The sequence below is a fragment of the Biomphalaria glabrata genome, chromosome 14 (assembly GCF_947242115.1).
Source record: "Biomphalaria glabrata chromosome 14, xgBioGlab47.1, whole genome shotgun sequence".
Taxonomy (NCBI): Eukaryota; Metazoa; Mollusca; class Gastropoda; family Planorbidae; genus Biomphalaria; species Biomphalaria glabrata.
In genome coordinates, this window is record NC_074724.1 from 4,548,050 (window position 1) to 4,620,138 (window position 72,089).

Below are 72,089 nucleotides of genomic sequence, written 5' to 3' on the forward strand. Positions count from 1 at the left end.
GGCGTTGTAGTAATTATACTATTGATTATCTTCATCTTGTGGTACAAAAAAAAGGTATGTGTGTTGATTATTGAAAATGAATTTAGCATAAATTTAAAAAAAATGAGATTGAATGCAAATTATTATTTTTTTTTACATAGATGTTTAAATTGACTCTGTTTCTGATGTTAAGCTTATTTTGGGGTCATGGTGGCAATGTGATAAAGTGCTTGGCATCTAAACTGGGAGGTCACAGGCTTAAATCTCTATGAAGAATGGGACTTTTAATCATCTCTTGATTTCTAGGGCACCCCTTAGTCCACCCAACTCATATTTAATACCTTACATAAGCTGGTAAAAGGGAAAGAGCTTGTGGTTGTGCTGGCCATATAACACCCTGGTAACCATTGCCCATAGAAGCAGATAACCTTTACATCATCTGAAAAGGGTACTTTACTATTAAATGTTTATTTCTTGGTAACACAGCTTAGATTTCTAATCTTTAAAATTTATGAAATATAAATCTATAAAATAAAAATTATATATTTTTAAATACTTATGATAATAAGTTAGGTGTTTCTCAAAATATAAAAATTATATATTTTAAAATACATATACTCTTAAATCACTTGTGACGATTCATTTAGTGTTTCTCAAAATTTTTACCAGTGACACCCAACCCCATCCTAAAGAAAAAAACTTCTTTGCTGAGGTCTGAGGGAACACTGTAAGTGACTTTGCAAACCCAGTTGCAACCTGCATATCTTCCCAAGTCTAATGCAGACAAAGCCATTATCTGATGGGGTCTATTTAATTTCTTAAATCTTGTATGCCTGTCTTCTACTGACAGACTACAAGGGCTTTCCTCTAGGTTTTTTATGTGTCCCTTGGCCTTTGTGAGAGCTCTCCAACTGTCTTTCAGAGGCCATCTGCTATCAGCAACTTTCCTCTATGCCAGTGAAGACAAAATTGCACCTTTGTTTAGCCATCCTTCTTTAAGCTTGCTTTGTGAAATACTGAAAGTTATCCAGCCTGTGCTAGGTATTTTTAAAGTGATTGTGGATTGTGCATACCTTAGTCACTGTTTAGGCTAAATGTTGACCACAGTGGCTCAGTGGTCTGAGATGGCTGTGAAAGGCTGATAACTTTAAGTTTTATTTTAGAGTTTCCTAGACTAGCTGCCTACCAAGGCTATGAATCCCTGTCGTCTCTGCAACAGTAAATTTAATTCCTTACTACAAATTCATCAGTTACATTCGTCGAATATAATACAATACTTAGTGAGGAAATTCTTAATATGGCACCAATCAGGTTTGCTCAAGTGAAAGTCAAAAATGTTCAGATGATAAATTTAGGAAAACAATCCATAGCTTCCAGGGGGCAATCTTTTCTATAGAATAAACGAAATGATAGCATTTGGAAGTTATTAGGCTCCCATGCAGCCAATAGTTGGTTTGGGACAGCTTTTTAAGTACCTTTAGTTGGGCCAAATGTTTTTTTGCATTCTGAGATTCAGATGTTAATTTTCAGTGTATCTACAAAGCATTTTTCATTTTAGTAAGACATATTAATGTAGAAAAAGAAAAGATATTTAAAAGAAAAAGATGTGACTTGAGACAAAACCTAAGTCAAATTAAATCTCACAAAGCTGCTAATAGCACTGGCCAACATTACTATGTGAGGGACATTGGAGGTAAAGATAGCACACAAATGTATGTAATGGGTATAATTATTGCAAGATTAAGTTAAATGTCTCTTCGCAGTCCTTTTTTTGTGTAACTCAAAATCTACTTACATGACGATGTACAACAGTTTAAATAAAATTAAACCCTCTGACAGGCAAATCAAAAAGAATCCCATTTGTAAACTTTCTTCTTAAAAAAAACAAACAAAAAAAACAAAACCTTACAGGTAATATTATTGCAGACCACTTTATGGTTTATGGTTATATTCTCATGTCAATGTAAGTGTTAAAAGCATAACTAATGTTTGTATTTCAACTTTAACAGATCAGCCTACCATGTAAGAGAACATCACCAAAGGTGAATGTGCTGTAGAAGTCACAAACTTGATTTTGTTAATGTACTTAGTTTTCCTTAATTTAGTATTGCCTAATTTTTTTTTTTGTGATAGCAAATATGGATTTAATAAGATGATTTTTTAAAATTCAGTCATTCCTCATTAAACAGTTGGTACTATAAATTTAGCTTTTGACACTTGACAAATAACTTTAATTCTAATGTGTAAATAATTGTTTTTTTTTCTTGTAAACCTCTTTTTTTCACTTTCTATTGTAATTTATTATTAAAAATATTTATATAAAAATTTAGTCATTCCAGTGCCTTAGTTCAGAAAGTATTTAAGTGCTTTACTATTTTTTTTTAATGTGATAAAAATAAGAATTTTACAAAGTATTCTAAATCAAGTTTTTCTTTATGAAAAACAGCAGGTATTGCAAATGTTTTTCCTGATATTTCAACTATAACTTTTAAATGTGTAAATAACTCTTCTACTTGTAGATAGCTTACTTGACCTAATATTAAAATCATAAACAAGAGTATGCTTATGTACTGGCCCATATGTTAGTTTATATATATATAATATACAAGATGAAATGATGAAGCAGTACAGTTTACTGTCAGATTTCCTTCTCTCTCAGCCTTAATTTATTAAATAAAAGGTTTAAAAAAAAACTTGTAAGCAAAAAAAAAAGAATAATTTTTCAATGCCGTTTTTTTTTTTTGTACCCTTTTTAAAATTATATTTCTCTTTTGCAGTCCTTATTTTGTGGGTAGATAAAATTTACAGTTACCAAACACCTACATATCCATTGCATAAAAAGAATGAGCTTAACAAGGAGACAAAAGTAAACTAAGAAAAAAAAAAACAAGCATGTAAAATATTTGATACCAGTAAATCACAGGCTGTAAATCATTACCAACAAGTATACCAACCTATATTTCTCTAACAAAGTGAATTTCACATTAATTCTTCATTAACGTGAGCAAAGATTACACATGGAAGTAGACATTTTCGGCTAATAGTACAGAATTACTAAAAAAAAAAAAAAGATTTTTTATTGAGAATCTATTTGCATTTTTTCTTTGTGGATAATCTCATGTAATGCAAATATTAATATTGTTGTCTTTGATATTTAAAATACCTTTATTCTGTTTGATGTGAATACTACAACTATTCAATACTGTGTATAGCTATTTAATCCAGATGATTAAAGAGATTTTGAATTTCACAAACAAAAGTTTGTACTTTTATTGCTTTTCATAAATTTGAATACATAAAATATGTATGTGCATTCATGTATAAATATTTTTCAGAAAATGTAAGGGATACATCTAGTAATTTTGACACTTTAGAAAAAATCTTTAAATTTGTTCTAATTTTATTAAAAGGACAACACAAGCTGAAATTGTTGGATCAATAATTGTAATGTTTTATTTCAACTGGACACATTTTTATAAACCTTTATTCCACAAAAAGGAGTTTCATTTTAATTTAAACTAACACTACTACCCTTAAACTAATACAATATCAAACCTATAAGAGATTCACTTAAAGTTGGATTATAACTCCACATTATCACAATCATAGCCATTTCTAAACCTCAGTTGATCATGTAATATGGCAACAACAGCACACTGTTGTGGGTAACTCCCCTCAACTGGGTCAATGTTCTTCCTGCCAACTTTGTTTCTTGTTCTTTTGGTCTGCCAGCCTTAACATTTTAAGAGATACACTTTAATAAGAAACTAACGCTAACATAAACTTGAAATTTACATTTTAAAAGTGAAATCCATGTTAGTATAAACAAACATTACTTTTAAAAAGTAGGCCTTTGTACTAACTTACTTAAATTTGTTGACATTAGCAGGGAAAAAAAAAATTAATAAATAATGTGAGGCAACTCTATGAGTGTCAATTGTTAAAGATGTGTTTATTAACAATTACAAAAATGATTAAGGTCGATGTCTTTAGTTCTGTCCTTTCCTAGCCAACCTTAATACAGACCAACCACACCCATCCCAGTGTTGCTCCAGGTCCCTAAATCCGGTTCTCAGACAATACAAAGGAAGGCTCTGGCTCTTAGTTCCAGACAGCTCAGACTCTTTCTAATCCATCAAGCCAGTTCTCAACTGTCTCTACTTCCCAATGTAATCGATTTGCACCATCCCCAATGCTGAACAGGGCACTTGTTTGCACCATCCCCAATGCTGAAAAGGGCACTTGTTTGCACCATCCCCAATGCTGAACAGGGCACTTGTTTGCACCATAAATGCCTGTGCAGAGGCAATAATATTACACTACTATAACAAATAAATATTTTGTGAACGAAAAAACTTTTTTTTTTTGCCAAAAGAACAGCAATTCAATAAGATAAAAAAAAAAGGAAAGGCGATATGAAGAAATGTAATGGATATTTAATTAAAATCTGAGCGGTAAAGCGCTTGGCTTCTGAACTGGGTTTCTGGGTTCAAATCCTGGTGAAGTCTGGGATTTTTAATTTCAGGATCTTTGGGCACCTCTGAGTCCATCCAGCTCTAATGTGTTCCTGACATAAGTTGTTGAAAAGTAAAAGCGGGTTGGTCATTGTGCTGGCCACATGACACCCTCGTTAACCATAGGCTACAGAAACAGATGACCTTTACATCATCTGCCCTATAGCTTTTAAAGTCTGAAAGGGAAACTATACTTTTACTTACTAAATAATGTAAGAAAATAAAGTGAGATTTTGAGATTTAAAAAAAAACAACATGTCAACGATGCCATATTGGTAGATCGCAGTTGTCAACCACTTTACAATACTTGATCACGCTTTAAATACATTTCATGAACAAGAACAACAAACAAAAATACTTTTAAAAAAAAGAAAGCTTATATTAAGTGCAATTGTATCAATTGGTTTGGATCAGTCATGTGTACGTACAATTCACCTTCTAGACATTTAGTAATCTGTGCTATTAGAAATATCTTCACCAATAGTTTTTGTTAAGCTTTCTAAATGTGCTATGATCCTATCACTTGTCTAGACCAGATGTCAAGTACATGTATGTGTGAATGTATATGGTAGTAGGATTTTTTTCACATTAAAAGATTCCCCATTGCTATACTTTATTCATTTAGTAATATGGCTTATTAGGGGGCACGGTGGCTGAGTGGTTAAGCACTCGGCTTCCAAAACTGGGGTCCTGGGTTTCAATCTTAGCGAAGACTGGAATTTTGATTTTCGGTATTTTTAGGGCACCCCTGAGTCCACCCAACTCTTAATGGGTACCTGACTTAAGTTGGGGAAAGTAAAGGTGGTTGGTCGTTGTGTTGGCCACAGAAACAGATAACCTTAACATCATTTGCCCCATATATCGAAAGGGAAACTTCACTTTTTTTTTACAATAGGGCTTATTAGATAGTTCATAAATCATCTGATACATTATTTATACATTCATATGCTAACTACTTTCAATATCTTATTAAACTTTACACAATGCTTCTGAGGACAGGTATGATTGTACGCCCATCACGTAACACACGTTCTGGGCTGGATTGTATAGAAATGTCTGGGCCTATTTTTAAACTGGGCCTATTTTAACACCCATTACAGATTCCCAAATCACTCTGCAAGCACTTAACAGCAGCACCACAAATAGCCCAAAAGAGTTGACAACACTAATTGTGATAATACATCAGATGATGTCAAAATTAAATATATCAATATCACATTACAGTGGATCCCTGGACACATTGGGGTTTTGAGTTTTTGGCACATCAGCACAATTTAGGCCATGTCAAGCCTGTAATCCTCTGACACATTGACATCATGGGAAATGAAAAGGCTGATACAATCACAAAGATGAGTGGCTCAACCAATGGGCATTAGGAAATACAGGCAGAGCCATGTACACAGAAATGGACAGTATTAAATTCCTCTCCTGCAAAGAGCAATATACAATCTTCCAATTAAAAACAAGATACACACCTTTGTTAAATTACCATCTTAACAAAATAAATTCCACGCAACTTTCCCTTTGTAGAAACTATGCCCACCCTTATAAAACCATAAAACTTATCCTCTTTGAATGTCCCTTCCTAATCCACCTTAGGCAAATTCTACTACAATAAAAGGTGGCCACACTTTGTAATAAGTGTATATATAACAATGAAATGCCCCTATACCTTAGCCAACTGATCACTCCTTATGTCCCCCAGAAAGCCCTGCACTCAATAAACTCAACGCTTGCAGTGGTGCCACGCTTTTCAGTGCACGGACCAAAGGTTTGGAACTCACTCCCCATTGATCTCAGACAGACAACATGCTACTCAACTTTTAAGAAGAACATTAAGACCTATCTGTTTAAAACTTTTTTAGATTAGTTTGTCATGTTAGCTCTTGTGTTTGTAATGTTATAACAGCGTCTTGAGCCTACACTTTTTTTTAACAGCGCTATATAAATAAATTATTAATATTATTATTAATACAGGTATTCATTAATGACTATAAGTTTGCATGAGAACTTACAACTTTATTCTTAATTGAAATTAGCATTTATAATGCTTGGCTATCTTTACGTGACAATAAATATATATGCAAACGTTTACATATTCTATACTGCAATATATCCACATTAAAAAAGAAATATAAAATCATACTTCAAAGTATTATCAAGTTATTAGAAAAAGAGTAAGCTAATCTTCAATTAGTTTGTGAATCAAGTGATACATTTTAAACAAGTATTCGATTTTATAGTAATGCAATAGACAGTAGTATCAGTCCAGATACATTCACAATTGTAGTATTTAGTTATAACTGTATTTTGCAGCTATTGTGTATGCTTTTAAGTTTTGGAACTAAATGTCTCTAAAAAAAAAATGAACAAGCATATACTTCAAAATATAAAGAATGCATAAACTACAAAACTTCATGAGCTATATTAAGCAATTTATAAATAAACTTTGGTCCATCTAGGTCTAGAGTAGATTTTTAAATTCTCATGGACTAATCTAGTTGAATCTAAATCTAGAATTTTAGATTTAGATCTCATAGTGGTTCAATGATGACCTTTTTGTCATCCAGATGACTGAGGGCTTTGCACTGGGGGTTCTATGCCTCCTAGTGTGGCTGGTGAGACCTATGTGAGCCCGGAATGTTCGGCTGCACACTGGGCAGGTTATTCCAGCTGGAGCTAGTGTTATTGGCCTTGCTTTTCTTCTCTGGCGTTTTTCTTCTGCCAGCGTTGTTCTCTTTTCCTCAGCAACCTATGCGCCAGTCTTCACAGCGCGACGCCATGATGCTCTGTCATGTGCCACCAGGTGGCTGGATCTATGCTGAACGCCTTCAGAGAAGCTTTGAGGGTGTCCCTGAAGCGCTTTCTTTGACCACCTTGGGAGCGCTTTCCTTCCCTTAGTTGGCCATACAAGAGTCGTTTAGGGATGGGGTAGTCTTCCATTCTGCAGATGTGTCCTGCCCATCGCAGCTGGGATTGCATCAGGATTGTGTGGATGCTTTGCAGACCCGCTCTTCGAAGGAGATCTAGATCTATATTGACTAGATCAAGATAGGCTACTTATACAGACTTCAAATCTATTTGCAGTCTCTAGTTTACTTTAGTACTAGATCTAATATTATTCTAATATCGATATGTATTATTAATTCATTAATTCATCTCCAAACCTTGATGAAAAAGTCATGGAAAAATAACTCTTTTATTTCGCAAGTCGGACTAGAGTTACCCAACGTAAATTTTACAGATCAGAAAACAAAAAGGGGGGAGGGAACAAGTAATGGAGTGTAAAACTATTGCAGCTGCTACCTCACAAACTGTCCTTATTTCCCGGATATCACTGACTCCATCAGATTCAAATTTGCCTTTTAACTTTACACACAGATAATTCCCTGTTACATAAGCCTTTGCCATGACAATTAATAAAGCACAAGGCCGAAAATTCAAAAAGATATGCTTCTATTTTCCAAAACCTGTTTCAGGTCATAGACAATTGAATGTTGCTCTCTCCAAAGTTCCTTCTTTTCATTCACACACTGTCGTTTGCCCATACCCACCTTATTTGGACAAGTGATTTTCAGGAAGTGTTCATTCGCCACTAAATAGCGCGTGTGCTACACAACTGGTTGACTAGTTTGTAATAAAAACTTTAATCAGTGTCCTTATATAAAACTTAAACTTATTTATTATTTCTCCTTTTCTTAGAAACTAGTTAGGTTAGATGTAGATACATCCCCAGGAAAAGAAATGATTGAATGAAGCATTAGGCAACATTAGTGCCCCGCACTTCCACTGGACCCGCGATAATTCAAGGTGTAGAAATTATTAAATTAAACAATTTTATAACTTAAAAAAGATTTCCCACGCCCTCCTGTCGATTTACGAGGAGCTCCTGGAAATCTACTGAAATTGCAAAATTTACGAAAAAGTCCTTAAAATTTTGTGGTGTCATTCAATATGGAAAACGCCAATCCTACGCGAGATAAATATAAGCGGCATTATGCATTAGCCGTAATTGTGTAATCTGGTGAAAGAAGCTTCTCGCGCCTCAAACTTATGTTGTTAAAACTTTTGGTAATTCTTGCTATTGAGCGTGATCTATGTAGGAAACAGAATTATTATGATATACTGTATGACTTCGCTACACGCAAGGCTCGTAAAGTAATTCTGTACGTAGTAAAAAATGAATAAAATGCTTAGACGAATTTTATTTTCTAATAAAAACTCTTAAATTTGACTTATTATCCGCTTCCCTACCCAAACTTGGCCCAGCGAAATCCATTTCGCATAGCGCCCCACAATGGTTAAGTCAAGCCCTGCTATTTAGTGACGGGTGAAATCGTGAATATGCATAGTAGATTAGCCCCTTCGTACACGAAGTCACAATTTTGTTCCAAAAAATTATTTTGTGGGTGGGTTATGATGCAATGGACCTCAGGAGTAAGTGAAGCAAAAATTTTGTCCATCGGTCAACAATTAAGTGAATTACATCATGTGTACGTTTGTACACACCGTGTATCAATGCAGTAAAAGGGGACATAATTTAACATAGCTATATAGAGAAAAATTTTAACAAAAATAATTAAACAACCAATATAAATCAAGTTATTTATTTACTTTTATCAAATCTATTTATTTTATTAAGCAAATGGCATTCTAAAAATCACTTTTTTCTTACTAGTACTACATAAAAATAGCATTTTGAGTATTCAGCTTCGCCCATTGTATCTCATCCTACCATTTGTACACCTTTGACTTAATTCAGCAACAACTTTTCAGATACATGCTTCAAAAGAAGCCTAAAGCAAGCCCACATTCACACACACGTTTTCACAAACAGTTATATCAGGGTTGACAAACACTTGTTTGTGGCATCTGAGGCTGCGAAATAAGAAAAAGACCATGTTTGAATAGGATCTCTCTTTCTAACAGCACAACAGTACATAAATATATTCTCACATTGTATATAATCTAGATAGCTTAAGAATTGTTAATATTTATAATAAGCTTCAATGAAGTTTGAGGTTTCAGTGACCAGGGCATGGAAAAGTGCAGGGTTCAAACAAATGACCACCATGAAGACAGTCCGAAGCTCATACCAAATGACCATGAAGTGACTCGTTGCAATAAGTCCTCAACAGTAAAATGTCTGTGGGTGTAGACATGATAATTATATCCTAGCACAAACCTCATTCAGGATATGCAGGGGACGGAAGTAGGCAAGGTTTGAATGGGTGACCTCTAATCCTCTAAGACAACAGTCCGAAACCCAAACCAAACGATTAGGCAGTGATTCGTTGAACAAGTCTTCAACAGTAGAATGCTTCTTGGTGAAGACATAATTAAATATTAATACATCCTGGCACAAACCTCCTGCAGGCCAGCAGGGGACAGTCATTGGCAGGGTTTGAACAGGTGACATTTAAGACGACACTTCGAAGCCCATACAGAACGAAGGCAGTGATCCGTTGTAATATAAGTCCTCAACAGTAGATTGCCTCTGGGGGGAGACATGGTATTCTAAGTAATAATATTACATCTTAGTACAAAACCCTGCAGGACACAGCAGGGCGATGGAATTGTGCAGGATTAAAAAAAGTGACCATCATGATGGCATTTCGAAACCAAACGACGAGGCAGCGATCTGTTGTAATAAAGATCTCACAGTTAGATGTCACTGTGTGTGGTCATGAAGATTATTAAGTAGTAATATTTCGTCCTAGCCTAAATCTCTTGAAGGACAGCAGGGATGGAACCGGACAGGTTTCGAACAGATGATCATCATACAACCAGGCAGTGAGTTAGGCAGTGTTCTGTTGTAACACATCCTCAACAGAAAGATCTAATAGGGTGTTTTCTGAAATAAAAACAATAAAACAAAAATGAACAGATGTAATATATAAAACTTATAATTTATATTTAATAATCTTACTTTTTAAATTATGTGTATAAATGATCATTTAGGGCCTACATAATTGATCAAATATATTCTCTCAACGTTGCAATGGACACGCAAAGAAATTTAATTTTAAGTCTAGAGACTACTTTTAGACTTAACCTTTTTTTAGCTTATTAAATTATACATTAATTAAATCTAGTTGATTTTAGATCTAGTCTTTAAATCCAAATTCTAATCTAAAACAAATACTTTGAAAAACTAAACAGAAACATACAAGAAAATGAAATGAGATCTAAATTCTAAATCTAACATATAAAATGTAAAGATCTTTTAAGATCTATTTTTAGAAATAAATCTAATAAATCTATAATCTATGCTTCGAAATATTTAAATAAACACCAGTAGAATTGTTACTATTTGTAAAAATCTAGTAGATTTAGATCTTAATTCTATAGATCTAGAATAGAATCTAGAAGGACACAGTCGTAACACCAATTATCGATCATGTTTTTTTTTACTCAAGTGAGACACGCTGTGAACATTTGTACACATCACTATTCACAAAATTATTTAGGACAATATATTAATCTTTATATATTTCAAATGGTAACATATTAATTACGTACATCTTAACTACAATATTTAATATGATTTATACCGAAGAGAATAGTTTTAATTATTTAATAAGAAAATTAGACCTAGGAATTTACTTACCAAATCGGGCTATTTGACCAACTGGATTCAAGTTGAAATTAAAAAATATTCGCTTCCTTTCTGTGTAAAATACGGTGTATAATAAACAAAGAAGAGGTCGATAAATTTATTTCCGGTGTTTAAAAAACTTGTCCACAACTTTTCATGTGAAAAAAAAACGTTTTAAAGGCATATGTACATATGTACACACCGTGTACGAAGGGGTTAGTTGTTCTCATTCCATGACTTCTCGGTCACAAAGGTTAAGTCCGGCGCTTATTTAGTGTTTGTAAAATGTTTGTTTGTAAAAAGTTTTTCATGTTTCGGATGTTCATTCAGAGTTGAAGGACGAAGGGGGATGGGAGTGGGCAGGATTTGATAAATCCAAACGACAGTCCAGCGAACGACAAGGCAGCCATCCGTAGTGAATACTACTTGTTTCCCCCCACCTCTTGTTTTTTCTTGGGGGTAACTCTCTTCTCAGAAATAAGAGAGTGATCTTTCCTTTAAATAGCTAATCGATCCAGATAAAATTTTTCAATAAAAGCATTTGCTTGTATGCACTGTATTTAGATATAGATCTAGAGTCTAGATGCTATTATAATGCTTTTTGTATAAAGCTAATTGTTAAAAAAGTATTTTAATTTCATTTAATGTAGATCTAGATCTAGATTTAGAATATAAGAAATGTAAAGAAGTACAAGTAATTTTTTTCTTACCCATTCTCGGATCAACTTAAAACATCACACAATTATTCATCGGCATAGAAAAAAACATGGATCAATAAAAAGTAACCAATTAGTCAATAAAAATTAACTACTGGTTATTAATTATTTTGTTTCGTACCAACAAGGGTAACCATTTAGTATTAAATTAACAAATATGGCTACATTTGTTGGGTTTAGTCCCCTTAAATTTATTGTTAACCCAGTTTCTCCCTCACTTATTCTCCGGTCAAGCGGATATTTTCAACAATTATTTATTGTAGCCAACAGTTCTTCCCTATTAGATAAGCTTTAGTTGTTTTTTGTTTTTTTTAAAGGATTAAAAAACAATTTTGCTTGTTTTTTTTTGTTTCCTTTATGCAGTCTACCTTGTTCTAATGTTCTTTTTTTGACATGTTTTCCTGAAATATGTTTTTTGAGTGTTGGCAGTTTCTGTTATTCTTTTAGTTCATGTTAGTTAATGAAATAAAGTATTTTTAATAGCTATGATAATATAAAAATACTAGAAGTACATCCCGGGCCCCGGCTACGCCCTGATTTATTATGGCTGGGAATCGTCATGGCTGAGTGGTAAAGTGCATGACTTCCGAACCGGGAGTCTCGGGTTGAAATCCTGGTGAAAACTGGGATTTTTAATTCTGGAATCTTTATAGCGCCTTTGAGTCCACCCAGCTCTAATGGGTACCTGATATTAGTTGGGTGAAGGTGAAGGAGGTTGGTTCTGGTCACTCTCACTAACCCTGGACCACAGAAACAGATGACCTTTACATCATCTGCGCTATAGATTACAAAGTCTGAAAGGGGAACTTTACCTTACTTTCTTTATTATGGCCGGGACATCTACTTCTTTTATGATCCCCTAATTGTACTTGACATTCTTTTTAGCCCGTGAAACCCCCTCCCCGGCTAGCCCATGATATAAATAAAACACTAAATCTCATGCATAATTTATGAATTAATGTCTGAGCTTCAACGAAAAATTTGCAACTCAATCACATGTTTTTACTTTTTATTTCGTAAAAGACATTTAAATATTTATAAGCAATACACAATAAATATATTAGAATGTTTATTCTTAAACTTAAAGAGAAGAAAGCTGAGTTGGTTCGGTCAAAAGACATCCTTCATGGCACAGTAGAAGGAACACAAAGAAAAGGTCGTCCAAAGAAAAGCTGGCTGGACAGTGTAAAAGAATGGACCGGCCTCTCTTGAGAACCTGCTATGAACAGCTTTTGACGTCGAAATAAGGACTGATCAGTTTCATAAACGGTCACAGCACCCCTTCGACGAAAATCAAGGGACAGATGATGATAAAAGTAAATAAATGTTGTGTATTATAAAAATATATAACATTTAACGGAAATATCAAGATCTGAATAATTTTATTTTTTTATGGCAATATATTTCAATACTATCTGAAGCAATCACACCAGCAGTAAAATAACAAATTAGATTCAAAATATAAGACACCTGTAAAATAAAAATGGTAAATTTTGCCTATAGGCTAAGAGATTAGTGATAAAGTACATCTCACAGTTTTTGATTGAGAAATACAAAAAAGAAATTTATGTGGTTTTTTTTTTTTTGGTCTTATCGTTTTTCAATATGAGATTTGGTCAGATTTGTATTGTAGTACTATAGTATGGGTGCTATGGAATAAAGAAACTATATCAGTAGAAGTGATAAAGTTCGTTGAGTTTTTTTTTTTTTTGGTTTAATATATTTACATAAAATCAGATCTATTGGTCGGTATTTTAATTTTGTTTTTCCAAACATTCCTGCTTAAAGTATATGATTATACAAAATCTTCCTCTACATCGATGTAAAAGGGAATGTAAAAATGAAGACTATTCTACAGGATGGTGGTGATCACGGGACCATAATAATGAGATTCCGCCCATAAAGGGCAATTACTCCCGTTTTTCCAACGGTCAAACCCTCCCAGTAATCTTCCTTAATTTTTCAATGCAACTTGCGTTATTTATTCAGCTCTAAAAGCGTGATATATCTACATGGAAAAATGAGTATTAACGTAAGTCTAAACATTCTGTGTATGCAATAGATAATTAAAGACTACTCATTAGTAAAAAAAAAAAATGGCATGATTCTGATACTAGCTGTGAATTTTCATACAGGCCAACAAAGCCTAATTAAGTTATTTCTTAACAAAAACAATTGTATAGTTATTTGAATGTAAATATTCTATACATTCTGTGATTTTCTGTTTTTGATCGACTATTATAGGCTCCCTTTCAGGGTAGTCCTCATTGAAAAAAGCGAGAAGATAATTGTATGGATCCTGTACATAACCTTCCAGTAAATCATTCTTTACCTGAAATTCGAAAAAAACAAAATGTCAAAAAATAGAGATCGAGTGCTTAGTTACAATTTTATAGGAGTATAATACATATAACATTAAATCTAGATCCACAGTATAACACGCCTTTTAAATAATAAAAATACAGTAGGTGACATCTATGGCATTTTACTTCTTGAGAGATGATCTTTTCCCTTTGTGTGACTAAAGAGGCCAATCCTTGATATACAGCTGTGGTCACAGGTTGGGCATATTTAGTCACCATGGCACTCTTATTTCATTTCCTGACTTGTAGACAATGTCTTATTAATATTTCGATTAGCCTACACGCGATTGAGTTTTAAATTCTTTGAGACAGTTTAATATTGATTTCCACATGCTATGACTAATTTGTACAAGTACTTATTCTTCCTTAGTGCGATTAGAGCATGTAATGGGTTGCCTGAATCAGCCAGGAAAACCAATGATTTGGCAGAATTTAAGTCATTGGTTAACATGCTGGACTAGATTCATGACGCCTAGGACGTAATAACCTTATATTGTGTAGTAACGTCTTTATTATATAATATAAGAATAAGAAAATATACTTCTTTATCGTACCGGGTATAGCCTATTAAGTTAAAGACCCTGTTTCATTAGGGGCACAAACATGTGTTTTCCTAGTGAGAATATTAATGATTTTATGTGAAAGATTCCTATTTTATAATGGTAGTCTACTTTATGTTAACATCTAGGAAACAGAAATCATATTGGACACCGACAAATAAAATCTGGACCTGCAAAATGCCAATATCTCAAATAGTTTAGAGTCTTATCGAGTCTACAATAGGTCCTGCATTTAATGATAGGTCTAATCAACACCTAATTAGCATTGTGTAGGCCTAATCTTATAAAATACATAGGGGAAGGTGGGGTGAAATGTCACAAGGGTAAGTTGTCACAAACACTATATCGATATAATGTGATGCGCTATCAAAAATGTGAAACTACAGCTGAGATGTTTACGGAAACATTTACAAATAGTTATAAAATGAAGTCGATACCTTTTCGCATTTTAAAATTATCATGATTCATTGTTTTTGACTGTTCGGAAAGTGGAATTTTATTTTTGTGTAATTTTGTTGAAAAACACTTATAATTTTGAGATGATTGTCTAACATTACACTGTTTCATATCTCTGTGTATTAATTACACATTGAAATTAGTTTTTTTCAAAAAGCTCGACCCAATAAAATGTTATTAAAATAAATGTTCTGAAAATTGTTGTGGGGCAAGTTGTCACACAGGTTGGGGTAATTTGTCACAGTTGTGACAATTTGCCCCAATGAAGATTAAGCATTTTGAAAACAAATTTTAATATTAATATTTGTTTATTAATAATTATTTGTTTTATTGATTCCTTTTTATGGTGATACCTAATAGATACCTAAATAGTGTTAAGCGACTTTCTCTTTAAATAATGCTGTTTACAAAGGTTATGCCAGCATCAACATACAGAAAAGATGTCCTCCGAGCGCAACATTTATTTTAGGAAAGAAGTTACCTAGTCCTACTATTTAGATAGGTTGGAAGTGGGTGCATTGCTGAAAGAAGTGAACAGATATTTTACAAATATTATATAGAAAAAAATAAACATTATTTTGAAGAAAAACCTACAGCTTTTCTTGTTAGGTCCAAAACTTTTCAGAACCTTCACATATATATCATTATTTCACGACGGCCAGTCAAGGAAACTACTACAAAACAAAGTCTTGACTTAATATGCTATTTCTTTTAGACATAGAAAGATATGGTGATTTTTTAAATGTGTGACATTTTACCCCATACCTGTGTCAACTTACCCCGGTGTGGGGCAAATTGTCACAACCTCAACCCAGCAACTTTTTTGTTGTATAACTTTGATAAATAAAGAGATCAAGTTTATTTCATTTACTCTAATTGTTGTCTGAATGTTTAAGTTACAGCATGTTAAGTTTGGTGAGAATCAATGAATTCTAAATATGTTTAAAACATCAAAATCTGAAAACTGTGACAACTAGCCCCACCTTCCCCTACTTTCCATAAAAAAAAAGGATGATCAGGGTTCCATTTTTTTTACAAAGCTTAAATCAAATCACTCGGACTGTATGTATGTCTGTCTGTATAGTGAAAAGCTATTTATTGTACTTAACAAAACGTGAATTAATTTTTAAAAAATAACCATTTAGACAACTGATTATTTTGTTTGATATCAAAGAAGGGAAATAACCTACATTATTGGTTGATATAGTTCTAAGTGCAGAGCTCTTCACCTTAGATTTCTGGCATTGTACATCCTTAACCCTTGAAGTGCTGAGCTGTTCTACAATGAGTGCATTACAAAATGGAATTACAATTCCGATGCTTAGAGGCTAAACTATCACACGCGTTTTAAGGGTTAAAGATCCTTTGCAACTTCTTGTGTGACTCAAGAGGCAAAGCCTTGTTACACAGGTTGGGCATATCCAATCACCAGGCGCCGATGCACTTCCACCCTTCTTTCAACTACTGTTGTGCATGGCATCTGCAATCCGTGACCCTTTCTTTATGCTCTCTCTCCATGTGGATCTATTCAGTGCCACTTTTTCCCAGCTGCTAGTGTCGATTTTTAAGAGCTTCATCTCACGTTTGCATACATCCGTATACCGTGAGGGAAGAGGGGCGATCAGCGGCTCTCCTGCCTTCTGTTAGAGCGCCATACAGAATGTGTAGTGAAAGTCGACTTACTGACATTCTATGAACGTGGCCAAACCAGCCAAGGCGTATCTTAGATACGCTATGTTAAAAAAGGATTTTGACTAGTTTGCTTGTTTTTGGTCAACTTCTATACGAAGCAGATAATAATTACAATCAGAAAATAGATCGGCAGTTTTTTTTTCCTCCATCAGGTTTCAAAGTTGTCATTGACCTATACTGTTAAAGTACAAAGACATCATTGGTTAAAATCAGTGTTGCCCAACCTAATTCAATCTGCGGGCCATTTTAATTTCCAACACTAGTGTCGCGGGCCACATGATGGAAAAGATACAAAAACTTGATGAAATTGACCAGAAACTATTTTATTTCAAACACGAGGATGTAGTACTTACATTGAAGTATTGGGAGATTTTTCTCTTTACACTTTTAAAAAAATGGCGTAGGTTTTGTTTTTACTTTGTTATTCTTGCTTTTTTTTTTTAAAAAAGCCTCATACTTTCTTTATAACAATAAACATGTTGGCTAGCAATGGTATCATGGTCTATAAAAAAGTAAAGATCCGTTCACTTTGCCTAGTAGATTCTATAGTCCTATTTCATGAACGCACAAACGTTAAATGCGTTGGTAATAATCCATTTGACAAAAGTAAGGGCCCTAACGAAGGTAAAGTTACGTTTTGAACATTTTTTTTTTTGGGGGGGGGGGGGGATTTTCTATATTTTGTGCCGACGTTTCGGCGGTCCGGATGAAACCATGTAGCGGGCCGAATCTGGCCCGCGGGCCGTATTTTGAGCATCACTGGTTAAAATATAACACGTGGTTTTCTATTTTCTTACCTTCTCAACTGTATAATCTGTCCCGTTGATATCCATAATTTCAACATATTCACTAGTTCGGCCCCTGCGTTGATCAGGTCTCCTGACATACACGTCCAGGCTACTGTCTAGTCCAGCCTCTGTAATTTGAATTGAGACAGTATTTTAAAGAAGACCTTTAGTTACATGCTCTTTATATGCACACAAATAAAAAAGTTATTACTTTAGCCTAGGGGCAGGGTCGGCCTTAAATAAATGGAGGCCCTAGGCGAAATGAATTCAGTGGCCCCAAATGAAATAGAAAAACAAAGAAATAAAAATAAACAGAGAAATAAATTAAGTATGATACTTATTAAAAAACCAGTGTACTTAACAATAACATTGGAAACAAGTTTCCGAATTTCCTCTTTAAAAAAAAGGGATACAGACTGCAGAGTCCTGTGCAAGGCCCCCACCCAATGGAGGCCCATGCCTACGCCCTGCTAGGCTAAGGGAAGGGGGAGTCGTTGAAGACAGTGTATTGGTTCTACATATATAGGGCGCTGGGAGCCTAACAGGCAGGTCGCATCTGGGTTAGCGTATAGTGTGACACACCGCATTCATCCTTAATCTTGAGAATTGAAGACATTGTCAGCATCATGTAGGGCCAAAGTAGGCCCGTAAATATCGTCAAAAGAAAAGTTCATTAGGAACAAACAAACAAAAAAGTAAACTTTTTGTTTATTCTCATGTTTATTTATCAAAGGAAAACAAAAAAAAAATAATTATGACTAAGATCCTAAATTATATGTTATGAGGACTATTTTTTTAAATTAAAAAAAGGACCGAAAAGACACAAAACAAGATTTATGTGATAACTACAACTGTGAAGTATCTTCCTTTTTTATTGAACGAGAAGCGGGAAAAAAAAAAGGTCGCAACTGGGTTTGCTTAGTCATGTGAAACCCTACTCTCATTGTTAATCTTTGGAATCAAAGACACTGCCATTAATATATATCACTCTTTCCTTTCTTTTAGCCTATATTTTGTACTTTTAGACTTACTATTAAATTGCATGTGAAGTTAATAGCATTCTAGAATTAAAAACAACTACAACATGTGATTGTTTAACTACTTAAAAGGTTGCATTCCAGCAATACATACAAAGTGCTGTTCAAAATATGGATTTAAAGAAAACCTTAATAAGTTTGTGGATTGTGTAATATATGAATTCATATTTGAACATAACGTTTTGGTTGTTCAGAATTCAACCATTCCCAAAGTGGTCTATATAGACCCCCAGGGGTCTACGAAGACTTCCAAGGGATCTACGAAAGTTAAAAAATGGGATTAGGGTCTATAAGATGTGCACGGGGGTTTACGCTAAAGAATCTCAATTCAGCATGTCGTGACTTTAATTTTAACAATTGGTATTTTTTCATCCACACATTTATGATTTATACCTTAAGAAATCTTTAAAATTTGTATCCTGCTGATTGAATGAAAAATGTATTAATTTTATTTAATAACTATATTTAAATATTGTAGTTTTGTCAGGTTATAACTTTAACCGAAAGAAATGTAGACTGTACAGCGTTAAGTATTTGAAATTGAACTTCATTACTTCATTGTCAAACAAGCGAGTGTCAATTGGTCATTTTTTATGATGCTATGAAACCAATTAAGCTGGAGGATCATTTGAGATGATGCCACCCTGATGAAAAGATAAAGGTTGGCAAAACTTTCACTCAAAGATAAGGCTCAGAATACACACACAAAATCTCTCTTTGACATGACATTGAGAAGATGATTATAGTAAAATACTGAAACCTCACACGATAGGCATATTATTGATTTTACCAGCCGTTGAAGAAATTGTAAAAACTCTTACACAAACTTATATCATTAAAAGAATTTCGTGTTTGGGTTTCGTGGCCGGTGTCTTGTTTTGGGCCTCTTGATGAAGAATGCAATTTTGAAGACATGGTCGGCATTCTCTGGTGACACTCCAAAAGGACAAATTTCAATGGTCCCAATTTTGAGCTTCCGGACCTTGTTTTTTCATTATCCATTTCTCGTTTTTACAATTCACTATAAGTCTCTTCATTTCTTCCCGATAGAGTGCGATGTTCAAGTGTGTATTTATTTTCTCACATTTGGCAAGAGTGTCAGCCTTCTATTTCCTACTATTTCAAAATTGGAGAACAGTGTTCTTGCTGTTGTTGTTGAGCTTTACAAAGTCACACAATGTCTTATACAAAATATTTTGGATGATCCTTCAGATTATGTGAATAATTACACCCTAGCTCAAAACTCCCGTCAGGAGATGCGAGCAGGCAAGGTGACCACCGAACGTCAGCCAAGGCACCATGGACTGTTTTATTTAGGAAGCATCAAAGTTTGTCAAGCTTTGAAGGACTATTTTTATATTGGTCACGAAAAAAATTTAACTGTTTGGTGAACTTGGCTGATTCTCTAGCACGGTAGCTCCAGTGCTTCTATTTCTTCTCTGTGGTTGTCATAGAGCTCATTAGTTACAACAAACTTAATTTTTCAATTTATTTTTTTTCCATTGGGCCATTCAGTGAGTATTCTCGCTCCTCCGTTTGTGGTTAATTTCTGATAACCATCCATGCGCACTTTGTATTTTAGCACCATTAAAAAATATTTATATTTTTTTATCCGCAGGCGCTATGGTTGATTGGCAAAGCGCTTAACTTGGGTCAGAGTTCAAATCCAGTTGAAGACTGTGCTTTTTAAATTTCGGGATCTTAAGATCGCCTCTGATTACCCACCTCTAATAGTTACCTGACATTAGTTGGGTAAAGGTAAAGGTGGTTGGTCGTTGTGCTGGCCACGCGAAACCATAATAAACAGAAATAGATGACTTGACATCATCTGCCACATAGATCGCAAGGTCTGAAAAGGGAACTTTTTTTTTGTATTATTTACTCATAACTGTGAACAAGAGGCTGCCTTAGTAGTGGTCGGGGCCCTTGGCGAATGTCAAATGTGGGGCCCTGCGCTGTAAAGGTATACTACATATATCGTATCATGTCACGCTAAAGGGATAGTCCGCCTCTAGCAATGAAGGCATTTTTTTGTTATAAAACATACATCTTACGTAAGTACTGTACTATAATGGCCTTTAAACTACATAAACTCGAAATGTTTTCTAGCCTGGTATAGAAAAGGAAAATGGCGGGGGTCTTAGTGTACGCGGCCTCTTGCCACGAGTCTGACCCACCCGCCAGACAGAACAGTGTACACTGTTCTCATTCAGGCCGGTGAAAGAGAGCTCTTGTTCACTTTTTCTGGCCTAGAGTTTAAAGAGCCGAAGGCTCAACTCTACCTGACAGTTTCAAGAATCTGGTAAGTCCACAAAATGTTTTGTAAAAGACATCTGCTCTTTGTGGCTAACATTAAGCGTGCAGTCAAGGATGTCGAGAAAATATGCCATCATCGTTTTGAATCCTATATCCGAGGTACTGGTTGTGATCCTCAGCGTTTTAATTCGTCGAAGTTCTTGTATGGCTGGGTCGATTTTGTCAAGCATCTCAAACAAGCCTAAAAATTGGCCGTTGTTCGACGCATAAAGTTTCTCTGTTCTCCCACAAAATGCGCTGTGTTTAACAGAGATAGCCGCTTAGAATGTACAAGTCATACAATGCTGTCTTCACCAAAACTGAACGATATTTCGAAACCAAAAATGTCATGTTAAGAGCTTACATGGCAATTGGTATCATATTATTATTGAGCAACAAGTTATAGTTTATGACAACTGGTCTGGTTTTCGAACCTGACGGAGACAAGGGAATCTCCTATCGCGCGCTCCCCCTCAGGCGCTGGGCCTAGGGTGATTACCCCACTTGCCACCCGCTACTGCTGTGGACACATCTCTACCATAATTTTCTAGGGCAACGACACGGTAGACTTGATCTTAAGACTTTGCCTGCGTGTTCCATTTTCGATTTATTAATGACTTGACAAGAAACTTGAAATATAATTTTCAGAACAACATCGGAAGTGCTGAACATTGTTTGGTCCTATTATTAAATTCAAAATTTTTAAGGGGTCACAGTTTGTATTACAAAGTTACTGTTACCCTGTTTGTAATTAGGGAAACTAATAAATAGATGCTCAACACTTTGCTTGCGATCGCAAGAAGGGAAAAACAATTTTTTGTTGAAATTCGACAATTGTACGTGGTTCTGGTCGCCCCTGTCTGATTCGGTGTCAGGGCAGAAAAATGTCCTCAGGTAGTGTTAGAAACTTAACGATGGACGAAAGGGGATAGGGGATAGTCTACTTAATAGGCTATTGTTGCCTGAATGGGCTATACAACGGTTAGCGGGGCATAAAAACTAGTAAACAAATCAACGGGCGTAGCTAGTGTGAAGGCCCTACTAACTGCTGCAATTCCACATATATATAATTTATATATACTCTACTCACCATTTTCTGCCATCTAATAGACTAGTTGAAAAGTTTGATAAGAGTAGTTTCTGGCTATTTTTTTTATAGTAATACTAATACTATTATTAGTAATAGCTAAGTTTATATGTTTGCTTTTTGCGTGAAATTAATATCCGAACTATATTATATATATATTAGATTTAGAATCTAGATCTAAATAATAGTATCAAGTTTATAGACTCGGGATTCCATTTAAGGTATAGATGTACATGTAAATATATAACATTATAGTTCTAGGTTTGGACATGAAATTGGGAATTTCCTATTAAACGGAGAAATTATTAAGTTCTATTTATGGAGAGAAACAAATTCCCGGTCAGTTCTTGTCATGCATTTCTTTAGTTTGAAGAGAGAAGAGCATTAGTCTCATTAGATCTAGATCTACGTCCTACTACTGAACTTGTAACTGAACCTCCTGCAGGACCATATAGTTATAGTAGGCGTACCTAGCAGTGTACCCTGCGGGCAGAGTGGGGGCTCAGGACAGTGGGGTATCGCACTTTCCCAACCATATCTATATAATATATGTCTATACGTCTATGACTATAGGCTATAGACTATAGTCTATAGTATTATAAGTATAGGTCTAGATCTAGATCTATATAAAATATAAAGTATATAGACAATATAGTATAGATCTAAATTGTTAAATTCTAAATATGTATTATATTATTATTATTAACCTTTATTTTTATTTTCAACCCAACATTTCCATTTATCTGTTTAGTGTTTGCATGTGGCCATGTGGGAAAAAATGTTGCGACAATTACAATCATAAATTATTTATCATAAATATTAAATATGATAAACATTTAAAAAGCTTGATTGTATGTAGGCCCTATAGACTCTAGTATCATATAATTTTTATAATAGATCTCGATTAATAAAATGCTAATATTTAATAATGATAATCAAGTAGTCAATATTGTTTGTAAATGATAAAGTAATAATACCTAACCTATAGTCTATAGTACTTGTAGGCCTACTAATACTAATAGCCTACTTAATACTAATAATAGTAATAATTTTAAAGTAGCTTTAGTAACCAAATAGTCCTATTATAAGTAATAGATCTAATCAATCTAGATCTAGTAGGCCTAGGAGCTATTATTATTATTATAAATATTAGTAAAAAAAAATATCATCACATACTACTATGTGACATAGTAAAGATCTATTTTAGTCTGAAATAGTAGCCTATCAATATATGTTAAAATAAAAAAGCTAATTAAATTAAAATAGAATTGATCTATCTAGAGATGCTATAGACTATAGATATATCTTTATTGATGTCTGGTAATGATCTACAATGTTAATTGCTGCGATATTGACCATAGTCACTCCCTTTATTTCTCTAGTTCAAATTAATATGTTGGCAAAGAAACAGCATTTTTATTAACCTGTTTATTTACAAACCTAAGATACCATTTTAATGTGTTTCATTTGCCATCTTAATTGTAATGAACCAAGCTTTCTTTTTCTTTCTTTAACATGGCACATTCCTCGTCCCATATGCTAGGACAAATTTTACAAATACTCCTTCTTCCCTAGTGCTATTAGGGCATGGAATGGGTTGCCTGAGCTAGCCAGGAAAACCAGTGACTTGGCAGAATTTAAGTCATTGGTTAATATGCATGACTAAATGCATGACGCGTAGGACGTAATCTTCTTCTTTTTGAAGTAACGTCTGTATTATATAAGATAAGATAAGATGTCTGCATTCATCATCATACAATCCAATTCTACCATTCTTCTGCTTAAATCTGTTTTTTTGCTTAAATCTGACTACTTCTTCTGCTGTTCTTTTAATACTATGTTTTATCTTTTCCCATTGCTCATTTAATATCCAAGGCAAAGTTTGTTTTCTATTGTGATCTTTCCAGTGTTTCAATGTGCTTTAGTTTTTATAACAATATTTTTTATATAACTGGGTTGTTAAATTAGCCCTGTGCACAACCATCTGGGGGGGGGGGAGGGGAGGGCTGCCTCTTTCAGCTCCCAAGATAGCTGTCCTTTCTTTGGATACAGTGCCCTAGCTTCTGTGGATCCCTGCAACCCAGCCCAATGAGAACTAGAGAACAAAAAACATGACTTTATTATTATTTGTTATACTGTGAGGTTCTTAAAATTATTCATAAAATAATTCTCAATTTTTATTTTTAGCTGTTAGCTATCTGTAATCTTCTTACATCCTGATACTACATTGGAGCATTGCCTTGCTCCTTTTTACTCGTAAATACTTGCTGACCTTTTCGGCATGGAGAGTGGTTCCCTTGTGGCAGATGAGAAACATGTTCAGCCTCTACATTCTGAGTGAGTAGCTCATTAAATCATTTTGTGATGTATTTTTGTGTATAACCCTTGATTGAGGTTCAGACAATATAAATTATATTCATTGATTTTGTACTTAAGAATTAAAAACAAACAAACATGTTTTTAGTTTATATATAGGGTACAGCTGCATATCAATTATGTAGCAAGGGGAACAGCTGCCAAGTTTCAGCAATTTTTAATACCTCAGAGCTATTGTTTCTGATGTAGGAGACAAACTGGCTAGATTAGCAGCACTTACAAGGCTCAACAAATCTGTTCATACAAAGGCATAGCCCTTGAAAGTAAATTCAGACTGATGCACTCTTTAGTCAAGGCCACAATCTTTTATACTTGCAAATCTTGGATGTTAACTGCAGAACTAAAGAGGAATTAAGATGCCATAGAGGATACTAGGGTATCGCCTACAAAGAGCATCACAGATGATGAAATATGAAACAAGATCACAATGGTTATTGCACTACATGATGGCCACTGCTATAAATGCCAACTAATACTAACAATGTGAAAAAAACAACTAATTATGAGATTAATATTCCCATAACCCACACTAGCTGACACTATTCACACCAAGACTAAAGATAACAATAGTTATGAGTGAAATACTTTATTTTTTCAGTATCACTTTTATCACTGTATTGATAACTTGTATCAACTCACTCTGTCTGTCTGTGTGTCTGTTTGGTCAAAAGTTTCCCCAACATCCAATCTCAGATCAAGCTGAAATTTAGCACAATTATTTCTTTTACTTGATAATACAAAAAAATAAAATAAAAAATCAACAGATTAGTTAATTAACTATTGGTAATAAAAGACTTTGTTTGGTATCTCAAATGAAGGAAACCAATAGTACTTGACTGAAGTGGTTGTTTAAGCAGAAATAGTTTAATCCCCTTTATATCACGCTGCCATCTCAGGTTTAGTGAACACAAACATGAAATAGAAACAATAGATAATTTTACAATCTTATACAATCTTTTATGTTCATAGACTCTTTGCTACCAAAGTGGTTACCCTGTTGGCTTAAGAAGCCTGAGAAGGCTTTAGCCTACAAGTTCGAATTCAGGTTATTCCCTTATTTAAAAAAAAAATAATTAAAAAGCGCTACCCAGATACCTTGTTCTTTGACCTCTTTTTCAACTGGTCCAGACAACTGATAGAATAATAGCATATTGAGAGAACGCTAAAACCATGACATTCTGCTGAACAAAAACAATTGGTAAAAAATGTTTCTAATCGCATTTGTCAAATCAAATCAAATTTGTTCACTATTTTTTGTTCTAGATTTTAATTGACATCATAAATCTAGAAAGAAATTATGGTGATTGAAATGGGGGTGGGGTGGGGATGATGTTAAATGTAATCAGTCATAGTCATTATAATTTATAATAAAAATGTTTATTTTTATAATTTTGAAATAAAAAGTTTATTTATATATATATATATATATAATAATGTTAACAAATATTCTGAAAAAAAATATACACACTGTATGTTTCTTTGCAAGCCTAAACTTAAGCTACTACATACATGCAGCATAAAACCCTAAAACTTCTAAATTTGGTATCAAGATAATATTTTGGTCGTTTGTTACTGACACTATTCATGATTGACATTTATGCTTAGTTTCTTAAAGTAAAATAGATCTAGGCTAAATATTTTGACTTCCTTAATCAAACATGTAAAAAAAAAAAAAAAAACAGAGAATCAGCTGTTATTTTGTTAATTTTTTAAAATCAATTGTCATTAGCTACTGTACGGCATTATTTATCCTCCCTCTCTTTGTTTCATGCACCACAATTTTTCCTGCTAACAAATTTCCTCAGGCTTTGAAACAGTAATGTGCTTCTATTCCTGCTGTTCGTACCTATCTAGTAATTTTTGTTTTGCTGCTTTTGTAGAGGCCACTGATTATGTTGCTGATTAGAATGTAATGAAAAATTAAATTGCTTTGTATACATTTCATTGCATATATCTTTTATTTATATTGTCAAGACATTCTAATTCAAATAGTCATATTTTGTTGTTTTCTAAGTGTTGAACAACTGATGTCAAGTATTGATCATGAGCTGGGTGCACTAAATGAGATCTGTGATCAATCCATAGGTAAGATTTTTGTTTCCTTTAAATGTACCCTTTTTTCAAAAGTTATTAATTTTTTTTTTAATATATATCCTCATATTGGTTGTCTGTCAAAACAATCAGTAAATTCTGTATTTAAATTAAACATTTTTTTTATAATTGTTTATATATATATAAAGACATTGCTTTCTAGTGTCTGAAAAATCCAACATAAGACTTTGCCTTAATTTACATATCTGTCATTTTAAAGATACAAAGAAGCCTTCTGCTATGAACTAATGATCTTGAAAAACTATACACAATTAATATAAGTTTTTTTATCTTCTTTTTTTTTTTTACAGGCAGTTCTGATGAAACTGCATTTGCTTCAAAAGATTTCCCAGATATTTAAAAGCCAGAAGAGAATAATAAGTATTTCATTATTATTTTAATTATTAAATATGTTTCTTAAATAACTGATAAATTAAAATTAGTAACAATTTTATATCTTGTTCAAAACATCTGTTTTGGATCTTAAGGCAAATAATTAATCTGAATACTTAGACCATAAGGTAAATATCCTAAGGCAGGTTAAAGGTCATACTCTTGACTTGCTTATAGCTTATTGTAAATCTATTGTAATTGATATGCAAATCACATAGCTGTGTATTTTTCTTTTCCCAGCATTGAGCAAACTATTACAAATATTGGTCAAGATCTGAGTGAGCAAAAGGAGACCTGTGATCAATCTTCAGGTGAGATATTTGTTTTCTTTACATATCACCATCTTTCAAATTTCTTAGAATTCTGAAATGATCCTCAGACTAATAGTTGGTAAAATTTGATGTTTTTCCTATGAATCACTTGTTCCTCATTCAATTGTCATCAATAGATTTAATCTTACAAAAACAATATTGCTTCTGACAATGTCTTAAGTTAATTGGTTTACTTTCTTACTGACTTACATATTCCTGTGAATCCCCAGGGGAGAATAGGACTGCAACCACACTTCTCCACCTAATTCAGTTCTAAGCAGCTTTCTTCATCTGCTCCCATGTCATTCCAGTATCATCAGCTTTGCTGATGACTGACCTCTTTCAGGTTTGCTTATTTCTTCTTTCCATGCGGATTCCAATCAAGAGCCTGCCTTGCAACATTAGTTCTTGGTTTTTACAAGGTTTGACCTATCTAGCTCCACCTTCACTTTTTAATATCCTGGGTCATGGGTTTTCACTTTGTTTTTTTCCACAAGTTGAAAGCAATCTTTTCAGATCACCTAGCTTCCAATATTTGTCTTAGGCAACTGTTGGTGAAGGTCTGGAGTTTTTTATATTTGTTTTTGTATCTCTTCTTGAGCCAGATATATATAAAAGAAAACACTTAATGTTTGGTTTAAGATTTAGATCTTCTTCTGTAGAGAATGCTTGGCCCACCAGGGAGGGCTAAGACCCTCTAACATGCAGTCTGTGAGTTTTCATTATGCACTGGCATCAATAAAAGAAATAATAAATGAATTATAAATAAGGACTGTCCAGTAAAGCTGTTACAAAATGGAAAGTCTTGGAAAATGTGTTGACTTTATATTTACTAGTACAGATTTGGATCTTATGTAAATTTACTAATATTGATTAGATCTTGAACTGTCAAGATAGTAGATTGAATTTAGATCTAGATTAGTCTCTAAATAAGGATGATCTGCTGATGTGTATATAGATAATGAATAAAAACATTAAATGATTACATTAAACTAAAAAACTCAAGACTTTCACAGTTTAATATATTCATTTGATCAATGTTGATTTACAAATTTTTCTAAAGATTTTTTTACTGTAGATTTAGAGTTAGTCCCCTTTATTACTTGATTTAAGTCCCTGTTAACTGTTTACAACTGCCACTCTCTCTTGAGTCTTTGAACTGACCAGTGTAGTTTGAACTAAACCTCTATAATGTTTAACTAATACTTGTGTTGTTGTTCTATTATTGAGTTACTCAAGAGGAGTGTACCACTGTTATAGGAAGATTGTTTTGATAATGAGCTAAGTAGACTTTATTTATTTGTTAGTAATAAGTTGGTTTATGTAAATATTATGTCTACTTAGTCTCTTATCCTTTCCTGTATATTTTTTGTGTGTAAAAGACATCTTTTGTTTTGATACGAGACAGTAGTGTGTCTCATGCATGACGTCATTTCATTGTTAGTGTATGTATGATATTGTAAACAATCCTTTTGGTTTTTGACCTAAGACACTACTGTACCTTTGTGGTGGAGGTTCTTAAATTATTTTGACCTGAACCTGTTTTCCTACTTTGATTTGTTTCATTATTTCATTTTCTTTTGTCAACCTTTATTTCCATTTATATATTCCTTGATCTTTTCTTTTGTTTCTAAATAAACTCTATTTTTTTTGTTGCAACTGAAATCTCAGTATTATTACTTGTCTGTCTCAGTAATTTTGTATATCTAGAGGCTATAGTTAATAGCCTAGATAATATAATTTGGGACCACAAAGTACCACTGCCAGTACAGCAGAGGTCACTGGTCTTATGACCTATCCTAATACTAGGTCACAGGCGCCTAGGGTTAGTGTGTGTGACATTTTGTAATGGTGGTCATTGACGAACGTTACATTTTAAAAATCTTGTTTCTTTAAAGCTTATATTATGATCTCTATATAATATTATGTAATGAATATTATTTGTATATATTTTCAGATTTTTTGGCCCAACATGATATCTGCCTTCAGAAAGAAATGGTCAGATGTTTAACACCGCTACAAAATGTATGTTGCATCAAAGCAACTGCGCACAGTTCATTTAAAGACTTGGATAGTTTTCTATCAATGACCTACCACAAAATTATCATCATGATGAAATGTTCAACTTGATCAAAGCTCTAGCTGATCTCACTGTAATGATTCAATCACCATATGAGAAAATAGAAGGTTCATTGCTTCAAGGGACCGGGAAAGTGGATGGGTGTTTATTAACACTGATGAGAATCGACCCTGCAGGTGCCTAGAGTGTAAAGGCTCTAAAAACCCAAGTAGCCAGTGGGGCATGGTAAGAATTCTCATATCTTCAAGCTTGCTCAGTGGTAGCCAAGATGTATCAAAGTATAAATGTACTTTATTTTTTAATAACCTTTTAGATGATGAGAAAGTAATACATTTGTATGGTGATTTAATCACTATCAGAAATAAAACACGAGATGTCTGTACATTTACTTGCATATCCTGTAATATGCAAGTTATAAAACAGCTGCAGCAATGTGTAGATGTTTTTGTAAAATGCTGGTATGCAGCTTTTTCAAAGTATTACTCAACAGTTAAAAGTGAAGTGGACAGATTAGTGGTCATGGTGACCCATCCCCATTCTTGTCCTTAACACATTTCACTGGGACGATGGAAAAAATTAAGGCCACATGTTGAGTATGTGGCAGCGACATGTCCAGGTTCCTCAGGATCATATCTTTTGCTTCCCAATTTCGATGTAGATGATGATGATTTTATGTAAATTTATCAATTTCCTGTTGTAATTTATTTCAGTGTTATTAAAGTTGTTTTTTTTTAATAGTATATTGGGTTGTGACAGTATTATAGAATATATTGGGTTGTGACAGTATCATAGAATATTTTGGATTGTGACAGTATTAGAGAATATATTGGTTTGCGACAGTCTCAGAGTATATTGGGTTGTGACAGTATCATAGAACATATTGGGTTGTGACAGTATCATAGAATATATTGGGTTGTGACAGTATTATAGAATATATTGGATTGTGACAGTATTAGAGAATATATTGGGTTGTGACAGTATCATAGAATATATTGGGTTGTGTCAGTATCATAGAATATATTGGATTGTGACTGTATTAGAGAATATATTGGGTTGTGACAGTATCAGAGTGTATTGGGTTGTGACAGTATTATAGAATATATTGGGTTGTGTCAGTATTATAGAATATATTGGATTGTGACTGTATTAGAGAATATATTGGGTTGTGACAGTATCAGAGTATATTGGGTTGTGACAGTATCAGAGTATATTGGGTTGTGACAAATATCAGAGATTATATTGAATTGTGACTGCATTATTCATTCTTTTATTTATTTGTGGTACCTTGGTAAATATTTTTGGTGTGAACATGTAAACTGTTTAAAAATATTTTTTTTTGTGACAATATCATTGATTCTTTTATTTATGTGTGGTACCTTGGTAAATTTTACTTTTTTTTTTACTTTGGTAAACATTGTTAGTGAATGTTATAATGCTTGAAATATTTTTCTTTGATGATGACAAAGTATTGCAGTAGTTGGAGATTTTAGTTGAGACAAGATAATTCATTATTCTTTAAAAGTAAATGCTCATCAATTTGATATTCTTTTAACAGTTCATTCTTAAACAGAAATTTACATTTGTAAATTGTTTTTCCAGGACCCTTTATTTTTGCATTATCTGTTATTATTCTTGGGTTATAATATAAATTTATGCAAAAAGCTGGAAAATTGGTTGGTGGACACAGAATTAGACAACAATAGGTCAGTCTAGTCATGCATGTTAATCAATTACTTAAACTCTGCCAAGTCATTGGTTATCCTGGCTGACTCAGGCAACCCATGCCATGCTCTAATAGCTCTAGGGAAGGAGTATTTGTACAAATTGGCCCTAGCATATGGAACAAGGAATGTGCCTTTATCTTTGTGTCTTTCTAAGTATTTTATTAGGTTTTGTTTTTGTATTTTAAGATTATGGTTCAGTGTTTTATGTATCATTGCTATTTTACTTTTAAGTCTTCATTCCTGAAGGGCCTTTACATTTAATGATGGTACTAAACGCTTTACTCTAATAAAATGTGAATATTCGTTTGTTATAAATCTCACTGCTCTTTTTTGTGTCTGTTCCAGTTTCTTAATGTTTTCTTGAGTTGAGGGATCCCAAACTGAGAATGCATATTCTATTATTGCCCTAACCAAGGTTAAATAACATTTTAGTTTTATGTTCTTATTTGATTTATAGAAATTGTCTAATTCTTTGATGATTTAATTTTCTCATCAATATGGGGATTCCATGATATTTTTTTCATTTATTTTAACACCTAGGTATATGTTTTTAGTCTTATGTAACTGGTTTACCATGGATGAGATAAGTGATCTTTTTTGCCTTAGTTGCTTTGTTAACTATTAATAATGGACATTTTTTTCTGAGTGGAAACACATGCTCAAATTTGATTCTATATTTTTTAATTCATCTAATTCTCTTTGTAAAATTTCATTTCTGTATCTTGGTTTGTTTTTATTGTTCTATATATTATGCCATTGTCTGCAAATAATTTGACTTTAGTTTCTGAACTAGTGCGATTTGTTAAATTATTATTATTTTTTAATAACTTGTTAAATTTGGGCATCTAACTTAAGAAGAAGCAATGTAAAGCATGAATTTGTCAGGATATATCAATAAGACAGAAGAAGCCACATCTTCATATAGCCTAAATGGACAAATACAAAAAAAATCACGAGTTCACAATTTAAAAAAAAAAAAAAAAAGCCCACGCGTTTAGGTTTATAAGATCCGATGCACCTATCAGATGGTCAGTTAAGACGATTTAAAATTTAAAATAACGCGTTGCGATTTCGGGAGTAGTCCTTTAAACACGAATCAGTATTTGGGTTATATGTGCGTGTGTGGATGCTTTGCAGACCCGCTCTTCGAAGGCAGAACAGAACAGCATGGCGTCGCGCTGTGAAAACTGATAGGTTGCTGAGGGAAAGAGAATAACGCTGGCGAAGAAAAAGGCCAGAGAAGAAAAGCAAGGCCAATGACACTAGCTCCAGCTGGAATAACATGCACAGTGTGCAGCCGAACATTCCGGGCTCACATAGGTCTCACCAGCCACAACAGTCCCCCTGGATGACAAAGTGACCATCGTCAAAACCAGTTCGTCCATATAGGCCTTCGTACGTGTATACAGAATATAACGTCATCTTAAAAAGACCAATAAAGAAGTTTCACCTATTTTTAACACACTGAAGGCGAAAGAGAAATCGAATGTTAGTACCTCACTTTCTTGAGTTTTAAATATGACTAATATCTAGGCCCCGTTAATGAGTGTACTGGCTAACTGACAGACAAACCTCACAAAAAAAAAAAGGATGGCTATTTTCTACGGGTGCACATATAGAAAAACAAAAGAACAAAAAAAAAATGAGATTAAATCATGTTTTTAATTATGGAAATATAAATGTACTTTGTTTTTCACCTCTTAAAATTTTAATTTCTAGCGCAAAACAGATTTATTAATAGATCCAAAATGTTCAAACGACTGTTTCTAGTTTCATGTAAGAAAAAACAACAGTAAAAAAAAAACATCAAACAATTAATTTATTTCACAGGTATAGGGAATTGAGTTCAGATACGAGGAATAGCCATGTTATGATTAAATCTAATATATAAAGCAGAAAGTCAGGCGTATGTCTCGAATAAAAATCAAAACCGTTTGATCAATCTCGCTAAAACTTGGTACAAAAGTTCCTTAGCTCATAGCGGAGACTAGTGAATGTTTAATGTCCCTCCCACAACTTTATGGCCCTAAAAAAAAATAGACACAAAAGTAACAAATTGTATAATACAACTTTTAAACAAACCTGGTAAACCCTTTTACACAGAAGTTGAGATATGAGTATGTAACGGGTATACCCATTTTTATACTCTGCTTTTATTTTCGTGGAAAAATAGAAAAAAAAATGTGAACATTCTCCATATTTAATATTGATCTAAATTCAATCCAGGAGATCAGTGATTTGATTTGATTTTGATTTTAGGCACATCGGCACAATTTAGGCCCTGTCGTGCCTGCATTCCCTTATGGACTGCTCTCTCTCTACATAACAAGGGCTAAATTCTATACAGTTAAATCAGTAAAATCAAGGTCTATTTACAGTTAAAATAGTAAAGGTAGTAAAAATTTAATATTTTGGTAAATTCATAAATCAGATCTTCGTAGACAACCCCACTTTCATTCCCAGGGTCGACATTATCAAATAGTGTTTTTAAGTTAGTGGCTCTAAAATATTTCTCCCTGACATCCTGGTATCTGGGGCAATCAACGAGGATATGTTCCACGGTGTGCGAGAGTCACAGTACTCACAAAGTGGGGGCTCCTCTCTCTCTTCAGCGCCAGGAGATCAGTAATACCCAAAGTAAAGCCCGTAGGCCGCGGGTCTTATCAGGCTAGTATATATATATATGTACAGAGCTATAGCAAAGTACTTGTGGGTTTTCTCGAGACACTTTATATACAGCAGATAGAAGCAAAGAGAACATGGATATACCAAATTATAATATAGCAAATTTTATTTTTTCAGTTATCTATATTATAAAGTAGAATGTGAGGGGTATGTATGTATGTATGTTACTTATAGACATCAAAACCGCTTGACCAATCTTGATAAAACTAGGCAGGAATGTTCCTTGGGTACCAACTTAGACCTTAGTGAATGTATTGTAGCCCTAAAACAAATGTAAGACCCTCAAAAAAAAAATAAAGTTGTCCGACTCTATTACAGCTATAGTATTTTATGGATCTAGGCCATGTCTACAATGTTGACATAAGAAAAGATAGAAAGGATTTAGACCTAGATCTAATTTTAAGAAATACACTTTGCGCAGATAGTTTTTTACTTTGACACATAAAAATACAAAAGAAGATCCATTGATTTCATTATATAATAAAATTAATCTTCAATTTTGTGTTTCAAAAGCATTTTTTACATTAATTAGTTCCTTATATCTGTGATTACAGATTTCCTGACGAACATTCTTTCATTAGACAATACCGTAATGAATCGCGTACTAAAAATTAATTCGTTTAATTGTTTACTTTATAATCCCATCCCTAGATCTAAAACTCTAATTCAACTCTAAGATGATAAAACTTCTCTTCGCACAGATAGTTTTATACTTTAACACATAAATATATTAATTAAAGTCCATTCATTTCATATTTTGATCAAATAAACATTAAAATTTGGTTTTCTAAAGCTACATTCGCTTACGAAAGCTGCGAAGCCGAGTTGAGATAGGCCTAGATCTATATTCATTCATGACTCGCGTACTAAAAATTATTTCGTTTAATTGTTCACTTTATAATACCATCCCTAGATCTAAAACTCTAATCCAACTCTAAGATGATAAAACTTCTCTTCGCACAGATAGTTTTATACTTTAACACATAAATATATTAATTAAAGTCCATTCATTTCATATTTTGATCAAATAAACATTAAAATTTGGTTTTCTAAAGCTACATTCGCTTACAAAAGCTGCGAAGCCGAGTTGAGATAGGCCTAGATCTATATTCATTCATGACTCGCGTACTAAAAATTATTTCGTTTAATTGTTCACTTTATAATCCCATTTATTGAACAAAGCTATCGCTCTTTTCGTTTTTAATAGATAAGAATGTATCGACTTCGGGTAAACCATTTTCGCAAAACTAATTTTATTTTCGTAGCGAAAGAGAAATAACGTGAAAGGATCATTAGCTACGTTTAACATACATCTAAATCCAATCCACTAGATTATCCAAAAGCAAATGTTTTAATTTAAACAAAAATGGATTTTCCCCTATTAGCTATTTTGATCTGATAGCTTCATTCACACTATTTTTACATTGACACATTCGCTTTACTTATTACATTATTATTTCGTTTAATTGTTTACAAAACACTCTCAGTGACTATATCGACAGTAATGCGCAAATAAAGACCCGCGGGTCGCGGGTAACATATGTCTAGTTTTGGAATAAAACAGGTTTTCCAGACTACGAAAATGAAGAGATCGTAAAATAGTTAAAAGAACAGATTAGCAAGTAAAAAAAAAAAAAATAATTTAACAAAATACGCATTTATATGGCTCAGGAACCTTTATAAGAGCGATAATTTTGTTCTTAATAACTAATAAATGAGAGATTTAAAAAAAAATTAAACCTATTTTTACCCGCCCTTGAACCAAGAACTCAATGATTGTTAAAACAAGCAAGCAATAAGTTAGTGAAAAATTATAATTTAGGGGGAACAGAATGTTAGTTGGTTTCACATTTTCATAGATATGCTTAAAATGTTTGTAAAAGAAACTGGTCCATAATTATATAATATTATACAATAATTATTTTGACAACTAATATAGAGATATAAATATATATTTAAATTCGCAAAATTCATATATACTTGCAAGTACCTACTGTTTAATAAAAATAGACTCGATATAGAATATGTTTTCCAAAAATATTGAATTTCGCTATTACATAAAAAAAAAAATTAAGGTACTGGAATGACTCTAATTTCACATAAAATTCTGAAAAAAAAAAAGAACTAAGAAAAAATAGTCTAATTAGGAAAGAAAAAAAAAACACAATGAAACATAGTTGTTTTCAGTTTTTAGATGATTGGTTGTACTTTTCCTGCATTACTCTTACAGCAGCATTGACTTATCTGTAGAAATGGAAATACAAACATTAGTATCATTTGTAACGCTGCCTGGTCGTGAGGTTTTTCGCGCTGGACTGTCGTTCGGATTTATCGATAGTCTCGGGTTCAAACCCTGCCCGCTCCCATCCCCCGTCGTCCTGCGGGAGGTTTGGACTAGGGAGTAAACTATCTTCAACTATAAAGGAACATCCGAAACATGTCAAACATTTGACAAACAAACAAACGCTGATTGACATAAGAATATAATCATAAACAGCTGTGTACGAAATAAAAATTGTGGAAGAATTTTAGAAACGAAACTAAAAAGCCGCACTCGGAAGATATGCTTCGAACATTGTAATCAGTAAATTTGACAGACGGTAAAAGCTAAAATTTATTTTAATATAAATTTTTAGCGGCCCCCGAAAAGGAAAAACCCGTTATTAAGGGGGGGGGGAGGAATTTTTTTCTCCCCCCTTCAACGAAAAAATTATATCTATATGAATGTGTGTTTGTGTGTGGGTACATAATTAAGCTTTATTACATTCTGACCCTACATTCTTTCGGAAGACGTTTATTGTGCCCTAGAATATGTTCTTCCTGGAGACTCCCCGCCCTTGCCAGCGCTGTGAGCTCCCCCAAGCGTGGGGCAGAGCCAAGCACTATTTCCGGTATTGAAAGCCAACAAAATGCTTATTCCGAGGTATCGACAGTGCATTATCCGGCTATTAAAAAAGTTTTATTTCAAAAACCTAATGTGCATTCCGTACTGACTTAGACCTTCCTCCAGATGGTTTTGAGTTAAAAACCTGAGTGCTGGACTGATTATTTTGACATCCCGCGTCCATACCCTGCTCGCTGCCATCCACTGTCGTCCAGCGGAATATTTGGAAAAAGAAAGTTAAGTATCTTTAACTCTGAAGGAACACCCGAAACATGTCAAACAGAATTTTTTTTTTTTATTACGTCAAATAAATCTTTAAAACATTATTACAATACAATAAAAACAACTCTTGAATATTCCTTTCTAATAGGCGGATCCGACGGGAGCCGCCTTTGAGTTTGTATTATAACTCAAACTCTCTGTTTAATCTTGTAATTTATAATTTTATATTTCATAGCTTTTTAAAAGATTTGCCATTTAAATAATGTCACAAACAAAATTATCTTTAATTTAAATATTTATATTTTTAAAAAGTACATGCAAATTATCCTAATATTTTTATATTAAATTCATAAGAAATAATAAAAACATACCTTTTCCTTACAACAACAGCAGACTATGATCACAACAACAATCACCACAATTACAATCAAACATGGGATCCCAGCCACAATCCAGACTATTTGAAAAAAATAATAAGAGATATGTTTTTTTCATTAACAAACAGTATTACATCTATACATTCTTTTCTCAGCTTATATAATACAGACGTTACTTCAAAAAAGAAGATGATTACGTCCTACGCGTCATGCATTTAGTCATGCATATTAACCAATGACTTAAATTCTGCCAAGTCACTGGTTTTCCTGGCTAGCTCAGTCAACCCATTCCATGCCCTAATAGCACTAGGGAAGAAGGAGTATTTGTACAAATTTGTTCTACTATACATTTTTGTGTGACACTAAAAAGATGTGAAGTTATCTTAAAAACTTCTCAATAAAATCTAAAATAGTAAAACGCTAGTTTATTTTGGACACAGTAAAAGGCATTCAATACGGTTTTTTTTTTTTTTTTTTTTTTTGTTTTAAAACTGAACCATATTTAACTTACAATAAACACACACCTAAAATAAACAGAAAGACAGATACATAGAACAAATTTAAATTCAAGCTAGTTCTCCATCTAATCTAGTACCATTAAAGCATGGAGTTCAACCAACTTTTTATATAAACAACCAATGACTTAGCAGAAATAAGTCTTTAATTAATTAACTCTTCCTCTCCTAGTTAACAATATCATCGTTGATTGAACTCCATTAACTTAAATTAATGTTTGGTTTTATAAACGTAAATTTGTGTTACATAAAAAAAGCATGCATTCTCCTGTAATTCTATACCAAAAGTTACGTTTTCTGATTACAAAATAAAGTGTTATTGAAGTTTGAATATAACAGGGTAGAATGTACAAATGGGAACAATGAACAATTCTGTCAAAACGTGGAAAAATAATTACGGAGATAAAGAGTTTATTAATTTGTACACAATATTTCTCTGACACCCAAACTCGAATTTATCTAAAATTGTGCACAATTATTTCTTTTACCTAAAAACACAAAGAATATATATATATATATATATATATATATATATATAAATAAACAATTAGTTAATCAACTATTGGTACTAAATTACTTTGTTTGGTATCTCAAACAAGGGTAAGGAATATTACTTGACTGAAATGGTGGTATAAGCTGAATAAGTCCCCTTTATTGATGGCGTATCTAGTGTGTGGGGGTGCGGGCGGGTGCAGGCCGCACAGGTTGACACCCACCAGGCGGAAGACAACCAAGTCGGAACAATGCACTTTTCCAAAATGCAATATTTAAATATTAAAATTACTACCTTGACTGTCCCTCAGTTTAGTAACAACATGTCCCAAACTTTCTAAATTCAATTCTGTTTGACATGTCAGCTTCCACTACTTAATAAGGGAGATGACTAGTTACGATATTTTAAACATATTTATGCAAACGGTTTTAAATTTTTTGTCCAAAAAATTCATTCTTTTTTTTTTTACAATTGTATTACAAAGTTCTACCAAACCAACCAATACATTTACAAAGAAAAAAACGGTTGCTATTTTTCTTTTAATCAGAATAAATCTGTTTAATATGCACGTGGAACATAGTTTTAAACAACATTTAATAAGTATTCTTTCATACTATCGCGTGAACGATAATAGTACACCATTGTACACGGTAATATGTTTTTCTTGAGGCTTTGAATAAGATATTGACCCTTTACAAAACAATTAGACCAGTTAGATAATCATTGTATGACATCAGTTGGGCCAGGTTCACATCTAAGTTCGCATTCACTTTCATCTATCCCTTGGTCTGCTGGACCGTTTAGGCACCACACGAGATCTGCCAACCTTCTTTCTTCATTCTTTTCTGTCATTTGCTTTTGCTATAATTTCATTACGATATTTTTTTTCTGAAAATATTGAAACCTACATTTTTACCTGCCTGGCTAGACCACTTCAGGGGCCAATTTTGAGTTTCTGTTTTTACAAATCTCCAGACTAATTGATTTTGTTTCTTCAGATATGCCGTACTTTTGAAAGATGGCTCCTGCTCTCCAAATCCGACATTCAACACAATGATATACAACTCCATTGCTTGTAATAACATTGCTTTAATAGGTTAACATTTCTTTTTTGTTCAAGATCTGTATGACCAATGCTGATGGAGATTTCATTGTATTCAATTCAAAGTAATGCTATGTCGTCTGTATACGCCATGGTACCCTAATGCAGCCTTGTTATTAAATATTTCTATAACCTCGTCAATAGCTACAAGAAAGAGAAATGGGGAGATAAACCTTAATCTCATATACGTTTTGATGTTGAAGAGTTCTGTTGTGGCACAACAGCTCGATTTGCTTATTAAGAAATTTCGCTGAATATGGACAACGTTGCGAAATGTCTAAGTCTCTTGCTATTTTCTAGAGCTATCAAACTTCTTTTTATAATCTACAAAACTGATCAACATCCTTTGTTGGTATTTAAAGCTTTACTCGACGTTGTTTCGAAGGACATAAACCTTTTCAGTGCTTGATTTGTCTTTTTGGAAGCAGCTGTGAAACACTAGTATAAGGGGTTACTGGATCCGATTTTGGGTAAAAAAATCGATTTTTCAATTTTGGTGTAATTAAATAGGTGGACATGTATTTTATAAACTGGCACCAAAAATTTTCTAAAAAATAGCATTTTTTATTGAAAAAAAGCATTTTAATGATGCGTGGTGAACACTATTTTCCATATTTTTCTTAATACAAATTCACTGTTTTTGAGTGAATGCATTTTTTGTGACCCCCCCCCCCCTGTAACATATTTCTAAAATCTCTAGAACTAATAGAGATAAATGTGTCAAATTTGGTACACATATTCAGAGATAAATAATACAGAGAATCAGCTAGTTTTAATGACTTTAGCTGAAGAAGTTTTTAATATATGATCTTTTGGGAAAAAAAATGTGGATGCATTTTACAGGAAAAAAATCACCCTTTTTTAAAAAATCATAAAATGCACAATACTAAGGGAAAATGTATAAAATCTAGCTAGCTCCTTCCAGCCACCTTTATACTTTAAGGTGTAAGTATTTTTAGCTTTGAAATTTATCTATTTTGAAAAATTTTAGAATTTTCCTATATGAACTAATTTTTGTTTATTTTCAAGATGGCTGCCGTTACCATGGCAACCCGGAAACATTAGACAACATTCAATATATATTTTTTATTATTGAGTTGTCATATGATATAATATAACAATAGTTATTAAGTTAAAGCAAAAATAAAAAAAATAAATTTCGCTATCCAGTAACCGCATAATTTAAAACCTTTTCAACTCAAAGTATCTCAAAAATTGTACATTTTAAATTTATGAAATCACTTTTGATAAAATGTCAAAAACAACGACATTTTAAAATATAATCTAAAACCGTTTTCGGGTGTAACCAATCAATTAATTAATCAATTCAACATAAAGATAGAAACAAACAAACCAAAAAACACAACAGTTGTTTTTATTTTAGGGGGAGATTATTTATTTTCAAGGGAGGGGGATAACACACTGAGCCGCACCGGATGACACCAACCCTAGTGACGCCACTGATGGTAGTTTAGAGCTTATTACAAATTTAATAACATACTAATTGATACACGAAATATAAGCTTTGTTTTTTTACAAAGTATACATATTTCTTTTTATTTTCTTTTTATATAAACAATGTAATAAAGACAGTTTAGAAACTTAAAATCGCACCCAAAGTGTCCACCTATGCAGGTAAAAAGGTAGGTTTCAATATTTTCGGCGTGAATATCAGAAACTATTCAATAAACTATTAATAATATAAACATTATTTTCACTTATATAAATAAGAAGCACACAACTAATAGTAACTTTTCCTATTGTAGCAGCTAAAAGAAGAATTAGCAGACAATACAGAAACTTCTTCAGAATAAATAAATAAATAAAACAACCTCTAAACAAAGTGCAACCAATCAAAGGAAAAAGTTGAATTGGGAACAATAATACAAAATGCCTGGTACATAAGAAAATCACTGGTTTCGAAAGGCTGTTAGTACCGGAAGTAGTAATTGTTTATAGCTCTCCACCACCCATAAAAATAATTCCAATGACATGCATGTCAAATTTCCTCGAACAACAAGTAAACATATGTATGAGGAAGAACACTTTGAACCATCAGAAAACTAAAACAACTAAATAGAGCTAAACTTGTATTGCGGCCAGTTCACACTTTGTTATCAGATCAAAGTCTCGAAATCCGTTAATAAACTAGGAAAGAAAAGCTGTTATTGAAAAAGAAAACATTACGACTCTTTTTTTTTTTTAACACTTACGTGAAGTTTCGGATTTTGATGATTTTCTTACTGTGGAATGGAAACAAAAAATATGATAATGATAGAAATCTGTGTTAAAAAAAAAACAATCAATAGCTAAAGAATACTAAAAAAAAATAAAAAAAAATGAGGAAGTATACAAGGGAGAGAACCGCTAAATACTACAATTTATCTTATAACTACAGGGTTTAGCTTCATATCTGCTATATAAAACAAAATTTATTTCTTTTACACACACAGACAGAGAGAGAGAGAGAGAGAGAGAGAGAGAGCGAGAATTATGATAGGAATAGAAACAGTTCACTATAATTCACCTAGTCCCTATCAGTGTGCGTCTATCAAGAGTTATATTTTTTTTTGGGTACGGGGAAGGGGTGAGAAGGTGAAAAATAGCACAGAGATCCCTCTTACCAATATTCACTCTAAATCCTTTGCGATCACTTCTTACTTACTTCAGTTCTCAGATGATATAGAACACTACCATGAATAGAGAAAGATTGGTGTTGCTACCAATACACACTTTGTTATCAGACCTAAGTCTTGGTAGCCATTAATCCATTAAAAAAAAGATTTTATTAAAAAATATTTGTGTTAAATAATACAGAAATATATGTTTAAAAAAAAAGAAAAAGTTACAAAATACGGATTATTTTTTATCAATTTTGTAGAGGCCCCTCATTTTTAGTTTCCGGGGCAGTAGCACTGCCTGCCCTCCTTAAAATTTGATCAAACCTAAGCCTTGCTAGACATTAAGACTTTGTAGTAAGTAAAAATAATAAAAGTGATTAAGAAAACAAAACATCTCAGTTTTAGACTTACGGGATGTCATGGAGTCAGACCATGTAGAACTTGGAGAGTCTGTTGCTGTGGAATGAAAAAAAAAAAGTTCTAATGAGACTCTAGTCTTATCACCAGGATTCCAACATTTCAGAAAAGATTCGAATTCTTTAGTAAAATAAAAGCATAGAGGTAGATGTTTAAAATGTTATATTGTACCTGTGAATGTCTATCTATTATAATTATATTAATAGTTGTCAAATGAGAGAGAGAGAGAGAGAGAAATAAAAAAAGATGGTCTTGTTGGAAAAGCACGATTTTACTATAACAGTCCCCAGAGTTAATTTTAAAAATTAAATGGTTCACTTTCGGAATTGAAAAAAAAGTAGCCGTTGCCCCAGAACTTTGATCTAAAATATTAAGATGTCCGATTTTTACTTGACTGACAGACAGACAACACAAAACTAATAGCGGCTATTCTCTTTTCGGGAGCCGCTAACAAAACATCTCAGTTTTAGACTTACGGGATGTCATGGAGTCAGACAATGTAGGACTTGGAGAGTCTGTTTCTGTGGAATAAAAAAAAATTCAAATGAGACTCTAAGTCTTATTGCAAGGATCAAACATTTCAGAAAAGATTCGAATTTTCTTAGTAGAATAAAAACATAGAAGTAGATGTTTAAAATGCTTATATTGTACCTGTGAATATCTATTTTAAATATATTAATAGTTGTCAAATGAGAGAGAAATAGAGAGATAAAGAGAGAGAGAGAGAGAGAGAGAGAAAGAAAGATGGTCTTGTTGGAAAAGAACGATTTTACTATAACAGTCCCCAGAGTTAATTTTAAAAATTAAATGGTTCACTTTCGGAATTGAAAAAAAAGTAGCCGTTGCCCCAGAACTTTGATCTAAAATATTAAGATGTCCGATTTTCACTTGACTGACAGACAGACAACACAAAACTAATAGCGGCTATTCTCTTTTCGGGAGTCGCTAACAAAACATCTCAGTTTTAGACTTACGGGATGTCATGGAGTCAGACCATGTAGGACTTGGAGAGTCTGTTGCTGTGGAATGAAAAAAAAAAAGTTCTAATGAGACTCTAGTCTTATCACCAGGATTCCAACATTTCAGAAAAGATTCGAATTCTAAAGTAAAATAAAAGCATAGAGGTAGATGTTTAAAATGCTTATATTGTACCTGTGAATATCTATTTTAATTATATTAATAGTTGTCAAATGAGAGAGAGAGAAAGAAATAAAGAAAGTCTTGTTGGAAAAGAACGATTTTACTATAACAATTCCAAGAGCTAGGACAAATTTGTACAAATGCTCCTTCTTCCTTAGTGCTATTAGAGCATGGAATGGGTTGCCGAGCAAGCCATGAAAACCAGTGACTTGGCAGAATTTAAGTCATTGGTTAATATGCATGACTAGATGCATGACGCGTAGGACGTAATCATCTTCTTTTTTGAAGTATAATAGAATATAAGAAGTTAATTTTAAAAAATTAAATGGTTCACTTTCGGAATTGAACAAAAGTAGCCGTTGCCCCAGAACTTTGATCTAAAATATTATGATGTCCGATTTTCACTTGACTGACAGACAGACAACACAAAACTAATAGCGGCTATTCTCTTTTCGGGAGTCGCTAACAAAACATCTCAGTTTTTGACTTACGGGATGTCATGGAGTCAGACCATGTAAGACTTGGAGAGTCTGTTGCTGTGGAATGAAAAAAAAAAAGTTCTAATGAGACTCTGAGTCTTATCACCAGGATTCCAACATTTCAGAAAAGATTCGAATTCTTTAGTATAGAGCATAGAGGTAGATGTTTAAAATGTTATATTGTACCTGTGAATGTCTATCTATTATAATTATATTAATAGTTGTCAAATGAGAGAGAGAGAGAGAGAGAGAGAAATAAAAAAGATGGTCTTGTTGGAAAAGCACGATTTTACTATAACAGTCCCCAGAGTTAATTTTAAAAATTAAATGGTTCACTATCGGAATTGAAAAAAAGTAGCCGTTGCCCCAGAACTTTGATCTAAAATATTAAGATATCCGATTTTTACTTGACTGACAGACAGACAACACAAAACTAATAGCGGCTATTCTCTTTTTGGGAGCCGCTAACAAAACATCTCAGTTTTAGACTTACGGGATGTCTCAGGTTTTGACAGTGTAGTCGTAGTTATGATTGTCTCTGTGGAATGAAAATACAAATAAGATATTATAGGACGCCGTGTCTTACAGTCAGTATTTGAAAATTTCACAAAGATTTCTTTTGTTTGAAGAAAAAACAACAACATGGAAGTAAATGTTAAAAATGCTTATATTGCACATACGAATTCCTATCTATTTTAATTATAGTAACACTTGTCAAATGAAAGAGAGAGAGAGACATGATTGGAAAGAACGATTCCATCATAATTCACATATTCCATTTTGGTATGCACATAGTCCAACGACTCTTAATGCATAAAGAAATGGACAACCCACTGAAAAAGGCTAATACGGCTTTTAGTCGGCTTCGACCAAAAGTATATCTGAGTCGGTCCCTTTGCCTACCAGGAAATATCATAAGGTACTATTATTTTTTAACTTAAAGATAGACTAATATTTCTACGATCAGAGAAAATAACTTATGGAGTGACCCAGTTTTATGATCGTAGATAAAATAACTGAAATATTTGTACGATCTGTGAATAAAAATATTCTATAGAAATTTATTAACCATAATATACTTTTAACCAATTACTGTTCGTTGGTATCTTTCTCTAATATCTTCTTTGTGTTCGTCCGATCGGTCTAATAGTACAATTCTTAACTTATTTTCATAAAATATAGTACCATCACCACATCAACCTACTTTGGCCCCCAATCACCCCAATAGAAAGAAAACTATATGGAGAGCTCCCTGATTTGGAAACCACTGCGCAGTTCATCTCATGTATTGGTCTAGTCATCTGAACACTCCAACATAACAATGAGAACGAAGAAGAAGAAGAAATCGTTATCCTAATTATCATTAAAATTACATATATCAATGAAAAAGTATTTATATATAATCACTTTTGCTCCTAAATAATATAGAAATCAGTCAATTGAATGCCGAAAGAGCTTTTCCAGACCAATAGGCAATTAATTTCACTCATACGTTTCAAATGGGTTAACAAAAGCTTTTAACACTTTAGCTTTTTCGGTTAAGCGAACTTGCCAGTAACCCTTGGTTAAATGTAGTTATTTTTTAAATTTTACGGGCCGAACATTCGGTGGCCTATCTTGGTTAACGTTATTAACCACCATCTCCTCCGATGCGCTACCCTCTTGAGTTTCTACTCCAACTCACGACATGTGCAATCAGATCTATTAGTAATTGTTGAGCCGGGCGTTGTTTTTTTTTTGTCTTCTCTTAGCAAGCGCCACCTACATTGAGATCATGGGAGATAATTATACTGTTTAACATTTTCTCCAACTTTCTAGCACTAATAATAATAATAATAAGGCTTGCTTTCGAGTCCAAAGATTAATGAGGAGTGCAGTATTTCCCGTGGATACGCAGCCCCAGCTGGGACCTACATATTTTACCACATCCAGGGCAAGCATAACCATTTTCCGCCGGTGGTCGATTAAAACTTTCTTTTCGACGTCTGCATCTGTCATTAGCAGCGGTTTTTCTTTTGGTCTCAAATATATATCCCGCGGCCTTTTTGAGTGACCTCCAGTTGCCTCGTTCTGAAGCCGCATGCAGCCAAGCGTTCTCCTCTATGTCAGCTAAGGCAAGTTGGCGCCTAAGCTGGTCTTTAAAGCGTTTCTGTGGGCACGTTTTGTTACGTCGACCACCTTTAAGCTCATCAAAAAAAGACTGCTTTTGGCATACGTTCGTCTCCCATACGGGATGCGTGCATTGCCCAGCGTAACTGTCGGACCATAAGAATTCCCTCTATACTGTCCATACCGAAGTTGAAAAGGACATCGCTGTTTGTAGTGCTGTCTTGCCACCGTATATTTATGATGGAGCTCAAGCATCTTTGATGAAAGGGTTCAAGAAGTCTTAGTTGTTTTCTGTAAAGTACCCATGTTTCAGATTCATATAGAAAAGTTGAGAGAACCACCGCTTGGTAGACATTGATTTTTATAGGTAGGCGGAGCGATTTATTCGTTTAAAATCTCTCCTGAAGGTGTCCTTGGCACTTTTGGCCCTGGCCAGGCGGTTATAAACATCCCTTGAAAGCGAGGCGTCATTTGATACTATGCTTTCCAGATATGTAGCACTTTTAGTAACAGAAATAAGGCGTTTTGTAGTTTTATCCCTTATCAGAATCTCTAGTGTTACTACACAAGTAGTCTCTAACATAAATTAGCCGTAATTTCCTACCTAACGCTATCACATCTTTTTGTTTAAAAATTACTACCTACAAAATAAAACTATTCTAAGAATAGAAGGTAAATATAACCAACCTGATATGTTTTCTATAGTAGCTTGTGCAGTATAGGCATTGTTAAAAGCAAGGACACTACAGTAATAAGTGACATTCTCCATTGTTGTTAAGTTACTTAGTGTGAAATTGATACTGTCTGGTTTGTTAGATTCGACACCGAATTGTTCATCCCAAAATCGGCCTTGATCGCACGAAAGAAAATTGAGTCCGACCTTGCAAGCGTAGACGCTTCTGACCTTCCAGTAGACGCTGTTTATCCAGTAGTGGAAAGCAACGTATGTCACCTTAGTATCTGTGTTGGCAGTCCAGCTACAGGTAAACTTAGCTGTGGGACTGTTTCCTTCGTTTTGTAGACTTACACTCAAAGATACTTGAAAATCTACTGCATTTACTATAAGCGAGGCTGAAAAAAAAATTAGAATGATACATGCTTAAGATTAGTGTAATATTAATTATATGAAACAAAAAAAAAGCGATAGAAGATAGAAGTACTGTTGAAAAGTTTCATACATGGAGGCTAATTCTTAAGTAGAAAACGTTACTGGTTTATCGGGTGAATGGAATACGGAAACTGAATAATTCATAAGCCATATATATATATATATATATATATATATATATATAGAACTCATAAATATCTGTCCATTTTTCAACACTATAGAATCATACTTTCATGTTCTTTCGCTTGCAGCTCAAATCATGATTACTTTTTAGTTGGCAAAAGTGATATTTTAATATGGTTTCTTGCATGGTCGGACTGGGTATCAAAACCGGCCCGGGTATTACCACATAAACCGGCCCACATATGAAATGTATCATTAATATAGCCAGGATTTTATTCGGTTGGGGATTCCCCCACCCACACATACATATATGATTGTGTACGTAATTATTCTCTATAATTATAACATACAGACATTTTATTATTTCGGACGTTTTTTATACCCTCGAATAAGCTTTTCCTTTAGTTAGTGGATAGACAGTAGACACCTCGTCCTTGACAGCTAGGGGGTCTGGGGGAGCGCTGAGAGCTACCCCAGTAGGGTCTGATTGGGGCCCCTGATCCAAGCATTATTTTCGAAAAATGCGTATTCTGACGCAGGGGCGTCACCAGGGTCGGTGTCACCCGGTGCGGTAAGTCAGGGTGTCACCCCCTTAAAGGAGAAAAAAATGATCTCCCCCTAAAAAAAAACAAAAACTTTTTTTCCCTTTATATTGAACAATAAAATTGTAAGCTAATTAATTGATTGGTTACACGCAAAAATGATATTCGATTCTATTATAAAATGTCTTTTTTTTTAACATTTTATCAAAAGTGATTACCTACATTTAAAATGTACAATTAATGATTGGAGAAGCATTGAGTTGAACAATTTATTAGGGATAATTTAAGACCTTCTTTAGAAAAAGGTTTTTAATTATACTAGTGTTTCCAAGCTGCTTCTTAAATGGCAAATCAAGCACTATACAGGTTTTCGTCCTGCAAAACAACAAAGGATGATAGCGTCCATCGGAATAACTCTGAAAATAACAAGAGAATAAGGCATCTAGCAACAATTTGTTCAGATTCAGTGACATTTCTAAATGAAATGAAGTTGTTGTACCACAACAGACGCTGGAACTCTTCAACACTGAAACTGATATGAGATTAGGGTGTATCTTATTCCCTTTTCTCTTTCTTGCAGACGTCGACGATGTCATAGAAATACATTAAACAGGCTGCATTCGGGTTAAGATGGCGTAAACCAAACCGAGTTGGATTTTGCAGACGACATATTGGTCATACAGATCTTGAACAAAAAGAAAAATGTTAACCTATTTAGCCAATGTTATCACAAGCAATGAAGTTGCATATCATGGTGTTGCATGTCGGATCGGAAAGCAAGAACCGTCTCTCAAAAAATACGGCCTATCTGAACAAGCAGAGCAATTAGCCTGGAGATTAAAATCATGGTCCCAACGGCCACCTAAGCTTCGAGACGTGGAAGGTTGAAAAGAGGCTGAGCAGTTATACGCCGTCTAAGTAAAAAGGCGACTGAACGTTGATTGACATTTGTGAGACATATCATTAGACAAGACGTTTTTCTACATTTCCGAGATTCAGAAACTCTTTCTCTTGGCGTCTACAACGTATTATTTTTGTCATAAAAAGAAGATTAAAAGTCAAATAGAAATTAAATTAAGAAGTTTTGGGACTGTAATTGTATTTTTAAAAGTTACATTTTTGACAAGTGCATTTTTCCGATTTGGGTGTCTCCCCCTCGTGGATGTCGTCCGGTAACGCCACTGTTCTGAGGTATCTACTTTGCATTATCCTGCTACTCTTATGCTAAAAAAATGAAAAAAAAATCTTCTTTTCATTACACTTAATTAAAGTCCATCAACTGGTAGAATAGGGTAACTATGGTTTGCATTATTTGTTGTATTGGAGGGGAAATAAACCGAAATTCCCTTTGGCTACTCTCATGAAATTTAGTAATTGTAGCTTTGGCTACGCTCATGAAATTCAGTAATTGTAGCTTTGGCTACGCTCATGAAATTCAGTAATTGTAGCTTTGGCTACGCTCATGAAATTCAGTAATTGTAGCTTTGGCTACGCTCATGAAATTTAGTAATTGTAGCTTTGGCTACGCTCATGAAATTTAGTAATTGTAGCTTTGGCTACGCTCATGAAATTTAGTAATTGTAGCTTTGGCTACGCTCATGAAATTCAGTAATTGTAGCTTTGGCTACGCTCATAAAATTCAGTAATTGTAGCTTTGGCTACTCTCATGAAATTTAGTAATTGTAGCTTTGGCTACTCTCATGAAATTCAGTAATTGTAGCTCTTTCTACGCTCATGAGATTCAGTAATTGTAGCTTTGGCTACGCTCATGAAATTTAGTAATTGTAGCTTTGGCTATTCTCATGAAATTCAGTAATTGTAGCATTGGCTACGCTCATGAAATTCAGTAATTGTAGCTTTGGCTACGCTCATGAAATTCAGTAATTGTAGCTTTGGCTACGCTCATGAAATTCAGTAATTGTAGCTTTGGCTACGCTCATGAAATTCAGTAATTGTAGCTTTGGCTACTCTCATGAAATTTAGTAATTGTAGCTTTGGCACTCTCATGAAATTTAGTAATTGTAGCTTTGGCTACGCTCATGAAATTCAGTAATTGTAGCTTTGGCTACGCTCATGAAATTCAGTAATTGTAGCTTTGGCTACGCTCATGAAATTCAGTAATTGTAGCTTTGGCTACGCTCATAAAATTCAGTAATTATACCTTTGGCTACGCTCATGAATTTTAGTAATTGTAGCTTTGGCTACTCTCATGAATTTTAGTAATTGTAGCTTTGGCTACGCTCATGAAATTCAGTAATTGTAGCTTTGGCTACGCTCATGAAATTCAGTAATTGTAGCTTTGGCTACGCTCATGAAATTCAGTAATTGTAGCTTTGGCTACGCTCATGAAATTCAGTAATTGTAGCTTTGGCTACGCTCATGAAATTCAGTAATTGTAGCTTTGGCTACGCTCATAAAATTCAGTAATTGTACCTTTGGCTACGCTCATGAATTTTAGTAATTGTAGCTTTGGCTACTCTCATGAATTTTAGTAATTGTAGCTTTGGCTACGCTCATGAAATTCAGTAATTGTAGCTTTGGCTACGCTCATGAAATTCAGTAATTGTAGCTTTGGCTACGCTCATGAAATTCAGTAATTGTAGCTTTGGCTACGCTCATGAAATTCAGTAATTGTAGCTTTGGCTACGCTCATGAAATTTAGTAATTGTAGCTTTGGCTACGCTCATGAAATACAGTAATTGTAGCTTTGGCTACGCTCATGAAATTCAGTAATTGTAGCTTTGGCTACGCTCATGAAATTTAGTAATTGTAGCTTTGGCTACGCTCATAAAATTCAGTAATTGTACCTTTGGCTACGCTCATGAATTTTAGTAATTGTAGCTTTGGCTACTCTCATGAATTTAGTAATTGTAGCTTTGGCTACTCTCATGAAATTCAGTAATTGTAGCTTTGGCTACTCTCATGAAATTTAGTAATTGTAGCTTTGGCTACGCTCATAAAATTCAGTAATTGTACCTTTGGCTACGCTCATGAATTTTAGTAATTGTAGCTTTGGCTACTCTCATGAATTTAGTAATTGTAGCTTTGGCTACTCTCATGAAATTCAGTAATTGTAGCTTTGGCTACGATCATGAAATTCAGTAATTGTAGCTTTGGCTACTCTCATGAAATTCAGTAATTGTAGCTTTTGCTACGCTCATGAAATTTAGTAATTGTAGCTTAAACTTAAAACGCGCATTTTCTCAAAATATGTTTTTTAAGTGCATGTTGTCCACCAGAATCTAAAACTCTTTGCTTCTGTATAAGACAGGCTAATAATTTTTTGCATATAGTTTGTTTAAAGTATATCCTAGGTAATAGGATAATAAATTATCAATAAGTTGTATAGTTATTACGAAAGTAGAAAAATAATTATGTTATCCCAGGTGAAAAATAAATGAAAAAAAAAAGGTCAAAATTAAAAAATTCATACAATTTAAACAAATGAGACATTTTCAATACAAACTAGCCAGTTACCTATGGCAATGAAATACCTATACGATTATATCAAGAAATTAAAAAAAAAATTACTTTAGAATATTTTAAGATTTTTGTAAACATTGTTATTTTCAAGATGGCCGCCATCTCCCTAGCAACCAGCAAGACAAGATTCATAAAATGTATATGATTACTCATGTCTATGCATACTCTATCAAGACATGCATAAAGCTTATCTTTTTAACTTTAAATTTAAAAAAATTGAAATTTCACTGTGCATCTGAATTATTCCGAATTTGGATTCGAGAACTAAATCTAATAGGTATAGATCTTAAGTATGCTAAATTGGAAGTTTAGTTCAGGTAGATCTAGATCTTCATTATAGTTCCATTTAAATGAAAATGCCAATAGCTTTGTTGGTAACTGTGCTGGGACATCGAGCAGCCGTTGCCGAAGCATAAGCTCGATTGACTACCTGTTCTTTTTTTCAGTTTTTTCAATTACAAAACAATGCCAAAAGATTATATAAAATCGCTCTTCTGACATTATATTTATTTGGTAATTGTCATGTCAATTTGTCTAAGAAATCTCTTTATCAATAATAGGCTATTTGTTTTTTTAAGTTGACAGCAACGCCTGCTCGTACGATATTCTCGCTGGACTGATTGTCTCGATGTTCCCGAGTTCATACCCTGATCGCTGTCATCCCCCGTCGTATAGGGGAAGGTTTGGACTAGGAAGTAGATTATCTTCAACTTTGAAGAAAAAATCGAAAAATGTAAAACATTTTATAAAACGAATATTTTTTTTACAACGCTAAATGGATCTTCCAAATATTATTACTTTGGACAATCAAAACTTATCATTTCTTGAATATTCCTTGCTAATAGGCGGATCCAATATGAATCCGAGGGGGGCCGCTTCTGAGTTTGTGTGATTACACAAACCTTCTTTGTAGTCTTGTTAATAGGAAGAATAATAAACTCTAGATGCCAGGAGAAAGCGTTGCTGCAGTTAAAAATACAAATGCTGTCAAGAGCTACCAAGGTAAAAAAAATTTCCGATGGTTATGAAATACTGCTCTGATACATATATATACCAATATACCAATATACCAATATATATATATATATATGCTGTGTGTATACGTTTATACACAGGGTTAGGTTTTATTAAGCGCCCCACCCCACTCAAAAGTTTTGAATCCGCGAGTGCCTCACACACACACACACACACACACATATATATATATATATATGGCGGGGAGAGGGGGGGGGGAGGAGAGTAAAATTCCCCCCCCCCCTCGGGATAAAATACTGGCTACGTCCAGTCTGATTTGTAATGCATTTTTATTCTACTTAATAAGTATTCTAAATACTAATGAACTTACATAGTGTGACGTACAGAAAGTTTGTTGCTGGCTTCATTGTGGCTTGAATAGACCTATTGTCATATAACCCAAGAAGAGACTGAATACCTTGAATCCAGGTAGAGCTAAGTGAACTAGGGTCACGTGGTTTGTTCTACGAGTTCCCTTTTTTAGCCACTCGTTGTATACGGCTATAAGAAAAAAAGTGAGTGTGAAGGAGAGCGCGTAAGAGAGAAAGAGAGAGAGAGAGAATTGTTTTTTTTGCCATTTTGTATAACATGACAAGAGAAAATAACATAAGCGATCTTATTTCATGTACAGAGAAGGATTTAGACTGGAAAAGGCACTCAACTAAACGAGATAGTGGGGCCACTTATATTTATATGTTTAGATTTCAAATGTCAGTGCTAAATATGATTTTTGGGTACTTGAGAGTTTAACGTATATCCCTAGCGGATCAAGAACTTTTGAGAAGTGGTGCGATTTTGTTTCAAACCCTAATATAAAAGAGAATAGCAAAACGTGGTCATATTTGACCACAGCTAGAGCATTGTTTTTCAAACTTCGGCAAAACAAGGTCACGTTGGTGGGGGCCCTTCTATTGTCAGCTAGGGGGGGGGGGGTCTAGCTCATTATTCATCGTATTAAAAAAAGGCAGGTCAAACAAATTTAGTAAAATAAAGTAACGTGGGGGTAACCACCAATACGAAAGTGTGATTGACAACCGAGATACAATTAGTGTAAGTATATCATTATTTGATATATTTAACTTGTAGTAGGCCTTTTTGGTATGACGTTATAAACAGAACAGATGCCATTAAAACAATGGTTAAAGGCTCTTTGGGTATTCAACTGCTTTGACGTTCGCAAAATGTCAAATTTTCAAATAAGAACCTTTTTAGCGGCCCCCGAAAGGGGAAAAGACGATATTAGTTTTGTGCGAAATGTCTGTCCGTCTGTCCGTCCCTCCCGTTTAGATCTCGTAAACTAGAAAAGATATTGAAAATCCGACATCACAATATTTTAGACCATTCAAAGTTCTGATGCTACGGTTACTTTCTTTTTTTCTGAAAGCGAAAAATCTAATTTTTAAAATCAGTTATGCAAGCAGTTTTTTAAAGAGAAAAAGATAATTAGTATGAATTATAAGTTAGACCTAATTAGAAACGAATAGTAATCTTGTAAACTTCATTTTCCTGAACTTTTAGACTCTATTGCAGGATTTTTTTTTTTTTTTTTTTTTTTTTTTTTTTTTTTGAGGATTCGAATTAGAGATTGAGCCTTTTCAAAACAATTTGATCAATTATAAGACATCAGTTAGGCCAGGAGAGGCGCGGTGGCTGAGCGGTAAAGGGCTTGGCTTCCGAACCGGGGGTCCCAGGTTCGAGTCCTGGTGAAGACTGGGCTTTTCAACTTTGGAATCTTTGGGCTCCTCTGAGTCCACTCAGCTCTAATGGGTACGTGACATTAGTTGTGAAAAGTAAAGGCGGTTGGTCGTTGTGCTGGCTACATGACACCCACGTTAACCATAGGCCACAAAAACAGATGAACTTTACATCATCTGCCCTATAGACCACAAGGTCTAAAAGGGGAACTAGTTAGGCCAGGTTTACATCTAACTTTACATTCACTTTCACCTATCCTTTGATCTGCGGGACCGTTGGGGCACTCCACAAGATCTGCCAACCTTCTTTCTCCATTATTATCTCTCATTTGTCTTTGATATAATTTCATTTGGATGTTCTTTCTGAAAATATTGAAGCCTGCCTGGGTGGACCACTTCGGGGGCCGATTTTAAGTTTGGGTTTCCACACAAACTGTCTTTTGTTAAATAATGTTTTTTATTTGTAAAAATTTTAATGCAAATTTATAGGCCCTAACCTCATTTCAAATACAACATATTTATTCCTTGAAAAGAAAAGATACTCCACGGATTTAGATTGTTTTTAATGGTCGCCTGCAAACAAATTCTTTGAAACATATTTTTTTTTAAATCCTTTATTTTATTAATTTTGTTCAATACGCTTGTTTTGTTACAGAACTATAAACAAATAAAAATCGGAATACGGAGGAGAGATTAAGTCGTCAAACTAGAATTCTGCTGTATAGTCTTTTGTATAAATTGTGAGTTATAGTCCCAAGTCCCAATAGAAAAGGTAGGGAAAAGGCGAATAGGAAAACACAATTTGGTTTCAGAGCTCATCTCAATTGTTACACATACTTAAATTTTTTTTATGAGTTTTAAAGTCTCCAAAACAGAAAACCATAGCTCACGTCTTAACGTTTTACATTGCTTCTTTCGCGTAAAACTATTGGGCTATTATAGGCTTGGAAGAAAGTCTTTACAGTGTAACTTCTAAAATGGTTACTTTCTGACATTTAATATTGCAATTAATATATTCATTATGGACATGGACACTTTACAGAAAACAACTAAGACTTCTTGAGTGCTTTCACCAAAGATAAATGCTCTCCATCATGGACATACAGTGGCAGGACCGCACTACAAACAGCGATGTCCTTGTCAACGCCGGTATGGACAGTATAGAGGGACTTCTTATGGTCCGACAGTTGCGCTGGGTAGGGCACGTATCCCGTATGGGAGACGAACGTATCCCAAAGGCTGTCTTTTTTTTTTTGGTGAGCTTAAAGGTGGTCTTTCCTTGGCTGACATAGAAGAGAGCACCTGGTTGTATGTGGCCTCCGAACGAGACAGCTGGAGGTCACTCACGAAGGCCGCGGGATACAAATTTGAGACCAAAAGAAAATCTGCTGCCGAGGACAAACGTAGACGGCGAAAAGAAAATCTAAATCGACCACCTGCGGACATGGTAATGCTTGCCCTAGAAGTGGCAAAATATGTAGGTCACAGTTGGGGCTGCCAGACAGACAGAATGACGAAGTGAGTTGATATAAGCCTTTTAGAAGAGAATTTCAAGACTAAGACTGCTTTATTGATCCTTATTGAAGATTTGTTATGGTAACAAGGACTCTATTCTCACATAAAAACATACACAATATACACATCAATAAAACCTACAAAACACATAGAGACGTTTATTGAGTGACTCCACACAAATGTCTCAATACCTTTCACGTGCCCTAGTCAACGAGTAATGCTGATACAGTAAGACCGAGAAAGGAATGTTCATTTCTGGTCTTGATTGACACAAGTCGTCCCACTATGCTACGACGTGACGTAGTTATATTGGAGTTGTTGGCTGTTGTCTTCCAAGATTGTTCCGGCTTTGCTGAGACATTTATGTTCACAAAGTTTTGTTTTTTTAAATATGGTAGTGTTGTGCGTGGGGTATTAGATGCACGTTTTATAAGATTGTCAAAGTGGTACAATCGCTTAGTTTAAACGTTACTTTATCAACAAGGTATTCCATATGTTAATAGATTTTGCATTGTCACATAGTAATGAAAATCTAACATAAAATACTTTAAAAAAAAAACAAAGCTTATATTTATCATAGTTGTATCAATTAGTTTGGATTAGTAATGTAAGGTTGTAACATTGCCCTTTTCTTAGCGCTTTTCGTCCCGAAAAGAAACAGTGCAGTGGAGGTTAGACAGTTCAGGTGGAGGTCGATCGGTGAGAGCAACAGACGGCTTGTAGCGTGTTTTCCACCAAGCCATCTGCACTGTTCTCTGCGACCGTCGCTTTTCTGTGACGATGAGTGATCGTTTGACACATCTAGAGATAGTGTCAAGCACTGCTTTCGTCAACACAACCGTTTATTGTACTGACTGATTCAGCAGAACCTCTCGATAGACCCCTCTAAAGGAATTTCTAGGTTCACATGCAGCCACGTTGCAAACAAAGTCCAATGCCCCGAAGTCATTCTGAGCTAACAGTCTCACGTCCAGGAGATATGTTTCTTCACGTTCAAGCTTTAGATTTCTTTTTCTTGCGAGCTCAGATTTAACCTGGATTGATTGGCATTCGTCAATGCCAATGTCGGTGATGATGGCAGGAGTACAAATGCTTTGCTGGTTGTTTTCTTGGCATCCACATTCTCTATGTGAAGTGTCGCAAGTACATTTCATGCTTAACTTCTGGATGCAGTTATCGAGTTTCAAATTTTCTTTCGTGAGCACCGACAGATAGGCAGAGGTCTTTAAGGTGCACAGCAACAGGCTTGGACGCAGACCCAACGTTGCCTTGATCTGCCCTGCTCAGTGAGGTACTTGTTGCAGGTTTTTTAGGAACAAAAGCTTCAGGCACATGACAGATTTCTCTAGTTTCTCATTTGTTTCTTTTCTTTCTAATCGGTACATCCCGTTGAGATGGTCGCTGCAATTGATGTGAAGTTTCTCGTTTTTAAAGTCACACCCACAAGACTTGCCCAAAATACAGTCACAGACGGCGCTGCAATCCCCAGCGTCTCCATCACCACTGTTTGTGCAGCCACAGTCCTGAGCATGCAACTTCTTCACCAACGAGTCTACAGGCAACTGCTTCTTCATCAACGAGTGTATTCCTCCTTTCACTTGCGACACCATTTTATCAAATTTGTCTGTTTGTCCTTCCACTTGTAATACATTTTCTACTACCTTGCTCCCCATCCTGTTAATTTGTTCACACATTGCATCAAAATATTCCTGTATGTTAACAATGAGCTGAACATTTTCGGCTCAATTTCAAATAGGTAGATCTTCTTCTTCATCGATCAGAAAGCCTGAAAATGGTTGTAAGCACCTCCATGGTATCATCAAGCTACAGACGTCGTTAACAAAGTTCCTGCTTAAGCTCTTTAACTAAGAGTTGGTCTAGTTGTTTCAAGGATGCCATTGAGATTGAATCCTCTACCTCATCTCGTTGCGTCGCCTATATTCCCACTTCCAGATACCAATGTAATAACTTAAGGGAGGCAACTCAATGAGATATAGATGTTTATTTACATGGAGACATGACAATTACGTAGGACATCTGCCTTGAGCACAGCCTCATCATCTCGTGGGCGGAAAAATCGTTCTCTCTCTTCTAATGTCAACATTCTTCCTAGTCTAGTCACTAGTAGTGCGCACCTTCTGCACTATCTTGGATGGCGGTTTTAATGGCAAGGTTGAAACAATACCAAAAGAATATAATTAACTACAAATATATGATTAATTAATTCGCTATTTTGTTTATTGGTTCTGCTGTTGTCAGGTAAAAGAAATTTCAGCTTTATCCGAGATTGGGTGTCGGAGAAATAACGTTTACAAACTTTTGACCACACTGACAGAGTGAGTTGCCATAGGCTTTGTGCAACATAATCTTAGATTTTTTAGAGGTAGTTTAAAGCTGTAAAGTTTATATAGGAAAAAAAAAAAGCCGCTATGCGATTCTCTATACCAGAACTTCATGATAGTCTTCCCGCGAAAGCTTGTTGTCAACAATGACTGCCTGATATTTGTATGAGTTCACTTGTTGTATCGGTATATTGAGTATATATGAAGTTCATGTATCAGTTGATTGTTGATTCTGAAATCTATAGATTCTTAGTTTTTGTGACATTCAGTTCTAAATAGTTCTCAGTGCACCAGTTTATAAAGTGTTTTATTGAACTCCGATATTGAGTTTCGTTTTCTGTAATAAGACCGACTAAGGCATTAGCGAATTTAATGAATTCAACTGAGTCATAGAGGCGTCTTATATCATTAGTATACAAGAGTGTACAATACCGGATAATGTACACAACCTTATAATTGAGTTAACGATTTGGTGTTATTGACTTTATCAACTTGAGGGCATTGGGTTTTAGAACCCATGCTTAAAAGTAGGGGCTGATATTAAAATTACTTAGTTTGTTGATCATTCAAAGAGTATGTACGGTACTGAAAGCCAAGAAGAAATCTACAAAGAAAACTCGTAAATACTATTTGGGTGAATGGAGATACTTATAAAGGTGGTCCAAAAGCAATAGGAAGGCAACCTCAGCGCCCCTAGCTGTTTTATATGCAAGTCTAGGCTTTTGTTGACTTTTGTTACAATTTATTTAATTCATTTTTCAATACAATTTATTATTATAGGTGTTAGTGCTACTGGGCAGAAATCATTTAAACTATGTTTTTTTTTGGTTTCTTTGGGTACTGGTACTATTTCTGAAGTTTCCCAGATGTGTGAATTAGGCAAGTTTGTAGGGAGTAGCTAAAGATGTTAGAGAATAGTTTTATTCTACAAATTGCTTGATAAGCTTGCCGCTTATTTAATCGGATCCAAAAGCTTTTTTATTATAGCTTTTATGTAGCTTTTTTATAGCTTTTATATAGCGCTATTTTCATGCTAATAGCATGCTTAGAGCGCTTTTGGTCCAATCTCGTTTGTGGACCAGTGGTTTTCCGTGCTGCCATTAGGCGCTCAGTAAACGCAACTCTGCCCGAGGTAGATGTCGAACCTCGAGCCCTTCTAAGTAGCCAAGCCAAGTTCAAGCGCACTTAGCCTCTCGACCACGCTTCCCACTTTTGTTACATTTAATCTCCTAAATTTATGATCACCTCATCTTCATTTACGAAACTGACGTAGGGTTATTGTTTTTCTTTTGTTAGATTGTTGAAAATGTCATTTTGTAGGTCAACAAAATTTGTTTATGTAGAAAAGAGAATGTTAATCATTTAGTTCTTACGAAGATATCTCATCATCCACTAAAAGTTGTTCTCGTTTTGAGGTGCACCCTTTTATTTTCCTTAATCCTTCCTTTGTGTTATTATTGATAAAGAAGTTCTAAAATTTTCTTTGTAGGTTTTTTTTTCCACTTAATTATTGCTTTATATGGTAGTTTTTACAAAGCTGTCTGTCCGCCTGTTATAAGTTTTGTAAAAGCTATTTCTTCCACACTCAATTTTGGATCAAGCTGAAAGTTTGCAAAATTATCTCTTTTACCCGACAATACAAGAATCAATTTAGAAAATTTACCAATTACTTGATTAAGTATTAGTAATCATTTTGTTTGGTATCTAGAACAAGGGGAAGAAATAGTTTTGACGGATCTGGTGGTTTAAGCTTAATTAGTCCCCTTGATCATTCTAGCACGCTCGAGTTCAATTGTAATAAAGAGAAAATTCAACATTTACATTAAAAAGGCCTTCACGGTAACATTTGCGAGGAAATGTCCTTCTTTTCTCCCTCTTTTAAAACTGGTCCAGATAAGTGTTAGAATCATAGCGTTTTTGAGAAAGCTAAAAGCATAAAACTGCGCTAAACGAAAACAATATTTCAAATTATTTCTAATTTAAAAAAATGTATTGTTGTAGGTTTAGATCTATTACAAAATTAATAACATGATTGACCTTGTTAAAACTTGATATATGCAAGTTCATGACCTTTGTCATTGTGAGTTTTGCGTCTTTTGTTGTGAACAAGTAGTTCCTGCCCAAGATGGGGGTCCAGTGGTGAATGGATAAAAATGTTCTCTCCAACAACGACTTTAATTGCCTTGATTCATCAATACAAACTTAACAGACCCAAACTAATTAATACAATTACATTTCTGATAATCTTTTTTTTTTTTTTAAGTATTTTTCATGTTTTTTTTTTTTGTTTTTTTTTTTTTCAATCTAGAAGCAATTGCAAAATATATTGCATCGAACAGTAAACTGCATAAGGTATATGATTCTACAAGGACTCTACATGGACGTTAAAACTGTATACATGAATACATGAATACATTATTGTCTGTTGAGCACGTATGATTGTAATGGGCTTGATCCAAAGATATTGCTGGCGTTCACAAAGACGTAACGTAAGGTTCTACAGTATTAACGAAATACAAAACAAAAACAAGGCTGATATTAATTGTAATTGCATCAGATCAGCGATGCCCAAAGTACGGCCCGCGGGCCAGAACCGGCCCGCAATGTGGTTCCATCCTGCCCACCGAAACGTCGGCATAAGGAGTAGAAAATCCTCCCCCCTTAAAAATAGTTGTAAATGTATCTTTACCTTCGTTAGGGCCCCTCACTTTTTCTGTGATGGATTGATACCATGACCTTTAACGAGTGTGCGATTATGAGTTTGTGAAATGGAACTCTGAATGTAGAATCTACCAGGAAAAGTGAATGGATCTTTTTGTGGAACATGATAATAAGCCAACATATTTGTTTTCTAAAGAAAGTCTGACTGTTTCAAACAAAAAACAACATATACAGCGGCATTATAAAACAAATATGAAGGCCTTCTTGGTTTGAGCCGCGTCTTGGTTAAACTACGCCTAGAGATTGGAGGACCGATGAGAATATTTACAGAAAAGAGACAAGAAAATAAGTTGGTGGTAAAGGTAGCTACAATGTTGCTCATATTTTAAGTAGAGAAATGAAACCATTTTAAGACGCTTAAAAAATGATAGACTTTAACTATCCCATTAATTAATGTAATTACTAGATCCAATAGTTTCAAATAGTTTCAGATGAATTTTGATTTCATTTTTCGTACCTTTTTGTTGATGTGGCCCGCGACACGCGTTTCGAAAGTTAAAATGGCCCGCAGGTCGAATAAGGTTGAGCATGACTGCATCAGATAATTTCGATCTGTCATTTTGGTTAAGTGTATCAGGCTGTAGATAATAAACCTATGCGATTAGAAATATTTTTACCAATAGTTTTAGTTTAGATTTCGGCTTTCTGAATGCGTTATGATCCTATCACTTGTCTCGACCAGTTGGAAAAGGGGGAGGGAAGAAACGGATATATCAGTGGATGTTTACATGAACTTTTTTTACATGCATAAGGGGAATAATTCAACATATATCACCAAATCTGTCCAATACGATTTCTTTCTCTTGTTCAAGATACATAACAGAATAATAAATTATCAGTTGTAAATGAACTAATTGGCTAAATTTTTAACATTTATTTCTGTGTTGCCAGGTAAAAGACATAATTGTGCAAAAATTTAGCTTACTTCGAGATGACATATTCTAATAATACTACACACAAATCACTTCAAAAACTTCAAAATGTTATAGGAAGACTCAATATAACATAGTAATTACTATAACCAATGTAAACATCAATAGATGTGAATTATGAGTGCGTCTGGTGTGAATGTACACTTTGGTTTTTTATAGTTATAATGTTTTTTGTTTGGTCTAATGCACAAATTGTAAGACAATTTTCCATATGGACTATTATTATTATGTTAGAAATGAACGAGTAGTCTCTCTCTGGCGCTGCCAGGGTCGAGTTTCGCTAAAGAGAAACAAAATTCATCGTAGTCCCTTTAACAGTTTCCACTGAGGAATTTTCTGGTGATGTGGCAGGTCTGCAGCAGTACCGCCCTCTGACAGGCAACGAAGGTGTTCCTAGGAATGTTAAGGGCCTTGAAGGTGTCTGTGAAATCAGTTGTTATTATCCCCTCGGTTGATATAACAATGGGGTATATTGTTATTTTGGACAATTTCCATAGACGCTTAATCTCCAAGCCTAGGTTCCCATATTTTCTTTGTTTTTCTATCTCAGTTTTTCTAAAATTATGAGACAGTGGTACGGCGATATCGATAATGGTAGCGGTTTTTTCTTTTTTATCGATGAACAGCAGATCCGGGCGATTGAAATCTACCGTTTTGTCGGTCAGAATAGGCCTATCCCAGTACAGCAGATGTTCAGTAGACTCGAGAACCTCTTGCGGAGAGTATTTATAATAAGGGGGAGTGTCCTTACCGATCAATTTGTACGTCAAAGCCAGGTGTTGGTGTATTAACTTTGCAACTTGGTTATGGCGACCCAGGTATGCTGATTCTGATAGGGCTGGACATCCTGCCATAATGTGTACAATCGACTCATCGACCCACATTTCCACATTTTCGGCATTTGTAGACAACATTGAGTTTCAGGATATGCTTCTCGTAATTTTTTGTCCTGATTACTCTGTCCTGTATTGCTGTAACAAAGCCTTCTGTTTCAGGGTAGAGATGACCTGCTTTGAGCCTTGTTAAGAAAGCAGCCTTGTCGATGTTGTCCCCATGTAATGAGGCCGGAAATTTTCCGTGGAGTTTTTTCTTCTTCTTCTTATTATTATTATTACAAGTAAATTTCAGCACACTTAGAACCCTATAACCCTATAACCCATATAACATATAATTTAATGTATTATTTCCTAACGTCGTTTCTTTCATACATCTACAATATGAAGTAGAATGTTTGGCGTATGTATGTATGTATGTATGCATGTATGTATGTATGTATGTATGTATGTATGTATGTATGTATGTATGTATGTATGTATGTATGTATGAATGTATGTCCCCGTATAGAAATAAAAACCGCTTGACCAATCTTGATAAAACTTGGCAGAAATGTTCCTTGAATACCAACTTAGACCGTAGTGTATGTATTGTGGCCCTAAAACAAACTTAAGACCCTCAAAAAAAAGATGAACTCTATTACAGCTATAGTGTTTTATGGATCTATGCCATGTTTACAATGTTGACATGAGAAAAGATCGAAAGGATTTAGATCTAGATCTAATTTTAAGAACTACAATTTGCACTTATAGTGTTGTTGTTTTTTGACACATGAAAATACAAAATATAGTTTATTGATTTCATTATTTAATAAAATTAACCTTCAAATTTGTGTTTCAAAAGCATTTTTACATTAATTCGTTATTTATATCTGCGAATTTAGATATCCCGATGCACATTCTTTCATTAGACATTACCAAATGGTTACACATTAACACATCTCACTACTGAGTCTATTCCTAGGTCTAAAACTTATTGAACTCTAAGATGATAAAACTTCTTTTCGCAAAGATAGTTGTATGCTTTAACACATGAATATAATAATTATAGTCCATTCGTTTCATATTTTAATCTAATGAACATTCAAATTTGTTTTTCTAAAGCATTTTTAGCGGCCCCCGAAAGGGGAAAAGACGCTATTAGTTTTGTGCGAAATGTCTATCCGTCTGTCCGTCTGTCCGTCCGTCCCGTTTAGATCTCGTAAACTAGAAGAGATATTGAAAATCCGACTTCACAATATTTTAGACCATTCAAAGTTCTGATGCAACGGCTACTTTTTTTTTTCCTGAAAGCGAAAATTCTAATTTTTAATTCTAATTTTTAAAATCAATTATGCAAGCAGTTTTTTATAAGAAAAAGCTAGTTAGTATGCATTATATGTTAGACCTAATTTAAGACGAATAGTAATCTTATAAACATCATTTTCTTGAGGATTCGAAAATGAGCGCACATTCTAGTAAAGAAATAAACTTATTTAGTTCGAGCCGAGGGTCCTGGGTTCGAATCCCGGTGAAGACTGGGATTTTCAACTTCTGAGTCTACCCAGCTCTAATGGGTACCTGACATTAGTTGGGGAAAAGCAAAGGCGGTTGGTCGTTGTGCTGGCTACATGACACCCTCGTTAACCGTAGGCCATAAAAACAGATGAACTTTACATCATCTGCCCTATAGACCACAAACTAGTTAGGCCAGGTTCACATCTAACTTTACATTCACTTTCACGTATCCTTTGATCTGCGGGACGGTTGGGGCACTACACAAGATCTGTTAACCTTCTTTCTCCATTCTTATCTCTCATTTGTCTTTGATATAATTTCATTCGGATGTTCTTTCTGAAAATATTGAAGCCTACCTGGTTGGACCACTGGTCGTGCGGTTTGCGCGCTGGACTGTCGTTTGGATTTATCGTCGATCGAAGGTTCAAACCCTGCCTGCTCCCATCCCCCGTCGTCCTGCGGGAGGTTTGGACTAGGAAGTAAACTATCTTCAACTCTGAAGGATTATCCGAATTATGTAAAACATTATTCTTCGGGGGCCGATTTGAGTTTGTGTCACGCATGCGCAGAGCAAAGCCTTCACGCAGCACAGAATGAACTCTATAAAAGCCAATTTTTAACTATAGATTAGTCTAGATCTAGATCTATGTCTATCTCAAGATCTACTTTATATTATAACACATGAACATACAAAATAAAGTCTATTCATTTCAAATTTTAATCAAATATATGTAGGTCTACAAGCAAATGTTTAAATTTGAAAAAATGGATTTAAGTAGATTAGCTATTTTTATTTGATGCCTTCATTCATACTATTTTTACATTTACACATTCGCTTTATTTATTACATTATTATTTCGTTTAGATGTTTTAAAACACTCTCAGTGACTATATCCACAGTAATACGCAAATAAAGACCCGCGGGTCGCGGGTAAAATATGTTTAGTAAATTCATAAAATTCTTGTGAAAATCTCTCTCTCTCTCTCTCTCTCTGAATATGTATATATATCGTCAGAAATCCTCATTATATTGATTTCCCCGACATCCATTTTTTAAATTTCTTAAATAATGAAAAAAATTACCTTTAGTAAAATGATAGCGTATTACTAATTATAAATTAATGTATTTTTCAATTACGTGCGTCAATATTCACAATAGAAATAATAATTGAGATTCTACAATAGTTTAACGCTGCATTTCACCACGCCATTTGAAGGAAAGTTATTTTAACTTTTACAAATATTAAAGCTTCACCAATTAAATCGCTTGAAAAGATTCTGGTTTAGTTGGTTGTAACCTCTATCTTCGAATGACATTTACAGAAAAAATTGTTACCTACTCATGAAAAATTTCAAACGACAAGTTGTTGTTTTTTTTTAATCTATTTTTCTGATGGTCTTAGGCGACCCCTGAAAAATCGTTATTCGCCCCCCCCCCCCAGCGAGTCGCTAAACAGAGGTTGAGAACCCTTCGGCTATGGGCTCTAGCCTAGCTCTCTCCCACAGATTGACAGTAGTTATCTTTTCTGGTCAACTTGTTCCTAATATACGGCGTATGCATCTGTTAACACATTTCTGGAGCTTTTCCATATTTGTTTTAGTGACTCTTAATGTCTCTGAACCGTAGCCTATAGAAGGACCGACTTAACGTTGGTGTTATGGATTAGTATTTTGTGACAGATTGCTTTAAGGGTGGAAAAGGCAAACCTAGCTTTATTGATCCGAATTAGTTTATCATCATCAGCTCAGCCGTCTTTACCAACTCTACTTCCCAGATAAGTGAAGTGGTCCGTATCAAGGATGTTCTCTCCCTGTAGCAGGATTGGGTTCCCTTGTCTGTTTTTAATCCTCATAACTTCTGTTTTCTTTTTGTTGATTAGAAGTTAAGTCTTTTTCGCTATTTCTGAGAGTCGGGTCAGCAGGGGCGGACTGTCTATATGGGCATTAAGCCCGGTGTGACGGTACCCTAAATGGGCCGATAGGGCCACCTAAAGGGTCTCAGGAATGCCACTATAGAACGTATTAAACATTTAATAATAATATTATTCTCTTGTAAAAAAAAATGCCATGTTAGCGCCGTGTTTAAAAAAAATCTTTACTGACTCTGTAGTATAATGCTACTTTTATTCTAACCAATTCTCCGAAATAATGTAATAGTCTACATCCGTAAACAGTGCTACTAGTAGCATTCATCTTTTTAGGGCTCACACTTTTAGCGATTAAAAAGCAACATAAGACCTACTATATTTCTAAACAGATACATAGTTCATTGTATGCATACGATCAGTTATCGATACATTATCAACAGAATGACTTTGAGGAAAGCTAACCTAGAAATGGATGTCCATCATTTGATATCCAATTTATAGGCTGGACTTTATAGAAATGCCCGTGCCGATTTTAACACCCTGCTGGTCAGTTTGGTTTCAGCATTTAGCTGTGTATGGGAGAGGAGGCAGATGACGTTGGCGAAATCCAGGTCCTCTAAATGTTGTGTTAGTGTCCATTGTATGCCGCTTTTATTGTCTAAGACTGTCTCATGACCCAATCAATCACCAGCTAAAGTATCAAGGGCGAAAGCATACATTCCTGTCTGTCTTACTCCTGTTTTTACTTGAAATGGGTTGGTCAGCATACCACTGTGTATTATTTTGGAATGACAAGTCATCGTATAACTGTTTAATGATATTGGTGAATTTTGTTGAAATTCTGTAGTGGCTCATCAGTCTCCAGATTACGTCTCTGTCAATACTGTCGAAAGCTTTCTCAAAATCAACAAAGGTCATGTACAGAGGAGATTGCCACAAGATAGATTGTTGTATGATAATGCGAAGTGTATCAATGTGGTCTGTGCATGATTTTTTCCTTACGGAATCCAGCCTGTTCTGGTCTTAGTCTTTTGTCAAGGGCATCTTTTAGGCGTTCCAGTATTATAGTATGGCAGACCTTATTGAGGGTTGGCAGTAACATGATTCCTCGCAAGTTTATGCATTGAGTAAGGTCATCATTTTTTGGGTAACTTGATTAGATAACCCAGTTTTTTATTTTTATTTTAGGGAATATTCTTGTTCCCAAATCTTGCATAGCAATGGATGTAGCATTTCATATGATTTTATTGTGTCTGCTTTAGATGCCTCCACTAATATACCATCTGGGCCTGGTGCCTTTCCGGTTTTTCATCCTTGATGGCCTTGATGATCTCCCCTTTAGTAGGAAGACCTGAGTTAACCTCCATTTCTTCTGTTGCTGGAGTATGCCCGGAATAGATTCAGGAGGATGTCGGTTCAAAATTTCCTGGAAGTGTTCGGCCCATCTATCCTTCTGTCCAACATCGCTGGTGATGATTTTTACTTGTTTGTCTTTCACTGGCTTGTTGGTGTTTGTATTTCTTCCTGCTAAGGTTCTTGTTATGTCATACAACCTTTTCATGTCTCTTTGTTCTGCTGCCTTTTCTGCATCGACTGTCATTTCATGAAGGAAGCGATTTTTTGTCTTAAATTCTAAACATGATTAATATCTAGGCCAGAGCGGACTGGGTGTCGAAATCGGCCCTAGCATTTCTATTCAATCAGGCCCATAAATTGCATATAATATGATGGGCATCCAATTACAGGCATGCATGTCCTCAAAATCGGTATGTGAAGTTTGAGTATCGATAACTGTACACATGCATACAATAAGTTCTATATTTTTATCAGAAATGTAGGCTTTATGTTGCTTTTTAATCGCTAAGTGTATAGGCCTTAAAAGGATGAAGCCTACTAGTAACACTGCCTATGGGTGTAGGCTATTACATTATTTCGGAAAGTGTGTTAGATCCAATTAGTTTTTCAGTGTAGAGAGATTTCTTTTCAACACGATGCCGCTTTTATAAGAGAATATTATAAAACCTTTGACAATTTAATACATAGTGGCATCCATGCGGCCCTTTCGGTGGCCTACCGGCCCATTTAGGTATCGGCCCACCGTGCATTTGCCCAAATGCCCATATAGCCAGTCCGCCACTGTCTAGGCCCCTAGAGTAATGCACTGACTCACCGAATGAGGCAGACAGCACAAACACAAGAATGACATTTTACTACGCAATTCCATATAAGACTAGAAGAAACAAAAGAAATGAAAGAATGCTTTTAATTATTCAAATTATTGGAACAATTGTATATTTTGTTTATTTGATCCAAAATGTTAAAACCACTCTAAAAAAACGATTATTTTATCTCACAGACATAGGGAATTACTAGTGTGCAGACATTAGGAAGAATCCTGAAATCAAATTCTTCTAAAGCTATTAAGACACAACACAATGTTTGCTCATCTTTGTCAAATACCGGTGCTGCAAAAACAAAACAATAGGAACTAAATTATACTACAGCTCATTTTTTTGAAAAAAGTTATTTAACAATAAAAATAATAAAAATACCTTTTTGGAAAAGACACTACCTCCGTTAGGCCTATACAATTTATAGAGCGATTGTTTTCTCTCTTGACACTAATGAACGTAAGAATTAAAGACAAAAAAACAGTTTACCTCACCCTTTCATCCCCCCTTTCTTTCAAGAAAAAATCGTAGTTAAGCAGATGTATAGATCTACTATCTAATATTCCAATGATAGGTCTTTAGTTCTAAGACTTAAAAGACGATGCGCAAAAATTTTCCTATCGAATCAATAAAGCCTTACATTCAGAATTTGTCCTTTTTTTTAAAAACCGCTGTTGGCTTTTGATATAGGCCTAGACCCAGTTCTAGCCAAATTTAAAGTCCTTCTTTTTTTACTTTGAAAAATAAAGCAGTCAAACTAGAGTTTTCCCTGTGTGGTAAACGAGCTAGTAATTCTTTTCATCAAATGTTACATTTCTAGGAAAATCGTTAGAACCGTTTTGGGTATCCGTGACCAGGTTCCAGGTTCCTTCAAGGAGTTGTGACTTTATTGTACACAGGAAATGGGTTTTTAGCCTTTGAAAATCACAGAGAAAGTGAAAGAGAGATAAGATAAGATAAGATAATTTTATTTTACTGATCCAATCAAATGGAAATTCAGTGTGACTACAATTGACAAACAGAGGATGGAATGGGTTGCCTGGATCAGCCAGGAAAACCAACGACTTAGCAGAGTTGAAGAAATTGTTAAACATGCATGACTGTATTGACTACATGAAATGCGTAGGAGGTAATCTTCTTTTTTGATGTAACGTCTATAATATATAAGATATAATATATAAGATAGGATAAAAGGAGTATAATTTAAGGAAGACAAACAATGAATTAAAAGAGAGTAAAAGAAAGGCCTGAGAAGAAGATACATATATAGAGAGGATAATAAACAGAAAGAGAGGAGAAAAAAGGAAGGAGATGAATATAGAGGGGGAAAAAAGGAAAGAAAAGAAAAAAAAAGCAGCGAGGCAGAGAAAAGGGAAAGAGGAAGAGATAGGGAAGAAGCGAGGCAGAGAGAGGGAAAAAGCGAGGAAGAGATAGGGAAGAAGCGAGGCAGAGAGAGGGAAAAAGCGAGGCAGAGAGAGGAAAAAGCGAGGCACAGAGAGGGAAAAAGCGAGGAAGAGATAGGGAAGAAGCGAGGCAGAGAGAGGGAAAAAGCGAGGCAGAGAGAGGAAAAAGCGAGGCACAGAGAGGGAAAAAGCGAGGAAGAGATAGGGAAGAAGCGAGGCAGAGAGGGAAAAAGCGAGGAAGAGATAGGGAAGAAGCGAGGCAGAGAGAGGGAAAAAGCGAGGCAGAGAGAGGAAAAAGCGAGGCAGAGAGGGAAAAAGCGAGGCACAGAGAGGGAAAAAGCGAGACAGAGAGAGGGAAGAAGAGAAGCAGAGAGCGGGAAAAGTAGTGAGTAAAAGATAGACAAATAGTGAAGCAGAGAGAGGAAAGTTGTCAGGCATAGAAAGGGAGATAATGAGGCATCTGTGTGTCATAGGGCCTACAAATGGAAGTTGTAAGACAGAATGAGGTAGAAAGTACGTGATATAGAGAAAGAGAAAGAGAGAGAGAGATAGATAGAGAGAGAGAGAGAAAGGAAGAAAGAAGATGTCGGGAACAGAGGAAGACAGAAAGACATAGAGTGCGAGCAAAAGTAGAACCAATGAAGCACAATGTAGTCAGCTTAAAAATATTTTCAAAAAGAAGAACCAAAAAAAAACCCAACAAATCAAATAGAAAGATACAAATTATAAAAAAGAAAGAGAGAGAAACAGGCAGGTTGAAAGTAAACGTGAAAGTGAAGCGGAGACAAACGAACGTAAATTGCTTTCCTTACGATTAAAAAGATAATCGTTATCTTGTATGACACTCATATCATCATGCCAGACAAAAGTGCCTTTCTTTTCCCTCTCGTCACAGCCTACATAGGATGCAAAGTTTTTAGCATTCAACGCTATAAGCATGTGTTCCTCTTTCGTTCTTAGTGTGACCAGAAAACCACCTTTACCTGCATAACAAAATGAATTCTGTTAGAAGGAATTTTTTTTTAATTTTCAATTGTTGACTGTGTTGATCACAAATATTCTAACATAACAATCTTCACAATTTTTTTTTTTCAGACATTAAATAACTTCAAATTAATGATTTCTTTTTTTACAAAGCTTATATCAACTAACATTGTCTGTTTGATAACAAATGTGTACACCGTTATTTCTCCGACAGTCAATCTCGGATCAAGCTGAGATTTTGCACAATTATCTGTTTTACCAGACAATATTTAATTGGATGGCTGCCTGGTCGTGCGGTTTGCGCGCTGGACTGTCGTTCGGATTTATCGATGGTCGAGGGTTCAAATCCTGCCCGCTCCTATCCCCCGTCGTCCTGCGAGAGGTTTGGACTAGGAAGTAAACTATCTTCAACTCTGAAGGAACATCTGAAACATGTAAAACATTTTAAAAACAAGACAAGAATCAATTTTTAAAAATTAATCAATTAGTTTATTAGTAAATTAATTATTTTGGAATCTCGAGCATTGGAAAGACATTTTACTTTATGAAGTGTTGGTAGTAGGGGTGCACCGAATAGTACTTTTTGATATTCGGCATGAGCCGGATATTACCGAATAGTAAAATATGGTATTCGGCCGAAGCCGGAACGGATATCTACATTTCTTATAAATAGCTTGTGTTGGTGAAAATTTTGCAAAACAACATTATTATTATAGCTTTTATATAGCGCTACCTTCATGCTTATAGCATGCTCAGAGCGCATTGGTCCAATCCAATTCGTGGACCAGTGGGGGGGGGGGTATCTAGGCATTGGTTTTCCGTGCTGCCTATAGGCGCTCAGTAAGCACAACTCTGCCCGAGTCGGGTGTCGAACCTACTTCTAGGTAGCCAAGCCAAGCCAAGCGCACTTAGCCTCTCGACCACGCTTCCCACAATACATACCTGTTTTCGTACTATTATTTTTTCCTTCTATATACCATATTGTTTTAAACTCTGTCAATGACTGATGAATTAAAGCCTAACAGTATTTATAAACAGATAGGCCTAATTAACCAATGTGTGTAGCTTGAGTGTGTGAGTATGTACGAGGCCACCAACAGTAAAGGGTGCGTGTTGGAGGGTCAGTGTAAAATATGTTAGTGTATATTTTATTAGTTACTAATGTAAATCTTTCAAAAGTAAAGTGCAATCTGGCTTGTATTGTGGGTGGATTTATGTGTTCCTAAATTTCAGACCAACATCTTGTCATTAGGCTTGTAATAAAAAATCTAAGGTTATCTTCTTGTCCTGGCTTCAAGGGCTTAATACTGATAGTAGCTGTCAGTTAATAGTTGGAATCTGAACCGTTGTACGTCAATATTTATTGTTTTAAATTATTGTTTAAAATTAATTAATTTTCGGTAAACGATATTTAATTAACAGCGGGAACATCAGTTATACCTATTTATAGCTTGAACATTTAATGGTGCCGGGGCATAGATTTAATTATTGATATCTATGTTTAGATTTACATTTGCATAGCTCTAATAGCATTAGGAAAACCAACTAACTGTAGAAGGAAAATCTCATCCACACCCTCTCTACTAAAAAACAAAACAATGAGACAGTATGTTCGACTGATTTTAACAGCCTGGTCAGATGGACGTAGTAGATATAGTCATTGTGTAGTGCGTATAGCTGATGGTGTTGACCATCACACGTTTTGTAAGTTTTGTAATATAAATATCCATCAGTTCTTTAAAGTTTGTGTATCTT

At 34.5% G+C, this 72,089-nt stretch overlaps 4 protein-coding genes and 2 long non-coding RNA genes across 16 annotated transcripts in view; 2 read left to right on the forward strand and 4 right to left on the reverse strand.

Annotated features, from left to right (window-relative positions):
• Window positions 1-3,238, forward strand: part of LOC129922908 (mucin-2-like) — a 15,673-nt gene extending 12,435 nt beyond the window's left edge. The window contains exons 27-28 of the mRNA XM_056011105.1: window positions 1-54; window positions 1,989-3,238. The exon at window positions 1-54 is cut by the window's left edge and continues 29 nt beyond it. Of these exons, the coding sequence (XP_055867080.1) occupies window positions 1-54; window positions 1,989-2,036 (102 nt within the window). The 3' untranslated portion in view covers window positions 2,037-3,238. The remainder of the gene's footprint in view (window positions 55-1,988) is intronic.
• A 5,846-nt stretch (window positions 3,239-9,084) lies between these two features.
• On the reverse strand, window positions 9,085-11,481 carry LOC129922853 (uncharacterized). The gene is made up of 2 exons (XR_008774784.1): window positions 11,104-11,481; window positions 9,085-10,347 (listed from the first exon to the last, which is right to left on the reverse strand). It is a non-coding gene; the product is annotated as an uncharacterized LOC129922853 (long non-coding RNA).
• A 1,321-nt stretch (window positions 11,482-12,802) lies between these two features.
• On the reverse strand, window positions 12,803-25,626 carry LOC129922851 (uncharacterized). Of its 5 annotated transcripts, none has more exons than XR_008774772.1 (3): window positions 25,101-25,121; window positions 17,676-17,794; window positions 12,803-14,139 (listed from the first exon to the last, which is right to left on the reverse strand). XR_008774772.1 is itself a non-coding variant. In XM_056010624.1 (3 exons), the coding sequence occupies exons 1-3, from the start codon at window positions 25,609-25,611 to the stop codon at window positions 13,963-13,965; spliced, it is 351 nt and encodes a 116-aa protein (XP_055866599.1). In that variant the 5' UTR covers window positions 25,612-25,626; the 3' UTR covers window positions 12,803-13,962. The 5 variants fall into 5 exon arrangements, 2 of the variants coding, with proteins under 2 accessions (XP_055866599.1, XP_055866600.1); XR_008774771.1 differs by lacking the exon at window positions 25,101-25,121 and adding an exon at window positions 24,358-24,379; XR_008774770.1 differs by lacking the exon at window positions 25,101-25,121 and adding an exon at window positions 19,525-19,696.
• Window positions 22,429-31,380, forward strand: LOC106060600 (uncharacterized). Of its 2 annotated transcripts, none has more exons than XR_008774785.1 (6): window positions 22,429-22,600; window positions 24,273-24,422; window positions 26,476-26,546; window positions 26,864-26,933; window positions 27,186-27,256; window positions 29,214-31,380. It is a non-coding gene; the product is annotated as an uncharacterized LOC106060600 (long non-coding RNA). The 2 variants fall into 2 exon arrangements; XR_008774786.1 differs by having other exon boundaries at window positions 22,429-22,545.
• Window positions 31,381-32,860: 1,480 nt separating this feature from the next.
• On the reverse strand, window positions 32,861-52,831 carry LOC106073266 (uncharacterized). 5 transcript variants are annotated; one of them, XM_056010618.1, is made up of 10 exons: window positions 52,706-52,831; window positions 46,792-47,175; window positions 44,489-44,533; window positions 44,008-44,052; window positions 43,351-43,395; window positions 42,853-42,897; window positions 42,371-42,415; window positions 41,552-41,581; window positions 37,223-37,308; window positions 32,861-35,989 (listed from the first exon to the last, which is right to left on the reverse strand). In XM_056010618.1, the coding sequence occupies exons 1-10, from the start codon at window positions 52,740-52,742 to the stop codon at window positions 35,936-35,938; spliced, it is 816 nt and encodes a 271-aa protein (XP_055866593.1). In that variant the 5' UTR covers window positions 52,743-52,831; the 3' UTR covers window positions 32,861-35,935. The 5 variants fall into 5 exon arrangements, with proteins under 5 accessions (XP_055866593.1, XP_055866594.1, XP_055866595.1 ...); XM_056010619.1 differs by lacking the exon at window positions 44,008-44,052; XM_056010620.1 differs by lacking the exon at window positions 42,853-42,897.
• Window positions 52,832-68,025: 15,194 nt separating this feature from the next.
• LOC106073267 (uncharacterized) overlaps window positions 68,026-72,089 on the reverse strand; it is a 16,276-nt gene continuing 12,212 nt past the window's right edge. For both annotated transcript variants that reach the window (XM_056009308.1, XM_056009309.1), the window contains 2 exons: window positions 70,163-70,333; window positions 68,026-68,241 (listed from right to left, as the gene is read on the reverse strand). In XM_056009308.1, coding sequence (XP_055865283.1) covers window positions 68,117-68,241; window positions 70,163-70,333 — 296 coding nt within the window. In that variant the 3' untranslated portion in view covers window positions 68,026-68,116. The remainder of the gene's footprint in view (window positions 68,242-70,162; window positions 70,334-72,089) is intronic.

Bases quoted from the DNA above. Each gene is read 5' to 3' on its own strand.
- LOC106073266 (XM_056010618.1), bottom strand. From the start codon at position 52,742: ATGAAGCCAGCAACAAACTTTCTGTACGTCACACTAT. The intron at 47,176-52,705 runs GTAAGTTCATTA...TTTTTTTTTCAG, and splicing joins CTTTCTGTACGTCACACTAT to CCTCGCTTATAGTAAATGCA. The intron at 42,416-42,852 runs GTAAGTCTAAAA...TTCATTCCACAG, and splicing joins GTCTGACTCCATGACATCCC to CAACAGACTCTCCAAGTTCT.
- LOC129922851 (XM_056010624.1), bottom strand. From the start codon at position 25,611: ATGCTATTATTCTATCAGTTGTCTGGACCAGTTGAAAAAGAGGTCAAA. The intron at 17,795-25,556 runs GTATCTGGGTAG...TTCAAATTACAG, and splicing joins AAAAGAGGTCAAAGAACAAG to AGGCTGGACTAGACAGTAGC. The intron at 14,140-17,675 runs GTAAGAAAATAG...TTCGAATTTCAG, and splicing joins CAGATTATACAGTTGAGAAG to GTAAAGAATGATTTACTGGA.